Here is a 72,089-nt window from a genome sequence, read left to right as displayed (position 1 = left end):
ACTACCTAAACAGACCACACCTAATCAAGCTAGTTATTTTAAGGTTTGAAGAATACTGCCGCTCATATGGCATATCAGAAGAAGCGCTAAATGTAGCAAACAAACCGCCAAGACTGCCCCCATGGTATGACCTAACACTACTTTGCGACTTCTCCCTAACGCGCCTAAAGAAAAAAGACACCCCACCAGAACACATCATTCAGGAATTCCGTGCACTCCAGCATAAATATAGACTGCACCGAATACTACACAGACGGCTCGAAAACGGAAAATCATGTGGGTATTGGGATTGTAACAGGGGAATGTGCTGTCAGCGTTAGACTTCCTCAGTGCATATCCATTTTCACAGCTGAGGCTTATGCCTTGTATGAAGCAGTTCGATATATCATAACCGGGGAACATAAGAAGGCGATAATATACACGGACTCGTTAAGTGTACTAAAAGCTCTACATATGAAATCTGAATGTGAACCTTTAGTTGGCGACATTTTAAATATGGTCGTTCGGAGTAGCCAAGCCATTTCTATTCGTTTCTGCTGGGTCCCAAGCCATGTAGGGATACCTGGCAACGAAAATGCAGATAAATACGCTTCCTTAGCAGCACACAAAGCACTTAAAAAATAAAAATTCCCCTGAAAGACAGCAATAGAAAAATTCGTCAAGCACTGTTAACTAAATGGCAGCAGCACTGGAACTCGTATACGAACAATAAGCTCTATGTAGTAAAGCCCATACTCGGAGAATGGAAGACCTGTCGTCACCAAGAACGGCTTGTTGAAGTTATACTAACCCGACTCCGTATTGGGCACGCACACCTGACCCACAACTTCCTGCTCACAAACGACGAACAGCCAACATGTGAGAAATGTCAAGAAACTTTAACAGTAATGCACATACTGATCACATGTCCCCATTACGATACGCAGAGACGAAAATATTTCGACCAACTATACAAATATCGTACGCCTATCCACCCTACTCTGCTTCTTGTAGATGATCCACTTGTACCCTTGGGCTCTGTGCTAAACTTCCTAAAAGAATGTAGCTTTCTAAATAAGCTTTAAAACTGCTGTAATATCCATTAATGTGTGCATCAATGTTTAAAACTGCAACAATGTCAACGTTCAAACTTCAAAACACCTAGTGAATGGCGCAGCATAGCCCTAGCTGCTTTTGCGCCAAAAAAACCGAATTAACTAACAGCTTTTTGCCCGAAGCTTCGCGACCTATATGGATCGACCTTGCATGTTGTTGCATGTGGAAGCTGTCTGCACTACTCCGATGAGCAGGCGCTCGCTAACACGAAGCGAAAGGCAAATAACGTAGCTGCGTCTAGGGTGCCTCGGCGACGCGAGCGCGGCCAGTGTCCCTCGCTGGTATCGAAATGATTTAACCATGAACAGGCTAGTAGCATAGCGCGGGAAGACACACGGACAAAGAAGAGGTACGAGACGAACACAAGCGCTATTCGTCTCGTACCGCTTCTTTGTCCGTGTGTCTTCCCGCGCTATGCTACAAGCCTGTTCAAGATGAACCAACAAGCCCATATTGGTACCCTAGTCGATTTAACCATGACCTTCGATATTGCGCGCAATCTCGGAGTAAGCGCTACTAAGTGTCAAGCGTGACGCATTACTTCTTTTCACCTCTCACAGACGGCGGCACCGCCCCACTCCGCCCCCGCGTAGCTACACCGCCAAAAGAGAGCACCCTGCGAGAGAGAATGTGTGAAAGATATAAGGCGCGTTTGTGAAGTGTCCAGCCCTGCCAAGGTAGCTTAGTCGGTTGGGTGTCGAGCGCATATCGTCGCAACCGCACAGTCGTGGGTGGGTTCGATTCCCAGTGGCGGGTCTTTTATTTTTATTTGATTGCTATAGCGATTATATGGACACTCTCGGCTGGTTCTTGCCGTCGGCGTCGCCGTCATGTCCCATATATATATATATATATATATATATATATATAAATAAAGGCCGCAAAGGAAAATAATTCAGAAATATTTTCCGACGCGCGGACTCTTGCTCCGCAACGCGCGGCGAGACGGCTAGGCCACGAAGTGTACCGTCTTTCAGCATGCTAACGGCGAGAAATTTATATACACCATTTACTTCAGCGTGCTTTCTTGCTCACCAGCGAGATGGCGTGAAGTGCGCGAGGAGCGCGCTTTAAAGGTCATCGCCCCGCTCGTAGCTTTGCGCGCGCGCATCCGTGCACTTCGCCCTACAGGGCGTGGTTGCCTGCGTGCGTGCTTATCTCGTGGAGGGAGGCTCCGGGTTGTATATATTGTGCTTTCACCGCGAAGTCCGCGCTGAAGATACAGAGCGAACGATGGTCACTTCGCTCGCTGCAGCGGCCGCGTTTGCGAAACGAGAACGCTGTTCGAACAGAAAGAAGGAACAACTGTGACACTTGATAGTTCACGCTCGTCCTGTGTGTGCTCTTTTCGTGCGTCCTTTGGCTTGAGCGACGCGCTGGAAATTTCGAGCTGCTTTCCATTCTTCGCTTTACATTCCAATTTGTTGCTATCGCATTCATTGCTTCGCCGTTTGCTTGCTTGCTTGTACCTCTTTACTGGTTATTACCCACTACGGGGGATTGGCCAAGAAGCTGGCGGTTATTGTAAATGAAAAATTAAGGCCTATGCAGGGTAAAAGGAAACGTGACTTTTTAAAAAATAAAATATGGAAATTTTTGATACGCAGTAAAATATAAAGACAAACAGGGAAAATATTGATAGGATTTTTCGAATTATCTAAAATTATTCATAATACCTGATTCATAAGTAGGTTAAATTATTGTTGTTTAATAATGAAATGCTGAATCTAAGCTTGCTTGAGAGCCGATCAATGATTAACCAAGCTAATCTCCTTGTATTACCCAATAATTCGCAGAGGGCCCCGCAGATGTTCCTGTCGCTAAATTACAATGAAGCAGCCCCAAAGGACAGAATATTCGGAGTACTAAGTCGGATTTAAAGTTTTTTGAATAAAATTTCAAAACACTTTTTCCTTTGCTTTTTGAAACGGCGACATCTTCGTAGGAAATGGTCAATGTTTTCAGGTTCATTACAGCTGGAGCATAAAGGGGATGGCACCAGACCAGACCTCTTTAAGTAGAAATTAAGCGGTGGTATACGGCATAATAATTAAATTATGGAGACTTCCGATTTACGCGTTGGACACCATTTACTATCCCATGCGAAGTACAAATGCGAAAATTCTGGATTTGGTTTTGTAACCTTTATTGAATCTTCAAGAAGACAAAATTTCCTGAACGTGCTGCTGTTGCGGTGAAACTGTGACTTTTTTCTTTGTATCTTCTTTCTCATCCGTTGTCCATTTTATCAACGTCATATCCGTAACGGAAGTTCTTGGTGGACCCCGGCATAAAGCACTTTCGTGTTAAAAAAGCAAGCGAAATGTTAAAATGCACAAAAGTGGAGAAAATTGTAGCTTGTGTTTCAAATATATCGGCATGAACGTTAGGCCCGTAGCACACCCAACGCCTGGGCCATTTCGGAAGTAATGTGCAATTCGAATTATTTACTATGTCCGTTTTCAATAGCCCCTCCCAAGTGAGAAAGCTTGATTCTAAATCATTCATTCCTTTTTATGACGGTGAAATAGAAAGGCTTGCTATAGAGTGCCAATTTTACTGTTACTTGCTAGATGATGTTGATGCAATCATGTATTTTAACATACTCCAGGTGATGGAAGCGTTCGACGATCTGGTGTCTGTAAGTGACGCAGACAACGACACAATTTTCGAGTGCCTCTACGCGAAACGAACGAACTTTAACCCGGAGACTTATGAGACAACGTACGTCTGGTTCTTCCCGTCACAAGGGTAAGCCGTCTGTCTTTCTTTTTGCGCATGTAGCATAACGTCTTTCCTACACACACTCGGCTTACGTTAAACTCCTGCTTGAGTACTCACCCCTACGGCCACAAAACCACCATACGACAACGAAAGAAATCGAAATAGTTTAGACGCGACCCATGAAAGCCTGCGGGGGTGCGTCTCAACATCTTTCCCCGACCCCTCGCCTAAACCAAATTTACCCCCCTCGCAAATTATGACCTTTAGCGCACATAATATCTCTCTCTGCTCATCCTAGCGCTTAAAAAGGCATTCATTCTTTTCTTACTAAAGGCGTGACACGTTGTGTAAAATTCAGTGGTCCCGTGAGCTCAGTTCACATATCAATGTTGCCAGCCAATTTGTGGAAAATACCCTACGTCACGGTCAAAATTACGGTTTTGGGAAGTTAAACCCCAGATATTATTATTTTTATTATTACGGTCAAGGTTACCCTACTTCACCCCACACAATTGTTCAGTCGAAAATGTTTGAGGCCCGTGTACTTAGATTTAGGTGCGCGTTAAAGAACCCAGGTGGTCGAAATTTCCGGAGTCCTGCGCTACGGCGTCTCCCATAATCATATCGTGGTTTTGGGACGTTAAAGCCCACATAATGTTAAATATTAAAATGCTGACGCGTGGTGGCACTCAAGTCGGCGGCGACTTCAGAGGTTTGAAAATTAGGTCCAAAGATAGACAAAGGAAAACGAAAGACAGAAGACGGGCAGACAAACTGTCCTAAACAATGCCGTAAATATTGGCGATTTGTGATGTCATGATGACGTCCTTGATTGACGTCCTCGCATGATGATGATTTTTCGCATCACTTGCATTGACACCGACGCCGTATCTCGCGAATTATCGTCAGGTATCTCAAAGATTTCGAAGACGCCGATGGTCACCTTTCGCTGTTGAAAAAGAAACTGAGGGTTTCGTCTTAATAACTGGAGCTGACCGCCGACGCCAAGTTTCAAAGCCCCTGCACGCCACGAGTGAAAAAAAGACGGCGGAGAGGAAAAAACACTCATTGGAAAAAACAATGCCAGCGCAGGAATGCGCGACGCATTAGTTTTCGTCCTATGCTGGAGGTTTCGGCCTAATGCTGGAGACATGGGAATTAGAACACTTTGAACGTTATATTCAGAGAAAGATTTAGTTTTCGGATCTCTTTAGGAGCGTCACCTTCGCAGATGTCGAGTCGATCGCATGCATTTTTCTGTGATCGATGACGAGCGAGAAGTGGAAATTACCCTATATCTGATAAGAAACCCGTATTACCCCCCTGCAAACCCACGCTGCACCCAAAATTCCGAAAGTACCCCGCATGTAGGGTAATTGCCCTATGGTTGCCCGCACTGTCACATATGTTAGTGCCTGTCACGTCGTTCTTTTTATCGTAGGCTGTCACAACGCTAAAATTATAAAGGAGGCGGCGAAACCTTATAATCAGTAAGTTTGCAGTGCAGATCCGTATCTGATGCGCACGAAAACGTACACCGCGTTTTCTTCTTTTCCATATTGACTCCGCATTTCGGTGAAACGGTTCAGTGCGAGAAAAATAAATAGAACGAATATTTACAGCTATCGACCGAGTTTGGCTATGTTTTCTGCTGCAGGTTTAGTGCTCAGGCTCCTTACTGTACTGAGCACCGGTTCAATGTTACTAGACAGAAAACTTCTCTCTTCATGTATTTCATTTCTCGAGGAATACTTCCGCGACGATGTATACAATGTGAGAAAAAGTAGCGAGTAATACTTGCCAATTTTGTCGTGTGGGCAATATCTATAATCTATCCGGCATGCAACGCCGGATAGAGTATAGGTATACTGCTGAAATCTGTATGAGAAGTTACCAAATGAATATTTAGAGACCCTACCAGAATTCAGTCATTGGTGTATTTCATCGCCAGTGTTATGATCGAACAATTATTTCTAGGGGTGTTCGAATAATGACTTTTTTTTCGAAGTTAAGCGGGTACGAATCGAATAGTGCATAGTAATGTCACCTAACCAAATGCGGATAAGGATGGAATTGATTTGGAGTAATTTCCGAATACTAAACAACCATTTTCCGATAATGCCTAAAATTTCACATAATTTAAGTTCAAACAAATATTCACCGTGGCTTTACCAAAAAACCACCATGATTACTTTTAACTGATAAAAATAATTCAATAAATAAAATTAAGGAGAGTTCGTATATAGAAGTGACTATAGCCTTCGAGATAATATTTACCTCTAGGCCTAAATACTGCGGTGACTGCAGTATTCAAGGCGATACTTTGTCACGAGCTTTTAATTAAAAGTAGCACTGGTGACAGATTGATGACACTTTCGCTTCCGCGATACCCGAGTTCTGCGTCGATAGCCTCGTAAAATATTGAACTGCATGTATCTTGGTACAAGAATTTTTCTTTTATTTACTTTTTAAAACCCTCGCAGGTAAGTTGGTAAAGACGGGAGTGGTTGTAGCAAACGAGAGAAAAACATAAAGGCATATGGATGGTTGCAGCACAGAGGCAAAATTCTCGCTAGGTTTGACAATGAGATAAAGCGTGAACGCGGAAAAGTGAAGAAGACATGTGCTAAGGTTACAAATTTGTATTGAAGAATAGGCTCGATGAAATGGTTCAGTGATTCAATGATCTTACCGGTACTTACCTACGGAGCAGAAACCTGGAGACTTACAAAGAGGGTTCAACTTAAGTTGAGGACAACGCAGCGAGCGATGGAAAGGAAAATGATAGGTGTAACCTTAAGAGACAGGAAGAGAGCAGAGTGGGTCAGGAAACAAACGGGGGTTAAGGACATCATAGTTGAAATCAAGAAGAAGAAATGGATATGGGCCGGGCACGTAGCACGTCGGCAGGATAACCGGTGGTCATTAAGGGTAACTGACTGGATTCCAAGAGATGGCAAACGCGTGAGGGGGAGACAGAAAATTAGGTGGGTAGATGAGATTAAGAAGTTTGCAGGTATTACGTGGCAGCAGAAAGCACAGGACCGGGTTGATTGGCGGAACATGGGAGAGGCCTTTGCCCTGCAGTGGGCGTAGAGAGGCTGATGATGATGATGATGATGATGATGATTCAATGAACCAAACCAGGAAAATCACTTCCGGTGGTTCCACAGTTTGGTCCCTTCGGGGTTTATCCACCGGTCATCAAGCGTATTCGGCATTTAGAATGAGCCCTATTCGATTCAAGTACCGAACCGAACCACCAGTTTTCGTCATTCTGGCATTTCATTTTCCTTCAGGACAAACGTTCCGTTCGACGTATACCCAGGAAGCGAACCTGGGTTGGCACAAATGACGTTTCCGGGAAGTAAGTACTAAACAGATACCTATCACCACTGTAATTAATGCAAATGTGTGTTCTTAAAGTACGGCATAATAGGTGTCACAGAAGTTCAACTAGGCCCGCTCTCTCACCCACTCTGCTTCTGGTACGAGGCAATGACCGGAGAGAAAGACGTCTAAAAACTGTCCCGTATTGTCGCTCTCATGATACCATTTGCAATTTGGGAGGCGCGTGGCCGAGCGAGCTCAACGGTTGCGCATGACTTCCCAGTGTCTTTGGTTCCAGTACTAAATGCTATACTCCCAATAGAGACAACCCACTTGATAGTTGGCAAATAGCGACTGGCTTCGAATGTAATCATCGCTAGATATCTGTCATCTGTCTACAAAGAAGAGGTTGGCGATTTTCCAGCACCACATAACAAGTAATTTTCTGCCCAAAAATATTATTCTGTAGTGGTGAGCCTCACACAGTTCTCAAAGCCATGTGGTTAGCGATAATTGCTTCGTATACAAAGCAGTATACAAAGCGTTCTTTCATCAAGGATTGGCTGGTGCCGAAGTAATATTTGTAGCTTTTAATGACACTTGTAAACGGTTATCATTACAAAGATTGACTTAGTTCATGTAGATTATCAGTGTGAAGGCGCAGATAAAAGGGAACTATTTTACGAGCAAGTGGCTGGCTATGATATCAAAGCTGCGGTGCCAAGTAACTAAAGAAGTTTTCACAATTGCCAAGGCCCATTTATTTTTATTTTTTTGACATATAATGACTCATTTGAAAGAAACTTTCACTCTAAAAGGGAATATTTTTGACTGAGTAATAATGAAAAGTCAATAGTCTGCAAAGTTAGTTATCTCGATCGTTGGCATACCATGATGCAGATCGAATTAAAAGCCATGCAATCAAAAAATTATGTCATTTATACAAAGGCCTACCTCCGGTTTACTAGTGGTAACAAACATATTTCAGGTGACATAGGCTAATCTTGTTCGACATGACCTAAAAGATATATAAATGTTCATTACTACCAAACCACCGCACTGAAAAAGTAGTTACAGATAGCTATGAATCCAGGTGCTTGTCAGTTTTCGGAATTGTTGCAGATAGGAATGCATATCGAGCTGGAAGTTCTATATTCCGGGGACATTGTCGTTTACGATGTTGCACTTCGATGCCACTATAGTGACAGCGGCTTCATCAATCTTATCGCACATGGTCATGACGTGGGCGACACAAGTCGTTAGTAACCTATTTTACTTACATAAAAATGTAAACTACTGAGTCGCTCGTGAGGTCACTCATCGCTTTGAGAGTAGTGTTTTCAAGAATCCTTCTCCTTTGTTTCCGGGACGATTATATCAACAATGTTTGGGGAGGGAGCGAGGGGTCAGTGATAAATATGAAGGCATGAGTCACATGTGAACAATAGTAACTATTCAAATATATGGACCTTTACGCACACTTGTCTCATATTGTAGTGCGTATGAACGTGAAACCCAATTGCGATATGTTTGCTTCTAATTGTTTTTGGTAACTACTTCGTGCGCTGGATCGTTCCTACGCCTTTATTTTTAGCGAGAATCAAAACGTTCCTATGCGGTCTGGAGCACGCAAGCCATGGAGACCTCCTCAGCCCGTCCAGTGATTAGGTGTTGTTAGTTGAGGTCCGCACTCTATAGAGCACCCTTCCACTACTTGGAGTTTAAAATGACCAATCCTTGCGCTGGTGTTAAGCAGGGAAGGTCTAATCCGGGAAGGCCTAATTAGGGAAGGCCTAAGTATGTGACTGGTATCTGCTCACCTGTGGTGGCACCAGGTCTTTGGAGCAACCCCCGTAACAATCCCATAATAGAGCTTGCAGTTTGCGAAAGTGCGAGTTTGTAAGCTCCGCCATGTGATCTCTTTTCTCTTCCTTGTAGTTTTGTTGCCTGCAGGGTATTACTCCCTGCTCAGACAATTGTTGGAGGTGATCTCTTGAACGGAGATCATGTGATCCCTCACCAATCTTAGGTAGTAGTGGCCACAAACATGGCCCGTGGAGTGTCGCACGATGCTGTGGGCGACTTTTATCCCTGGAAGTGAGGAATGCGCTAGTGTAGGACAGATAATCTTTAAGCTGCGCCGGTGTCAGTTTCACTTCAAGATGAATGATCCGGGGGAATCACGTCCCGTCGAGAAGTTATCAAGAACTTCGGAATGGGTGATTATAACCTTGTAGTGAGAAGATGCAACGACCAGAGAAATGGCTGCGTACACTGCAGTTCCCGTTAGACTCCTGCATTTGAAATACTTTGCATACGGAAAAAAAGACGGCTTAAAATATTGTCACATAACTGCTATTGCCTTTCGGAAATTACGATGCACTGGTCACTACTTTGAACTGCATCATATGCGTCCTTGTTTTGCAAATTGCAAAGTATGAGAATAATTTCGAGTTGGGCGTGTTGGTACACAGTTTTGAGGGACGACCCCACCTAGCCGTGAAAAACACGTGAACAAGAGAGAAGAAATTGCACAAAAACACACACTGAGAGTTACAAAAGCCTTTCACGAAAAACGGAACTCTAAGGGAAACCAAGGCACGCGTGCAACGCAATAAACAAGTAGAGCTAAAAACATGCCTCAAAGCGCTAGGGCGCGTCCCGCAGGACCTCATTGAAGTTATTTCAATCAATCAATCAATCAATCAATCAATCAATCAATCAATCAATCAATCAATCAATCAATCAATCAATCAATCAATCAATCAATCAATCAATCAAAGTGTGGCATAAGCAGCTACTTGCTGACTGCTTCGCACGAAATCGAACCCCACTACACGTGAAGCCTGGCGCAACTTGTGGATTCATGGAAAAAAATTATGGAGTGTCATTTATATTAAAAATCAACCACACAAATGCAACTTATTAACGAGAATAATTAACCGATCCCGTCTTACTAGCGATAAACAGCGCTTAATACTTCTCACCTGCTTTCATTGCCACTCGCGAGTCTAACCTTGAACCCATAGCGGAATTCTGTTCCACAGGTGTGTCTGATGTTTAGATAAACCCAGATGGCATATCTAAACTGATGGACGACCTTAAATTCGCTTCATAAGCAGGCTGCGACAACATTACAGGCTCGTTCACAGGGAAGGCGGAGTGGAAAGCGGCGAAGCGGATTTTCTACGTGGCGAGGCGACGAGTGCGTGTAACTGTTCAGACCGCACGGTTCGCCTTGGGGGGTGGCATCTCGCGCTTTTGCGGACGGGTCGCCATCACGTGGCACTGTTTATTGCCGTCACCATTCGAGCTGCCTGCGCTCAATATAAAAACGTTGCCTGCGCTTATCTCGCACCATTTACGGCTCAACCAGATGTGATTAGCGGAGGCAAAGCGGAGACCTTCGGCGGGCGGAAAAAATCGCTCCCTGAGTGACCCAGCGCGCCGCCTTGTTTACCGTCCCCTCGCTTTTGCCGCCTGAAGAGGAGGTATTCTCCGCTTTCCGCTTTCCCGCTAGTCCGCTCTGGCCGCCCCGCCTTCGGTGTGAACGAGCGTTAAAGGTAAACGTCTTAAAAATCCAAGTTCTAGAAAAATACTGCGCATAATATTTAACCAATCCTTGCGAAACACGGTTGTTCCCAGAGATTGGGGAATAGGAAGAACTGTCGCAGCTTGAAAGCTTGAAAAAAAGAACTTGCCACCAATTATAGACCGATTTCCCTGACTAATATCCCATCTAAACTGCTTGAACACATAATTGCTTCTACCTTAATGGCCCATATAGAATCGATTAACTTTTTCTGCCCTGTGCAGCATAGTTTCCGAAAGCAACGTTCTTGTAAAACTGAGATAGCAGAACTTACGCACGATTTGCTAAATCATACGGACGAGCTCTTTCAGATAGGCGCAAGATTTAGGGACTTTCCAAAAGTATCTGGTCGGGTATCTCGCAATAATTTGCTCATTGAGATCTCTTGTTTTGCTATCGGTCAAAACCTATTATCTTGGTCACACGTTCATCCAGAAGCGGGTTTATCCTTACTGCAGCTTTTAATGTTCATCAGTGTCCTATCCTATAACAAGCATCAAAACTACGACTTTTCACCAGTGACTGCATTGTTTATAATGTTATTGTCCCGTGGTCGTGACGTCGACAAAGACCGCAGGCGAGGTGTCCAAGATGAAACTCTTTATTTGGCCGAACTTGTGGCCGAGAAACGCAAAGTTAGTTTACAGCAATACACACGGTATGCACTGATAGCGGCGAACAGAGCGTCGACCGTCTATCAACTGACAAGCGGTGAAGCGCATCGGCATTTATACACGTGCCGTCGAATATTCCAGCGTTATCGCTGGATGTCGCGCAAAGTGTGGAATAAACTCGAGTGTTCGCGTCTTGCGCGAAATCTTAACAAAACGTTCAACAATAATTGCGAAGCTTCTCGAACAACAAGGCGCGGTTTGCGCTGAGCGCTGCTGACAGTCTTTGTGGGCGAAAACCAAATGCAGCAAGAGTGATAACAAGAAAGGCACGTGGCAATGCCCCCCTCTGATAAAGCCTCGTCCCGATGCTTAAAACAGAACACGGGGGGGGGGGAGCTAATGCATGCAACAATAACAACAATAAAGCAAGAAAGCACAATAAACAAGTACAAGCAAAAAAAATCGGCAGATCCCACGTACCGTGGGAGTCGATGTTATGCGAAGCATGCGGCGAGTAGGTGACTGTGGCGTAACTTTTTTACTGAGCGAGACGTTACAAAATGACGCTAAAGATTTCTATAAATTTTATACGCACACATATATATGTTGAAGAGCCGCATATGTGTTATATAATCAGTTGTTTACGGTTGGGCAACGCTGCCAATGGCAACGTGGGTATTACCAACACCAGAAGCGGTAAGCTGATATGTAGTGCTTATAAGTGTCCCGAAAACGCACGCACGTTTCACGAACCCGTGTGCATGTGTGCAAGAAGTTCTTGACAGCTCTTGAACAAGGGCATCATCACCGTGATCAGTGAGCACCATCAGCTGGTCATGACTTGCTATAGGATCCGGTCGTGATCGTGGTGACGAGGGCTCCATCTGTAGTGAAGTATGTGGTATAGTAGAGCTGTTGGAATTCGTGTATGCCTCGGTCATGTCGTCGCCAAATTGTCTGTCGACAGAGCCGGCGACATGTCGTAATAAAGCCACCCTTCGCGTTGGGAAAGTATAGGCCATCGAGGCTGGTAGACCTGGATAGTGCTACGTAGACCAACATCAGTGGATGGTGTTTGTCGTACTCGTAGACAACCTGGGCGTATGTGGCCTACCTGGCCTAGTCTACAAAGCGGCTGTCAATCAATCTGGCATCGTCCTCGGTCAGCATGAGGCCATCGCCCAGCCTCGTAAGAAATGAAGAGGACACTGCGTCGTTCTGGTGACGAAGTGCACTTTACGGTGCGGTGATGTGGATATCATAAGTAACTTTCAATAATATATTCCTCCGGGGTCGACCAATGCTTCAATATAGCTTGCTGAATTATAGGAATACAAACGCAATATTTCTTTGACTGCTATAAAAGCGGAGCCAACACTGGAACTGCAGACGTTAATCTGATATGACGCCTGTATCATAGTACATATCGTAGGGGTATCATGTAGTGTTTATTGCTTTCTCGTAAAATTAGATAGCCAGCACCACAACCTCAATTGACGTTGCACCGATATTACGCCTGCATAGGCTGTTTTTCCAAACGAGTTTATAGACCTGGCGTGGCTCTGTGGAAGAATACCTGAATGCCACGCAGAATTCTTGGGTTCGATTCCTGCTGGAGTCCTAATTTTCATTCTTCCCATTCGTTGAGTCAACGCTGCCGATGTTGGTTTTCCTTAATGCTCTAGCATTTAAGTTACCAATGTCTGTTTTCGCCGTTCCTGGGTAGATATAAACTGTCAATCACCTGTGGCGCATACCCGTACACCGCGGCCCGTGGTAAACGGGTATGTGCCACACGTGTCTAGTGGAAAGGGTTTGACGACGTACGCGACCGGATTTTAACGTTATTCATGTCATGACCCGGCAATCATATTCGTCAAATCCTCTTACCCTCCCATGCAAATTTTGGTCTACGCCAAGTTAAGGAGGCGATCATGAGAGCACCCAGACCAGAGGTTCGCTAAGAAATGCTTCGCACTTAAAAAATCACAGCATATCCACGGAGTGAATGATGATGAGTGGGCGAAGCTGCGGAGGTTCATCGGTAAACCGTGAATCTTCCGTGAATTCTGCCCAGTACATCATCACCGACGTGAGATCGGGCGCGTTTATACTAAAGGTTCGATGAGTTATGACGACATGCAGCTCACTTTAATTTTACATGTACGCTGTGAATTTCCATTGTTTAGAAAACCATTGCTTTAGAAAACATCTGCCGTCTTTCGTTAAGCAGCTGGCGTCTTTTCGTTTTGCTTTAGAAACATCTGGCGTTCTTTCGTTTTGTTTTTAGAAAACATCTGGCGTGTTTCGTTGGTTTATTTCATCAATCAACGGCGTTGTGAACAAAATTTTTATTGTTTATTCACGCACAGGAGAAATCACACCAGGCACTACCTTGGAGGTAAACAATGGCTGCTAATGAGAATGAGAGACTGAAGAAGTCGGCTTTTAGCTAACACTTACACTTCTACTTCTACTAACGTTTCCTACCGGAACATGCCAATGGCTGCTAATGGGGAATGAGAAACAGAAGAATTCGGCTTTTAGTTAACGCGCACGCTGCCAATTTTTGATTGTTCAAAAACGCACAGGAAAAATCTCCCACCGGCACCACCTTGGAGGTCAAGATCTGGTACTAGCGTTACGACTGGTTACGCACTGCGACTACGACAACTACGAGGGACGAACGGGTGCCGCTTTAAGGAGCTTCGCCCCTAAAATAAGCACAAGCAAGAAAGTACAATAATACAGTAAAAGTACATAATAATATCTGGGGTTTAACGTCCCAAAACCACGATATGATTATGAGAGACGCCGTAGTGGAGGGCTCCGGAAATTTCGACCACCTGGGGTTCTTTAACGTGCACCTAAATCTAAGTACACGGGCCTCAGACATTTTCGCCTCCATCGAAAATGCAGCCGCCGCGGCCGGGATTCGATCCCGCGACCTTCGGGTCAGCAGTCGAGCGCCATAACCACTAGACCACCGTGGCGGGAGTAAAAGTACAGTCCTCAGATTTACTAACGCGCGTAATATGGCTTGAGGCGCACGACATGGACGACTTCAGGTCGCGCACGGCAGCGCTGAAAGTTTGTAATGTTGTCAGAAACAACCTCGTAGTCGAGTGCGCCGAGACATCGAAGTACCCGCCCTGTATGTTCCGAAGTATCGTCGAAGAAGCTTCTCACTACGTCCTCGTCGACGTATTGGCGTCCATACCCACACACGGTCACCGGGTTGGTATTCCATGTGGCGTCGTCGAAGGCTGTAATTCGTAATTCGGCGGCTGTAATTCGTCTGCTGGTTCTTAATCCGTAGGCGGGCGAGCTGTCGTGCTTCCTTGGCGCACTGTAGGTAGGTGGCCACGTCGATGTTTTCCTCGTCGGTCATGTTTGGTAAAATGGCGTCGAGCGTCATTGCCGGGCTCCGTCCGGAGACCAACTTGTATGGCGTCATCTGCGTCGTTTCTTGTACGGCCGTGTTGTACGCGAAGGTGACGTACGGAAGTATGGCGTCCCACGTCTTGTGTTCGACGTCGACGTACATTGCCAGCATGCCGGCGATGGTCCTATTTAGACGCTCGGTCAGGCCGTTGGTGTGTGGGTGGTACGCGGTGGTCCGGCGGTGGCTTGTGTGGCTGTATTTCAAAATCGCCTGAGATAGGTCAGGCGTAAGCGCCGTACCTCTGTCAGTGATGAGAATATCTGGGGCGCCGTGTCGAATGACGATACTCTCAACGTAGAACTTGGCTACCACAGCGGTACTGCCTTTGGGCAGGGCTTTTGTTTCGCCGTAGCGGGTTAGGTAGTCGGTAGCCACGACGATTCATTTATTTCCGCAAGTAGACGTTGGGAACGGCCCCAGGAGGTCCATCGCGATCTGCTGGAATGGTCGCCGAGGAGGCTCGATCAGCTGAAAGAAGCCTGCTGGTCTTGTGGGCGGTTTCTTCCGTTGCTGACAGTCTCGGTCTTCTTTACGTAGCGATTAACGTCGGCGCAAAGGCGCGGCCATTAGCCCTTTTCCTGCACTCGTGATTGCGTGCGGGAAAGTCCTAGGTGTCCAGCCGTCGGGTCGTCGTGCAGGGCATGCAGTATTTCTGGTCACAGTCCCGAAGGTGCAACGATAAGGTGGCTGGCTCGGACCGGGGAGAAGTTCATCGTTTTGAGGACGTTGTTTTTCAAGAAAAATTATAAATCCTCGCCTGAATACTTTTGGGACAACGATGGTCCTCCCCCAGGTATTCCACTAGACCCTTCAGTTGCGGGTCTGCTCGCTGTCGTTCGGCGAAGTCGTCGGCACTTATGGCTCCTAAGAAGCTGTCATCATCCTGGTCGTCGGGCGGTGGTGGGTCGACGGGGGCACCAGACAGGCAGGCTGCGTTGGAGTGTTTCCTTCCGGACTTGTACACGACGGTAATGTCAAATTCTTGAAGTCTTAGGCTCCACCGTGTGAGTGGACCTGAAGGGTCCTTCAAGTTAGCTAGCCAACACAAGGCGTGATGGTCGCTCACAACTTTGAAGGGCCTGCCGTAGAGGTAGTTGCGAAACTTTGACGTAGCCCAGATGATGACGAGGCACTCCTTTTCTGTTGTGGAAAAGTTGGCCTCTGCCTTAGACAGCGACCGGCTAGCATACCTGATAACCCTTTCCAGCCCATCCGTCCACTGCACAAGGACGGCACCGAGTCCTACGCTGCTTGCATCGGTGTGAATCTCCGTATCGGCGCATTCGTCGAAATGCGCAAGTATCGGAGGTGTCTGCAGGCGTCGTTTCAGTTCATGAAATGCTTCGAATTGGGCTGTTTTCCACCTGAATTCGACGTCGGTCTTCGTGAGTTGCGTCACTGGCTCGGCGATCCGTGAAAAGTCTTTGACAAATCGCAGCTGTTTTCCGCGGGTCCGGGCGAACTCCAGATTTGCTAATGACATGGCCCAAGAACAAGAGTTCGTCGTATGCCAAGCGGCACTTTTCTGGCTTTAGGGTGAGTCCGGAAGTCTTGATTGCTTGAAGTACAGCTTCAAGGCGTCGGAAGTGTCCGTCGAAGTTTGAAGCAAACACGACAACGTCATCCAAGTACACAAGTCACGTCTGCCACTTCAATCCTGCGAGCACGGTGTCCATCACACGCTGAAACGTCGCAGGTGCCGAGGGAAGACCAAAGGGCATGACCTTGAACTCGAAGAGGCCGTCTGGTGTTATAAAGGCGGTCTTCTCTCGGTCTCTCTAGTCGACTTCGATTTGCCGGCAGCCTGTCTTGGGGTCTATCGAAGAAAATTACCTGGCGTTGTAAAGTCGATCAAGGTTGTCGTCTATCGGTGCGAGATGGTAGACCTCTTTTTCGCGACTTTGTTCAGGCGGCGATAATCGACGCAGAAGCGCCGGGTTCTGTCTTTCTTCTTCACTAACACCACTGGTGACGCCCACGGACTCTGCGCTGTCTTGGATCAAGCGGCGGTTGTACTGGCGGGTTAGCATTTCCAGTGTCTTCTCTATTGTTGTTGCCTCCGAGAGAAATTCCTGCATGTTATTTGGTGAATTCCTCATAAGTCCAGCCAAGTGCTGTTCCGTTACTCCTCGCGTCAGTAAACGAACCTTCTTCGGGCATATTGGCGTCAGCGTGGCGGAACAGACGAGGCATTTCTTCCGCGAAGAGCGCCACGTTTTCATTCGGCATCTACACGCGGGTCACGAGCAGAGCCTCAGCCCTCTCTTTGCGGGCGACACTCGTGAACGTGGCGGGGAAACGGGTGCGAAAAATGTCCCACGTTGTCAGGCTTCGCTCTTGGTTCTAGAACCAGGTCCGAGCGGCGTCTTCTAAAAGTGGAATAGATATGCCGTAGCTTGTCTTCGCTCGTCCAGCATTGGACTCGGTCGTAGGCTTCGAGCCAGCTTTCCGGGTCTTCGAATGACGATCCGCGGAAGGTTGGCGGCTCGTTGGGCTGGCGGAGAAGGATCGGTGCAGGCGATATGACGTAGGTGCTGGCGGCGGTGGTGCCTGGTGGCGGAAATGCTGTGGCGGTGCGGCGTCTTGGCGTGGGCGAGGAGGCGGGGGCGTTCCGTCGGGCTGCAGCAGCATAGCTCATTGCTTGGAGCTGCGGCGGTGCCGGCTGAGGAACACCCAGTGACTGTTCATCTCCTCGCGTGCAACGTCAGCAATCGACGTCACTTCGGGCGGTGCCAAAGGTGCGAGCTTTCGCAGCTCCTCTCGCACGATGGCTCGGATCGTTTCACGCAGGTCGTCGGAGCAGAGTGGTTGAACGTCTGCGTACGCTGGTGTTGAGCGGCAATTGAATTGTCGGGTGCGCATCTCCAAATGCAGTAAGAGTGATAATAAGAAAGGCACGTGGCAGTATTCATAACTCAAATGACGTGACTACTCTGCAACGTAATTAGACGATATCGCTGCCTGGTGTAATCACGCTTCATGCCATTTAACTTGTCAAAATGTGAACTAATGTCATTCTCGCGAACAAACACTTCGACAAACCATACATAACACTCTGATTCATCCTCGATCAGCTGAGCCGAAACACACAAGCACATAGGAGTGCATTTAACGTCATTACTATCATGGGTGTCACAACTGAAACAATCTGTTGAGGCATCAAGCGCACTTGGTTACCTGCGTCGAAATCTTAAATCCGCGTCTGCTGACTTCGAGAAGCTGGCATATGTATGTGCGGCCAAAACTCGAGTACACGTCATCGACATGGCATTCATCAGAATCATATGTAGCCTTTTTTTCTGGAAGAGCCAAGTGCACTTTAACTGAAACAGAAAAAAAAGGCGCACCATTTTTCTACTCACAATATGGTCGGGCCTGCTCCAACAATTTTCGCCAGTGGGTTCCTGCCCCCTAAACAAGTCAAATCCACATTGTGGCTAAAAGCTATATAGCCCACTATCGTAGGTATTCAGGAGTAAAATTTGTATTTGCCTCTTATGGATTGGAACATTTCACTTGGGTTTGAATTAGCTCGTAAAAGAAGTTTAAAACGACTCGAATGTACGGCATAGCAATATTTTGCGATAACATTAACATCATACCTGTGCTTCCGTCGGTGCAGTCCTTCGTCGCATGGGCGTAATGCCGATGACTACACTTGAAGAGCGAGTGGTCCTTCCTGGCAAAAGGCGCACTATTCTGGACTGTCGGCAGCGTTTTCTTGTTTTTTGGCATCTATTGAAGGTTTTCGAAAGTGCCCCAGCTCTTCTTTTTCTGAGCTCGTTTTATTCCGTGCCGTTTCGGAACACTTCTTCTTCTTCAAATGTAGATCGGTGCCCAATATCTTCATTTCATACGCCTTTTATTTCAAATATACCGTCTTGGAGCGACAGAAGGGCATGACGCTGCAGCGCTAAAGTCCAAAAAAAAAAACACTGAGAGGCAAAAAGGAAGTAGTAAGTTCGGCCACTTACTCTTTATATTCGAGTTTGGCCCTAAACATCATGTCCTTCAGTAAGTGCCAACTCGCCCTAGGAAAACTAATTGTGGAACGTAAGCACGATAGGAAAGCAACTAGGACACAAGTGGGACAAATTGGATGAGACCATGTTGGTTGTCTTGGTCAAGATTGTTGATGCAGCGCTCGTTTATTGAATGTGGCTGAGTTAGAGTGTACCAGATGCAATATTTGGTTCATTTGTGATTAAAAATTGCATTTTTGAGTTGACGTTACAATTACGAATTGCCCTATTTTGATTCGAACTGTTTCAGAAGTTAAACACACTAAGGCGCGCTTTACGCTCCCGTGAAATTTAGCGCAGTTTGGGTTTCAGCACATGGCTCTTCTTGAAAAAAACGCCACATATATCCAATGAAATGCGAAAATACGTAGTACGTTTTATACACTCTCAGTAGTCGCCGTTCGTTTGTATTGCTGCTTTAACACATACCATACTACTTCCAGCACTTTTTCGCATAATTTGTGGTATTTGCTTGTTTCATTCCTTCCTATATCAGTCCCATAGCATCCTAACAACAACTGCAGATTGGTACACCTGCTTTTCATTTCATTTCATTCATTTATTAATACCGTCAGCCCTGTTGAAGAGCTATTACAGGAGTGGAAGGGACAACGTAAACATTCTCGCAATGTACAGAGGCAGAGAAAAAACTTTGAGAAAATATGGTACAATAGGGTATATCACACTTTTGATGATCTATAACATATTTTATAACCCTATCACTTACAACATTCGAACTACTTCGCATAATTACTCACGTTTGCTTGCTTAATTGCTTCCTTTTTTAGTCGCTAACAACACAAGGACTACTGTCAATTGCACCTGTGAGATCATCCTTGAGGTCATCCCGTAAATATCCCATCGCACGAATAAGCGGTGGAACATTGACAAGGAATAGCTCCTTCTTCCCACACACAATAACCTTGTGGAACACACTTCCTAACACCATAGCTTCTTCCCCGTTAAAGGAAAAATTTCGCGGACAATTAACCCGCCATCTGCTGTACCAATGTACACCTACCATAGTGTGATGCTAACTCCTCCTCGTATTACCACATGCTACTTTTCTTTGTTGTGTTTATTTTGGTTAACTTGTTACCAGTTGTTGTCTATTCAATTGTTTTGGAACCTGATGTGCGCTCCCCTTATGTAACGCCTCCGCAGGCTTAAGGTTTAAGAAATGAAATAAATGAAATCAAAATTAAATGTTAGTTAGTTAGTTATATTGGGTTTAATGGCGCAAGAGCAACTCAGGCTAAGCTGCGCCTGAGTTGCGCAAGATTAAATGTGTAAAGCTATGGTGAAAGTTCATATATGTAGTCGTCGTGCTTTACATTACATCGTGCCTGATTTTCTGGCAAATGCTGAGGGCGAAAGTCAAAAATAAGAAAAGAAAGAGGCGCCACTGTTAAGAAATCAAATGTGTGCATAAAGTTTTTTTTGTTTTTCAATTGATAACAATTTCTCAAGAAATGTTCTGCTATTTAAGAATATGTTTTTGCAATAAATGGTCATTATACCAAAAAAAAAAAACCCAAAACGTAGTACGTTTTCTAAACGGAAGGATACAAACCATAATTATTGCTCTAACGAGTATCAACTACTTGTCCTAATACTTTTCAGATCCAACTCCAAAGGACGTCATCGTCTATTACACCGACTACGAAAACTGCATTTTGATTGATGTGGAATATCATGGACATCGTAAGGCATTAGAAGGACAGCATGCCTGTGAATGTGGTCTGATATTTAGTGATCTACCGATTACCAGCCGCAAAAATGGCAGTATACCTCAAAGGTTGCGCGAAAATTTGTTCGACTGTTCTCATAAGTAGTGCTAGCTGCTCCCTTCGACGGTTAGCTCAGCCGGCATCATATTTGACATTGCTTTCAGCCCACGCACGAAGGACATGAATGGAGGAGCGCGAGCCGAAAATAGAAGGATGCCCGGCTGTTCTATGACTGCGTAGCACCCCCCCCCCCACCTTCCCCACCCCAGTGACATAGCAACGACATGGGACGAAGGTATTGCAAAAATACGCATGCGTTAGCTACTGAAGAGTGTACACAAAAGGGCGGTCAAAAGTTCTCCGGTCGCAATGCCTGGCCGAGGAGCGGGGCCTCGCTGCTATCGGGGCGCCGCCCTCGCACTCACGCCTTGGCGCACGCTGGCGTCGAGCGTGCGTGTGGAGAGGGGCGTGTATCCCTCTCCCTTTCTTGCTCGCCTTGATAAGAGTGAGGTATAAACTTGGTGAGGCATGTTCCCTCACAGTTCGATCTTAGAATTTTACAACTGTGCAGCGTGTAGCGAGGCGGCCATGTTCCGGAAACACGCATCATGCTTGTGGCCACATTTGCTGCATCGTATACATTAGCGTGGTTTTCGGCTTCCTGGAGAGCGATATCGTGCGCTTAACTTTCCATTGGCACCGCGGTGGCTCTCTCGGCCGTCTACGCAGGCCAATTCGCTGCATACAAACGTGGTCGGAGCACGAAATGTACTCAGAAGAGCTTGCGTTGGGGCTAGTCAGAACATCTTAGTGGAATAAGGAGCGCTGAACAGTCGTAAAATTCGAACAGCGAAGAGTGAGAGAACATGACGCACGAAGTTTATTCCTCGCTTTCTCGCTAAGGAGAGCAAGAAAGGGAGAGGGTTGCACACACCTCCTCCACGAACACTCTCGACGCCAGCGTGCGCCAAGGCGTGATTCCGATGGTAGCAACCCGATAGCAGCGAGCTGTTGCTCCTCTACCTTGCGTTGCGGCCTGGGGACTTTTGACAACCCTAGTGTGTATATAAGTTCGCTCTCTGCGACAGGCGCGCCTAGAACATTTGCTACTTACCCGTGTCGCTTGATCTCAAATGGTTTTCGGTTAACGGCGAAGATGAAAATTTCAGCGTAAGACGTCTTCGTCCGTGCTGAGAGCAACGCGAAGGACGTCAACATCTTCAGCGCAAGTTGCAGAATCCAACTCGCTCGCTAAGCTTTCGGAAAGGAGAGACGGCCGAAGGAATACGCAGCGGCTTTTGTAGAAAGCGTATCAATGCTCACTTGGTCAAAGTAAACATTCAAAAACAGAGAGAGTGGTTTCAAAAGGCGCTACTTCCTTCATCTCATGCAAGGGAGCACGTCACAACGCCACGGAGAGAGGCGAGGGAGGGGAGTTAAAGATACGCAAGAAATGGAAAGGAGAAGCCACCTCTCGATACTTATACCCTTACACTTCCGAGCGATAAGTCGGGGCGCCCCAAGTTATTAAAAAAGCCGTGGGTGCCCAGACACTGGAAATGGCGTCCGGGATACTGGATTAGATTGAAGGCGTGCACTGCACCACTTCAGCACAACTGCAGTCAGTGGAAAACTGCGAAAAAGAAGCCGACAGGGTAGAAAGAACGATGATCAGTTAATGTTAGTTCTCCTTGACCTCAGTATGGCACATACCCAAAACAAGGGATTGGCCAAGCAGCGGGCGGATTTTTAAGACGAGCACTTTGGATGCATCATGAAACGTGAAAGTTGACCGGCGGTTGCGTCGATACGACTGACGCAAAAAATCATCGTCACGTGATAACGTGACAGATCGCAAAAATTTGTGACGTCACCGTGACGTCACATGTTGACGTCATCACGTGTCATGGTCGCTTGATCAAAGGTACGCCGATCACGGAAGCGGTGCAAAAGGAGGTGAGTTGCGGAAATATTTCAATGTCTCAATCGAGGAAAAAGCGCAGAACAACGTCCGACGCACAAAGCTCTTCGAGAAGGTTGATTTCGGAGAAGGTGATCGGGCGTTTGATGATTATTACGCAGACTTAGAAGGAAGAGCAGGAGATCGCTTTCGCATTCGAGTCGTCTTTGATGAATCCATAAGGGACCCTGTGAGCTTTTCACTTACCTACCGTGTATAACCTCTAGTGCAACGAAGAATTTAAAGTATGCACTAATTAGCCCGACATCGTATTTTGCTCTAACTTGCACTTCGGTGCGACAGTTAATCCAAGCGTATGAATTAACTGTCTTGAAGAAAATCATACAGAGAAGCGTGAAGCTTTGATGCTTAAGGAGCAATGAAATCACTAAATAGATTAATATTCCTGAAGGAGATAATGTTTCTATTGCCCACCAGAAGGCATGCGTTAATGAACGAAAAACACTACACGTATATCACTATCGAAACGTTTGCAAATTAGTTCACTGCGAATGCTTCACTGCTAAGAACTTTTTCCACCCCGATTTTCAGAATGCGTTCTCTGGGTTGTCAGGCAGCTTAAGGACAACGTTCCACAAGACTGCATCGACCACTTTGTTGACACTTGTGGTGTTATGGTGCCACAGCACAGCAGAGACCTATGTCCTGATGGCGAAGGTGACTACTAGTTGCGGGAAAAATGCGTGAGTCAACGTCCATATGCATAATTTACCCTGTATTGAGTGATAGCCGTAAGTAGGCGTTGGCGTTCTATGGAAGGATTGATTCCTTACTCATGCAGCGATATTTTTAGGCAATGTTAATTTCTGATGCCTCCTGACGTGAAAACATGTATGCTGTACAACATGCCAAAACTATTTCATTGCAGAATCTAAACAACTTGCTGGACTTGGGAAACTGGCCTCGTCATACGGTTCGGCCATCGCACGTGTGTGTTATAGCTGCTGCCCCGTCTCTATAGCGCTGCTATTAAAGCGACGGGCCGCCTCAACGTTGTGACTGCTTTTTCCTTTCGCTGAATCCCTCCCAATTCACACAAGTTTACAGCGCACATTAAGAATATGGAAGTTATTTTGAAATACCTGTGCACTCTATGATCTGAGTGATGTGAGTGACCTTAAGTGGCGCTTTGAGAACGGAAAAAGTGTCTCCGCAAACATATTAAATCAGCCGGGGCACTGAGAATTACTGGCAGCTATCCCTTTTTATAGAAAATATGTCTGCCAAAGTATTTTTTACATGGTTAGCGAGCTTCAGTGATTCATGCGGAAGAAAATAGAGACCACCTGGTTTCCATATTCGTTTCCAAATATGACACCTTAGCGGTGACGAAAATAGTCTTCTTTCATATATAAAAAATTGGCAGATCCCACGCAGTGTGGGCATCGATGTAATGCGGAGCAGCCAGCAAAGAGCTGCATACATCGTCTTGTTCGTCATTGAGGCTAATGAAGTCATTCATGTAGTGACATGTAGTACCCATATATCGCGAGATTGTCATACATACATGCGTGTACAACCTTGTATAGGCCATGCTAATGAAACATATATTCTGCTGCATATATAGGATGCGTGACCTGCTATTTATGTTCGGCACTCCTGTCATGCCATACCAATTTAGATATATATCAAGTTAACAAATGGCCGCGAGTGCACCATGAGTGTGGTGTCTAAATCATACCTACATGACATGCGTGTCGTGATTTTCATGTTAAGTCCTGTTATTTAGGTTCGTGACACAGTCACGTAGCGCGGTACCACTTTTGGTGTATATCAAGCTAGCGAGACGACCGAGAGCGCACCATGAGCGTGCCATGTAACTCATGCTCTGCATGACATGCGTGTCATGATTTTCACGTGAGGACCTGTCACTTATGTTTGTCATACAATCTTGTAACGCCATACCAATTTTGGTATATAGCAAGCTAACGAAACGGCCGCAAGAACACTAAATCTGTGGCATGTAAATCATGTCGTTCATGACATGTATATCATGATTTTCATGTTATGACGTGTCATTTACGTTCGTCATCAAGTCATATTTAGCCATACCAATTTTGGTGTAGATCCTATTAACAAACGGCCAGGAGAGCAAAAAGTCGTAGGCGGATAGATAGATAGATAGATAGATAGATAGATAGATAGATAGATAGATAGATAGATAGATGGATAGATAGACAGACAGATAGATGGATAGATAGACAGAGAGATAGATGGATAGATAGATAGATAGATATATAGACAGACAGACAGACAGACAGACAGATAGATAGATAGATAGATAGATAGATAGATAGATAGATAGATAGATAGATAGATAGATAGATAGATAGATAGATAGATAGATAGATAGATAGATAGATAGATAGATAGATAGATGATATGATCAAAGTCGCAGAAGTTCGCTAAGAAGTGCTTCGCATTTAAAATAGGCGAATCGCTTCGTGGCTCATTGTATAATAATGGCTTAGGTCGCAAAAAGAACGAGCTTGCGACTAAGCTTAGAGGGAATCGCGCATTGCTTTGTTCTCGATAACCATGCACGCTGATAGGGGTGGTGCTGATGTTGCAACAGGCCAACGTCCGTACTCGACCATTTCGATCACCAAAGAGAGGACAACAAAATGGGCAAGAAATGGTTGGTGCATGCTGTGAAGCGAGTTTTACAGGAACAGACCCCCGCGCTGTGAAGGCTTATCATAGGCCAAGCTGCAGGTGGTGTTGTACTGCTGGAAATGACGTGCGCAAAATGTTCCCCTCCCCAGATTGAGAAGTGCTTCTCTGCGCCACTCGTTACGGTCTTTTCACCGCAAATACCATGAAATGTGATTGCAAGTTGGCACCTTCATAATTCAGGGGGACAATGTTGTCACATTTTTAAAAACACGCTCATGAACCAGCGGGACATATGCAACCCACTTTTTACAGCGAAAGTTGTTATGACATCACAACGAGGGCCGTTTTTGGCGCCGTAGTTGTCCGCCGGCGCCGCCGCCGTTGTCCTTAACGACTATCGCGCGAAATAAAAAAACAAATAAAAAATATCCGAGATAGAACGAGGTTCCAACCTAGGCCCTCCGTGTGGGAGCCCGGTATTCTACCTCACAGCCATGCCGCTGCTTGAAACTGCTTCGCAAAAAGACTGTATACGGGCTTCATGTCGAAAAGGAACCACATTAACATATGTAAGGTAGTGTGGTAGAAGGGTAAACTAACAACCAAACGTCAAACAACACATATTCTATAACCAGGCGTCGCGCAATTCGAGGTACCCAACAAGTGGGTTGTTCAATGCTTCCAACCCATTACAAAAGGCTCTGCCATAACCTCTTCATCGTCATCAGCCACAGCCTCAACAAAGTGCGCATAATTCATTACAGGTCTTTAGGGGGTACCACGGTTTTCCGCACAATGACAAAAAATTGCATAGCGGCTGCTTCCTTACTTCACAAAAATGATGATTCATAGCGTAGTGGGTTCCTCGCAAGTGCACTTCTATTGGTTGCCAAGGAAGCCAATAAGGCTCCCATGATCCATTTCCTCAGTGTCTCAATAAACTTAATTCCCTCTCTCTCTCGCTTTTATTGCGATAGCAATTATATGGACAGTCTCGGCTGAATTCTGCCGTCGCCGTAGCCGTCATGCACCGTATATGTATAAGTATGTATATATATAAAAGCCCCCCCCAAAAAAATTCAGAAAAATGCTTCCGAAGCGCGGAATCGAACTACGTACCTCGTGCTCTGCGGCGAGTGGCGCTAACCGCTACGCCACGAAACGCAAATCCTCCACATAGCTAACGGCGTGCGTTATATAAACACCCTTTACCGCTGGATGGACTCGGAGACGGCCGGCGCTTATAAGCGTTTCTTCATTACCAGCGCGATGGCGCTAGGAGCACGACGGGCGCATTTAAAATTCGTCGGCGAGCTCGCTCGCTTCTTCTTATATTTGCGCACGGAGAACCTTGCCCTTCCGCTCTCTGCTCGCACGGTTTTCTGATAGTGAAGGGAAGAGGGTTTTTTCAAGCTTTCACCGTGGTGTCCGCGCTCATGTTACGGAGCGTACGAAAGTCACTCGAGCTCAAGGGACGCCGCTAAACGAACAGACGATGAGCGCGAACTATCAAGTGTCACAGCTCGACACTTAAAGCACGCTAGTTTCCTTCGCTGCTTCGGCCGCCTTTGCAACAGGAGCGCTGTTCAAACTGAGAGTATCCATTGGCGAGCCTCACTTCGTATAACATTAGTTTCTTGCTATCGCATTCATTGCTTCGGCCTTGCGGCGAGACTGTGACTTTTTTCTCACGTTAACGTATGTTATAAAGCGCGGTGAGAGAGTTAAATAACGACCGGGCGTCACACAATGCGAATTACGGTACTAGTGGGTCGTTTAAAGCTTCCAACCCATTACAAAGGGATCATCCATAATTCATCGTCATCAACCGTCGCATCAAAAAAGGGCGCGTAATATCTTACGGATGGTAGCTCGATTCTCCGCAGAATAACGAATAATGTCGTGGTGGGTGCTTCATAACTTCACAAAAATTATTATTTTTGGCGTAGTGGGTACGTTCCTAGTGTACTTGCGTTAGTAGCCACAAAAAGTTTATAAAGGGCTCTAGAAATGCCGATCTTCCAGCTTTCACTGTGATTATGCTGCGCTTTTTAGGGGCGAAGCTCCGTAAGCCGGTGGTCGTGCGTCCCCGATGTATGTAGTAGCCACCTCTCGTTTAGTTCGTGGAGTGTCCGCTAGATGGCGGTATTTGTATATGATGAAAACACGGCTCAAGGCCGGCTAGATAACTGAGGACGACGAAGTGGGAAGCTCGAGTAGCACCACGATTTCTTTGAGGAAGACGACGCTCGGTCTTCGGTTCCTCAGACGTGTTCAAGGCCGGCTAGATAACTGAGGACGACGAAGTAGGAAGCACGAGTAGCAAACACGATTTCTTTGAGGAAGACGACGCTCGGGTCTTCGGTTCTTCAGACGTGTTCAAGGCCGGCTAGATAACTGAGGACGACGAAGTGGGAAGCTCGAGCAGCCACCACGATTTCTCTGAGGAATACGACGCTCGGGTCTTCGGTTCTTCGGACTTCAACGCCTGATGCTCACCACCTCTTCACGAAGCGGTTCTGCCAGACGGATCCCGCAACCTGTTCCTGCAGTGGGTACTCCTGTCCACCGCTACAGTCGCCGACTGCGAGGCCTTAGTTCCGAGGCCATCCCTTTTTAACTTCTCCAGCCAAGCCCTACATCAGGAGAAATGGCCACCGCCGGCGCTTCACAGGTGACTGTTGAGCAGCCGATGCGAGAATGTTTGATGTTTAACATTTCTCGCGTGTTTACTTTAGTGGGGCGAATTACTCGTATTCGCGGTTTACCGATGGTGCCCTCCGGAGCTTCGCCCCACTCATCATCATTCACCCCGTGGATATGCTGTAATTTTTTTTCTTTCACCAGAACACTGGCTTGATTTTGATGCAATTTTTAATACTATTTTTATGAGGTTTATGTGTATATTCACAGGCGGTTTTCACAGCAAAAGCTGTTATCAAGTCACCGCCACAATGAAGTAGTTGCTCGCCGTCGCCGCCGCAGGTGTCCGTAACCTTTATCGCGTGCAATAAGAAAAAAAATAAAATGACAAAATTTTACCGGCTATCACGATACTGCCTAGTGTGGATCCTGAGCGCAGCGTCGTGTTGGGGCAAAGCCAACTGTGTCTGAAGTTTTGGCTATCCGCAGTTGTAGCAATGTAACATTCGTTACAAATTGCCACGGAAACTGCCAGCCCTCGAGTGCTACGCAGACCACTCTGTGCACTGCTGGCTCCACTTCACAAATTACATGCAACGGTATGGAAGTTACTGAGAGCTGTTGCAGTAGATGCGTTCACATGAAGTGCTTCAATGCCCTTACCACTCAGAACAGATTTTTTTGGAAATGCGAAACATTTCTTGGCCAACTTCTGGCAGTTTGAGCTTCGCCCCTAAAAAGGTTGTTAGCCAGCTCTCCTGGTGTGACGCTCAGTTTGTCCATGCCGTACGGGCTGTCATTCACTTCGGACTATGCAACAACTACCCAACGACGCTCCACATTGCATAATAATGGTAGTTTAGTAAATTCGCATACAAATACTCACATTTTTGCTGCTACAAAAATCTCATTAAACATAACTTGCATTCATATCGCTCCATAATAAGCGCTTGAGTATGCAATAGAGTCAGATGTTGCCTGTCAAGTTGCCTTCACTAGAGTACCGAACTTAAGCCGATATCATAGGACTACAATGCACACGCGAGTGTGTGTCGATATAGTTAGCACGTTTGACAGAAAACTGACGAATGTTTACAGGCGGTTAGAAATTCAATGGCGTTATACATTGCGGTAGTAACCATGCAAAATTTCGCTAGCGGTTTTGAGTTATAAGTATGTGGTAAAAATTCGAGGGCATTGCAGCGACCTTTTTTAAGCCGCAAAATAGAACAGCGACAGATTCCTCGAATTTTCTGCAAATGAGTTTCTCAGAAAATGACAAAGCGAACGGAACCGTTAGAGTCAAATACTGTACTTGCATATGTGATGGGAATCGTTGTGACATGCCGTTGACAACTACACTACGATTCTCGGACACTCACAATCTGCTCTCAAGTAGTCCACAACAGCACAGCTTGTCTCTCGCGTTTCAGTGGAAGCACATTGGACACTCTTTGAGGCGGCCCAACACACTGTCTACGAATGCCTGCAGAGGCGCGGCTATCGCTGCTGTCAATTGATCGTGACGAATTCCCTGCCACAGCTCCCTCGAGTCCTTGTAAAAACGACGACATTTTGAATGGCGCAATTCATTTGTAGTCTAGCGCGGCCGTACAAAGTGAAAATTACGATTTCAACTCAGCTTCCTATAGGTCAATGTCCCATCTGTACTGACTGCGAGGTGCGGGCTCCTTGGACCGTCTGACGTCATTGAGCGCCATGTAGCGGCGGACGAGCCTCCAGCTGTCCTCGTTGAGAGCGTCGAGTTGAGGGCGACTGTCCTGGCCAGGCTCGCACACTACGCTGTGCTGGACGACGCGGGCTAGCCGCATGAAGTCGTGCAGGCCTTCGACACTGCGAAGCCCACGTCGAACCATCGATGTGACGTCGGTCACGCTGAGGGACTGCTGCTCGGCGAGCTCTTCGAGAAGTCCGGTGTGACGCCATACTTGCTCTAGGGCTTCGACGGAGCGCCTGCATAATTGAAAAACACTTTTTTCTTAAATAAAGTACTTTGAAAACGTAGTTCCACGACTTCTGTTAAGAGGATACATTGCACGTTTGAAAGTTTTGAAAGTTAATTTAACATAAGACATGCACTGATTACAAAAAACATAATTTTCTGACCCATCAATTTTGTTAAGGGGGGACACTGCTCTTAATATTGTTTTCTCATTTCTTGATCGATTTCTTGATCGATTTTGATGATGCTTGGTGAGTTTACGTATATTTGTGTGCTAATTTCAAATATGCAATTATTGTTCTAGTATAGCTGGTAGTTTTTAAAATACAAAATATTTCATGTGCCTTTTGGGGAGGAAGATTTTTTTTAACAGAGAGAGTTACAAAGTAAATCAGCATATCACCATAACCTGTAATCAGAACTGAGTGCAATGAAACAAAAAGTGATGTTCTAAGCCCATTAGAACAAAAGTTATGGTATGTTGAACAATCGCGAAGGAAATCACAGCTTGAAATTGACGCACTCGTGAATTTTCAACATATTGTAACTTTTGTTCTAATGGGCTTGTTTCGTTGCACTCAGTTCTTATTACATGTTATTGTGATACGCTCATTTACGCTGTAACTCTCTTTGTGGAAAAAAAATCTGCTTCCCCAAAAGGCACATGAACTATTTTGTATTTTAGGAACTACTGGTTATACTAGAAAAGTAATTGCATATTTGAAATCAACGCACAAATATACATAAACTCACCAAGTATCATCAAAATATCAAGAAATGAGAAAAAAATTTTAAGAGCAGTGTCTCCCCTTTGTTAACTTGTTAACGTGTTATCAAAAGCCGGTGTCACAGCGAAGGAAGAGTATGTTTCAAAGGTAGATACATATTGTAGTAGTGCCGGCAAGTATGGTGCAATAGAACCAATACAACCAACTAGATGAAACTGAGGGTGGACACAGCGCTTGTTATTTCTCGTCTTATGACCAATATGGCGTTCCAAAATCAAGACGACGGCTGGAACTGCAAGTGATTATCCTCCGACATAGATCGCAAAGTTCAAAGGAGGAAGTGACCATTTACAGACAGCACTGAAATACCACGATCATGAACAGCTTGACATGTATACATCTAATTGCCTCGTAATCTTTGTAAAGCGACGAGTAGTATTTTATTCTTTTGATGGTGAGCAAGGTATTTCTCGCTAAGGTAATCACTAAATAGCTTGGCTAAGAAATTTTCAATGTTTAACGTTTTCAGCATTATAAGTAGAAATTTTCCACGTGTAAGTATAATAATACGAATACGACAAATGTTTTCTGCTTAGTACACGTTATGACTGTTCCCGGCCCCCAGAGTACTGTCAAAGTGCGGAAAATTAAGGATGTTTCGCTGGCCGCCCTTTTAAACTTGTCTAGTCACTAATAAATCTATATTAACTCTGCTTATTTTTTTATTGCGGCATGGTCGTCAGCTAGTGCGGTGCTCTCCGAAGATGAAGACGACGAGTGGCCGGAAAGCACTCGCCCGTGGGACTTCTCAGCCACTTTGATGGGCTGCCGTTATACCTTTGATACATTCGTTAAATCGACATCTCGCTACAGTCATGATGCGTATTAACATATTTATTCCTTCCCTGAAGAGATTTACGCTGGAAAGCGAAAATTACTATAACGTAGGTCAACAGCACTGACGCAACCCATATTATTCTAGTTTGACTAATTGAATTTTTACACTAGAGCGTATCAAAAATCGGCAATCATCTGTTGCGGGAATCAATAAAATGTGGCCATCAGTTAGTTGCCATGCCTACCAATGTCTTAATCTAACGTTTCGCGTTACTTCTGAAGTTCAACAGTACCCAACATTCACTAAAAAACCGGAAACATCAGCTCAGCGAGTTGCCTATCATATAAGAATTGTCACCTTAAGCAAAGTCACATGCCCGAAAACGACAGCTACCCTTCAGCCTTTTTAAATATTAACTAAATATTTAAATTGTGCGAGCGACACATCACCTTCATGTTTAACTTGTCCCCATCGTCTACAAACTACTTCCACTGCAATGTAAAATTTTGCTATTCACTTATTAGCCATATTTTACTTTATTAAGCTTTCAAGGAACAGATAACGGAGCTTCCAACTTAGAGCAGGAGAGTTTACTAGGCACATCGACACCGGTTTCGTGACGCTTGAATCGACAAACAATATGCCCGATACCAGGCCAGTAGGCAAGGGGGGGAGCGCTAGGGGCCGTTCCCTTTTCCCCGAAAAGTAAGAGGGGGGTGTCTTGCTACAAATAAGTAATGAAAATAGGTGTTTTTCTCAAATCACCAAGGCCTTCAGCCAGTGGGGCCCTCGCCCCGAAAAAACATTCCTGGCTACGGGCCTGCTTGATACCACATTGTGCGATGAGATTTAAATTTATAATGCACATATATTTTGCACAGAATGTGCGTGGCGGTTTTTACTGCAATATATACTACAATATACTATGTGTTCAGCCGATAGTTCAACGCCGCACATCTAAAAAGAAAGATGGTAGCTCTCATTGCTTACGAGTTGACCTGATTGCGATATACGCCATTTAGCATGCGTGCCCCATGACACAGGCCATATTTCCGCACATTTATTACACCGCATGATAACCTTTGCGAATTACACTTTTATACACGCATTCAATGCACGATACCCACCTGTCCAATCCATGTCCTCTGATGAAATGCTTGGCTTGTGCAATGTGGCCGCAGTTTCGACGCACAGTGTCCCGAACCATAAAACAATCCCGCGTCGCTCGCGTGCCCAACTTTCCGCATAGGTTGATGCCGACGAGGACGTAGTTGCCGGCGATGCCCTCGGAGAAGCACCGAAGGAAGGTGGCAACCTCTGCCGAGTGTTCCGCACCGAAGTTTACTCTCCTTATGGTGGGACTGGACCTCATCGCTTGGGCAAGACGTTCTACTTGGTCTTGGTACAGCACAGCGTTGATGACACCTTGTTCGTCACTCTCATCGTAATTGATGTCCACGTATACTCCTAGTTCTTTGACGCTCGTGTTTGAAGACAGCGCGCCCACTAGCACTGTCCAAGATGTGTTCGTATTCTCTTCCGTGTCACCGTCGTCACAGTACAAGGTCAGAAGCAGCTTCTGGAGCGACGTCGTACTTTGAACATAAGCGGCGATGGACGAAGCCAACAGCGGATCTTCCATTCTGACGCTGAAGCGTATGGAGGTTATGTGGTTGAACGGCTGCAAGAGACGCACGAGCCGTACCAACTGGTTGCCGAAACAGGACATGTCTATGTCCGAGAATGCCTTAGAGTAGACCAAGTCCACGTTGTGACGGACGAAGTAGGTTCCCAGCGAGACCTTCTCTTCGGCTCCGCTTTCTTTGAGAACCTTGCACAAGGCTCCCAAGTGACGATGAGCGGTCAGGTGCACGAAAAGGGCAATTTTTTTCAGACTAGCCTTTCCCGCGGCAGTCCAAAAGAACTCGGCCCACTGCTCCGGGTTCCAGATAGAAAAGGGCAGACTGAGTTTCTCTAGCGTATCGTTGTTGGAAGTGGCGCACCAAAGCACGGCGCAGTGGCTTGTCGCCACCTGCGTCGTCTGCTCCCTTATCCCGCCAAATCTGCTGCCGTGACCGATTTGACGCTGAAGGCAGCGCGCGACTGTGGCGGCTCCTAACGTATGCACGGTGCCCATAGGCCTTTAGTGCTACATTATATGGATACATAGTAACAAATTTACGAATGTATCGAATGATCTTAAGATAATATTGGATTGTATCGTATAGGGTACAATCAGTGTTGTAGTATCTTGTATCGTATCGAGATACAATTTCAAAGTATCTTTCCTAAGCCCTGCCATCAGTTATCAAATACCAATCTAAAGTGCTCACATATGTCGAACGAAAAAATAGATACTTCACACGAGCGCTAAGAAAAGAGTGAATCGCCTAAGGCATGAGCCTGAAACTCACCTCTGCTAGCAGCCCACAGTCACGAAGTTTATTCCCGTGATAGGCAGGACAGTGAAGAAGGGGGATGGGTGACGGGACCAAAATGTCATCCAAATCCCTTTCAGATACGGGCCTAAGATGTGATATGTGAAGGCTTTTCTCATATTACATATATGGGTCACGTCTGTAGGGGATTTTGCATGAAGAATCGAGAAACCTATCGTCACCGATCGGCGGTATCGCTAATCTGGATACCTTTCCTGATATATACAGCTTTTGTTCCACAGTGATGTTTCCAGACATGGCGACCACATGGGTTGCGTTTTTTTTTGCATAGCGAAGTTTTTTAAGGCAGTCGTAGTTGCTGCGGCCCATCCTGTGCGGCCTGCCCCGTGGGGCCTATCAGCTATGTGCCACAGAAAATGGGCAAATTCCACTACTCACCACTGGTCCATAAAAATGAAGAAGACAGCAGTTAGCCCAACAGAGGGTTACGCACCACAGAAACTTGTGTGGCCTATCAGAATACTCTCATCATGAAAAGTGGTATGTGTCACAGAAATTTAGTAAATCACACCACTCACCACTGGTCCACTAAAAAGAGAAAAAAAAGCAACTGTTAGCGCAACACTACGGAACGGGAAAGTCAACGGCGGCTGTGAGAAGACCCCGAAGCGATGGATAGATAAATAACATTATTGAACAAAGGCCGCTTCCATGTTGCAACATGCAGGGAGTACCTGCCCGCGGCGTCATGGGCCCCTTGGATTGCCCGAAGCTGAATGTGATGCGGCGTACTTTTTTATGGCGGAATCACGGCCTTGTCGTGGGATGATTTGCGCCTCGAGTTCATTGCGTATCTGGGGTCAGTCCCACATCATGTGCAAAAATGTACACATGCACCCACAGTGCCGGCGGTCAGGACCTCACCAAAGCAAAATGTGACTTCAGATTCCGACATGTCGCCGGCTCCATCGACTCAGTCTGTCGACGAAATGACCCGGCTAGCAAACCGACCTTTAGATATTGTCTTGGACCAGGCTACCACCTTCATGCGGTGCCACAACAACAACAATCACCTCACGCTCCCTGCTCTCAACGTAGTCTGTGCACACTCACGTGCATGACCTCCTAAAAGACGCTCTGCGCACAGAAATCGGCTTGTTAACACTTTCTGAAACCTGGAGCGATGAACCCACTGCAATCACGTGATTCCAATGTGTCGTCCATAGTAAGCGGCTCTATTGGCGCTGTGGCGGCGTGGACACATATAGGAGCACGGCAATGCGCAACTTCAACGTAGGCGGCATCCCACTTTCCTGGCCGCCGGACATCGAACACATGCTGGCAAGCAGCGGAATCGGTAAGGTCTGCGTTGCGAACATCAGTCACAATAACAAAGATATTGCGCTCGCCGCCATCTAGGTAAGGTGGTAAATTGGGCTAGTTGGAACGTACTCGCCATGTTCAGCGCAAAACAGGCACACGAAAACACGAGGAAATGCACGACACAAGCGCTGTCTAACAACTGAAATTTTAATGGAAGAAACGTGTCATATATAAGCACACAGAAAAAAACCCACAAAAAACACAAAAGAAAACAAAAAAACACAAAAACCAAACAAAAAATCTTATCCCCCACCAGGCATGTACTCATGTATGCTGTAGATAGGTAATCTCAGCTTCTGTGAGAGCGATTGAAGGCTGGCTCACGCATCTGTCTCTTGCTTTTATAATTTCAAATGCTTCAGCAATTTCACGCGTGCGCTGGTCCCTGTGCCTCATCATCACGGTGGTTTTGTTTAGCTCGGCTGCGCATCCGCACTGCCGGCAATGGAGGGCAAGATGCGTAGATGGTGTGCTTTTCAGAGAGCTAGCGTGCTCCCTTAGACGGACGTTGAGACAACGACCCGTCTGCCCAATGTACGCACCACCACATGACAAAGGGATGGCGTACACCACTCCGCTCGCGCATTCAGTGAAACGCTTAGAGTGCTTCATAGTGCAACCTTCAGTGCTGTCAGCAGCCTGCCTCTTCTGCGCTGACAGTTTTAGAATTGGGGATCCAGGAAATTTGCGAGCCGCGAGAACGCATGCGCAGAACGCCAGCTACTCTCGGACTCTTGCGCTCACGTTGTCCCAAGACCCTGCAGCGCCCTCCTTTGGACGGCAAACAAAACCGCAGAGCAGCGACCTTAAGAGCAGAAAATAAAGACGGCGCTTGGCGATGGCACGTGAAGCCACGGCTCGCATTTCCGGCGGAGATCCCGATTCTGGTCACTAAGATAAAACTTCATTTGGCTCTGGTTGCTACATATTCCTCAGCATAAAGTTACAGCGGAAACGGACTTCTTTGCCCGTCTTACTTCTTTTTTACTTCTTTGTCCCTGCGCCCATGTGAATATGACTTCATGTCTTCGTGTATATATTGCACTATCATCCTTGTTGCACGTTTTGGTTTAGAGATACTGCTGGGCCCGCATGTGCGGTAAGTTAGCCTTGGGCTTATATATGCATTGACGTATGAAAGAATAAAGTAGTTGTTAGTCAGCGCTGGTGTCGTACGTTTCTTTTCTACGTGAGTGTGTTGGCCGTTTGTGCTGTGATATTAACCTCAGAATTATGGCCGAGGTGTAACATACACACTGTGATTCTGGTTCAGCCGTCTAGTTTCTTCCCTCCTCTGGCATGAGCCTACAATCGCCAAAGCGTTGGTCTGGTTGGATTGGCAGATTGGTGTTGTTGGAGAGGGCAAAAGAGGAGGAATGTCCTCTGGCCTTGCCCGCGGTGTCTGAGGCTACTCCGGGATATTATGAAGTCCCTCTCCATTTTGCATACGCTCACCTATATGAATCCGTGTGATGGAATCTGAGCTGACGAAAATGAAGTGATGAAGGTCGTGTCGTCTTTCCCCAGAGTGACCACAAATGAAGGCGACTGATGAGGCAACCTTTTGTTGCACTGATGAATGCTGCTATGCAATGTCTCCCCGATATTTATTGAGTGCACACTGAGTCTCTGTTTTATTTATTTATTTATTGAACTTTATCAAGGTCGTATTTTATTGCATCGCATAATAGCCGCATTGTGGCGCGAAGCCAGACATATCACTTCTCGGCATTTTCCTCTTTTCTTCCAAACACGTTTTCAAGTGCCTTTGCAGCAGCCTCGATTGCTCCAGCAGGAAATGCTTCGGCACTGTAGGGGGCCGTGATAAGCGTAACTGAAAAGTAAAAAAAAAGCATAAATTGTGCTTAATTTTCACCGTGCACCTATTATTGGAGGATAAAATATCTACTGCGGCTATTTTGCTATGTACCAAGTAGGCCCAACAATATTTTAACTGTAGCTTCGCAGTTTGCTTTCTTTTCTTATCCGTACGTTTCCCCTCGAATATTCTATAATCGTATCACATTTCGTATCTGGAGAAGCCGAATAAATGCTATAGCCGAACTCATTAGAAGATTAGTGGGTCGCATTAAAAATATGGATGATCTCGGGAAGCCAGGCGCTATGAAAATTACCCTTGCCTGATTCGTTACACGCGGCAGGATTTTATTTTTATAACTATTTTCCAGACATTGATAAATTCTCTTTGACAAAGCATCGCATACGTGGTGGTATGAATACAAGCAATTCTTCTGATAGATATTACAAAGTGGTATGTACAATAACTAAACCAAACTAGTTATCCAGAACACTAAGACAACGGAAAAACCAAATTGGAGAGCTATAAATTATACTTCAACGAAATGTTAATCTACATGTCAATAAACTGTCTATGAAGCTTTAAAGCTAGTAACAAGATATGTAGGCGGCAATTAATACATATTACCTAATGCGAATAAGCATAAAGAACAGTTTACGTACACAAAGAATATACGTAATAATAGGCGAGTAAAATATCTCTCACACGAAAATGTGTAAGCAATTCAGTGCGGTGACTTGGCGGCAGCTGCTGCCACTTGGTTGTGTTCAGTTCAGCAGATATGCGAATGAAGCGCTATTCCTATCCAATCTCATGCGTGGTACAAACAAAGGGGGGAGAGAATTCCTGGGCATTTTACTTTGCATGGATCATCGCAGCATAACAAAAGCCTTCAGCTCAATGAAAAGATATGAGAGATTGGAAGAATAACGATATTTCGACCATATCATGAGCTTTCAGAGTACGCTTCTAGAATGATGTCAGCAATGAGAATACGTAACGCGTACATTGTGATTTTTCGACGTATTCATGGTTACGAGTTACGTGTGAATGATCAGGGTGCCAGATGGGGCCGGTATGATCAATAATAGGAAGAACAAGATAATGTTACGTGAGCTCTCGTGTGTGGAAGAAATTTACTGAGTGTTACGTTATTGCGCACCGTTTAGAAAGCGAAGACTGAGCCACACAAACACAAGCGCAAAATTTTAACTGAATTTATTGCTCCTTTTATACAATCACGTTTAAAAGTTACACGCCAACAAACAGAAAACATTTACCAAAAATATTTATAAGGACTGTAGATACTACGATACTGATAACCACTCATGCCGAGCACCATTAAAAATACATATAAAAGCATAATGAAAAATTACATACAAATTGAGTTGAAAATTAGCGCTTGTGTTCACGTTGTTCAATCTTAGTCTTAGTCTTCAATAACGTAACAATGAATAGATGCCATGTGGCCCAAGCCAGTACATTTATAATTTACTGAAACACTTAAGAGTGCTTTAAAATATTTTCGTACAATGTTTAGCGAATATATAAAGCGGCATTTTAGGTCATCTGTCATTTTATTCCCATCTGACAACATTTACAGCATATAAGGAATTTAAGCAGCTGCCAAGCTCTATAGGTCAAGTGGCTCCAATCGCAGATAGTGTTCATGAGGAAATCCTGTAATTGCTGCACATGCTGTGCGTCCAGCTCGCCACACCCAACGCTATCCCACCAAGCTGCAAGCCGCCACTGCGAACCGATGAAGAGAGAAGCTTGCCGCGATCACAAGCACCGTCATCTCTGCTACCACTGCATGGAAGCCAACCACACGTGCATACGCTGCCAGTACCACGGAAAGCAACTGTCCGTTTTCGCTCTCAACTCGCCCAGTTCATAACACGGTGAGCAGCCATGGTCACTCGCTGATTAGTGAGCGGCAATTCAGTGGAGACGATACGTCTATAGCATTTGTCAATTACGCTGCCTGTCACCTCAGCGTTCACCACACACTGACCAATCTCGGGGCTGACACGCCAGCCTATACGCGGAATATTAGCAGCAGTCGATGCAGGTGCAGTTGCTATTTGCTGCTTTCCCGAACATTCTCCATAGCCAAACAGGACGGCTATCGATTCCGACAACGTCCTGTGCGAGCCTTGCGCCGCAAGGGGAACAGTTCACGTCGCAATGTCACAGTAGAAGAGCCAGCCGAGGCAGTTGTGATCCCAAGCCGTAATCCCACCGTAACGCTATACAAACGGGTGTGAATGGGAGCAGCAATCAGTTTAGTCCTGCACATTAGTTGCGAAAAAAAAAACTGGCATACTGGCGTTGTCCAGCCCGGTCTTCTTTAGTCCTCCAAAAGGAATTAGATCGCTTTGATTGTCCGTGAATCGCAGTAACATAGACAATGGCTGGCCATGTTTACTTTACCTGAATTCGTTCTTCCTTTATTTTTCTACGTCACCATTCTAATTAGGCGACAACCAATGTAGAAACCTCACGCGGCGCTGCAATGGCGACTAAAACCAAGAAACAAACTCTTAATATATGTCCTGGATATTGCGGTGCCACCTGTAGCCTGCCAGGCGCGCTGTCCAACACATTCGCGGCCATAAGCCGCAATCTGTGTTACATATATCACCATAATATAGTCTTCGATTAGTGCTGATTGGCTGGCTGAGAAAAGTTAAAGAAACAGTTGCTTCAGTCATAACACACGCGATAGCCTGCGCCATCCACAGCGACACTGTCGCTAAAAGTGCTCGTTCAGAAAACAGCGACACGCTCAGCGAATACAGAATGCTGATGACCATCGTCATCAGCCTATCGATGCTCAGTGTACGGCAAAGGTCTCTCCCTTGTTTCGACATTCAACGCGGTCCAGTACTTCCTGCAATCACGGTGTCCCGGCAAACTTCTTAATCTTATCTGCCCGCCTAACTTTCTGCCTCCCTCTCGCGCGCTTGCCTTCCCATGGAATCCCGTCATTTACTCTGAATCAACAGCGCGTAAGTTTCCTCGTGCTACATGACCCGCCCATTCGTATTTCTTCTTCATGGCTTCGGCTATGATTGTCTTATCACCCGTATGCTTCCCTACTTACTCTGTTAGCTTCTTGTCTCTTAAGGCTACACCTAATATTTTTCTTTTCGTGACTCACCACGTTGACCTCAATTCAGGTTGAGCCCTCTTCGTAAGCCTCCAGGTTTCTGCCCCGAGGGTAAGTACCGGGGACATGAGTTGTTATACACCTTTCTCTTCAGGGGTATTGGTAAACTACCATTCATGATTTGAGAATGCCTGCAAAATGCTGTCCACCCCAAATATAATTTTCTATCTACTTCAGTCTCATGGTTCGCATCCTATCGCCACCTATCGCAACGCGTTCTTCTCTTCCGACGTAGCTCAACAGTATTTTTCTGCACATTATTTTCATACCTACCGTTCTACTCTCTATATCAAATTCAGCAATTGCAATTACAAATTGGTCCCCTGAGTTATTCGACAAGCTAATGTGATCAGATAATCGCAGGTTACAAAGACACACGCCACTAAATGTTACCCCTAACTTTTCCTTATCCAAGGCTTTGAAAACATTCCGTAAGCACGCAGTGAACAGCATGAGATGTCGCATCTCCCTGCTTTACACCCTTCTTCATTGGAATTTATTCGCTCTTTATGAGGGGCTATAGTAAATGTTGAAGCACTGTAGATTTCTTCCTACATTATGATACATGGTTCCTTGACGCCCTGATTCTGTAGTGCCTGTATGAGAGCTGACATTTCGACCGGCTCGAATGCTTTCTAGTAATCTATGAAGCCTATATACAGGGTTTGGTGATGTACCGCGTATTTTTGTCTAACTGGCTGGTGGTGTAATTATGGTATATTGCCGCGTAGCCTGTACGGTTTGCTCATATACCGCGCACTTCGGTATCACCTGATTGACGATGTGAATATGGTCTATTGCCGAGTAGCCTGAACGAATCCTTTCTTCGTACTTTGGTTGGTTGAATTCCAGGGTAGTGCTAATTCTATTAGCTGTTACCTTTGGGATGGCTTGCAGACAACGGACAGTAAGCGGAACGCCATGAAGTTTGTCAAGTCCTTCAAGTCCCCTTTCTTGCGGATTAAGATGATTATAGCGTTCTTCCATGATTCCGGTACGCTCGCATTCAAGCGAGGCTTCGAAGACAGGCTGGTCAGTCTTTCTAACAGACCCTGTTCATTATCTTTCAGCAGCATCTGATATTGCCTGGTGTTCACCAGCGGCCTTGCCTCGTTGCGATCCCTCCAAGGCTTTCATTGCTTCCCCTGTCGTTATTAGTGGAATCTTTGATTCCTCTGCTACTTGCACTTCTTTCATTCCCTTTTACACGCTTCTAGGCTTTGCCCGTTCTTTAGCGTATTTGCAATATGACACTATTGCCAATATGGCAACTGCATCTAAATATACAACACTGATCAAATGAGTCTTCCTTTTAAGCATAAAAATCTTTTTAGCTCCCCTTCTGGGAGGTCCTAAAGCGCGATTGAGATAAATGCCAGCGCCTTTGTACGAGTACTTCGCATGAGACATCCTGACATCGTGCGCGATATGTGCCAACAATAAGCCCAAGAGTTATAATAAAGATTGGTGAAGCTCGCAATAAGCCACACAAGGATTGAAATAGCGAAAGTTGGCAATTCTGAACATAATCTGATTGGTTATATGCTGTTTCTAGGCATTGGCAAGATGATGCAGATTGTTTCTAGGTTGAGTCAAGGGCGTCGATGGGCTTTAGGTAGGTTATGCCCCGTTGTTTCTACGTTGATTGTCGGTGCAGAGAGCTTCGCGTGAAACCACAGACAGTCGCAGACACGACACGGATGTCGAAACTTCAGAAACAGAAACTCGCTCTGAAACGAAGCGTACAGACCTCTCATAGATCTCCGGATACGTCGCCGTTGGCGTAGGCCTTACATCTCTTCGCGGTCTTCCCGCTGCCATCGCTGCATTCCCGTTACCTAGTATTCTCTCGGTGTACGTACTTGGGGTTTCTGGCTCGTCACGGTCGCTTTGCAGCCATTCGCTGTTGGGATAACTGCTTGCCTTGTTCATTTTTAATGGACCAGTGGTGAGTAGTGCGATTTGCCTAAATTATGTGACACGTTTGTTGCGCTGACTGTTGCCTTCTTCATTTTTAGTGGACCATTGGTTAGTATTGGGATTTACCCAATTTCTGTGGCGCGTGCCCGTTTATGATGATTATAAATTTTTTCGTTCCCTGGACAAGAAACGATTTTCTAAAAAGCTTCGCTGTTAAAAAAGAAAAATACCGCAATGGTGGCTACATAATTGAGCGTCCGCTTCTAATGCGGCAGGTACCGGGTTCGATTCCCCATGAACAACAGTAACCCAATGGTTTTTCCTAAGGTTTAGCGGAGTACACCGACCTGGTGCTCGGACGTTTATGGGTACCCCTAAGGTGCCCCCTATGGTTCTATGAAGGCCCCTGGGCGCACCTTAATCCACGACAGCCTTCTTCAAATAGTCGAGCATGCGCCGCTGCTGTGAAGGCAGAGAATCGCTGCCGTCGATTGCTTACCGTTAAATTAGGTACCATCACCCTGGCGGCCTGGTGCCTGGTAGGACGAATTAAACAACAGCGAAAGCTGTTTTCCCATCACAGCGGCAGTCGGGCATACTTGTTCGCCGCCGCCGGTGTCCGTAACCACTATCGTGCGAAATACGAAAAAATAAAACGAGAAAACAATTTCTTGGAGCGTCGGTCAGTCTTGCTGTCACCACCAACCAAGCATGATGCCGTCTAACAGACGGGAAGGTTTCATGCCCTTGACCTGGGTTTTCAAGATCAAGCGACGGCGTCAACCTGGGCGTCAGATACTGCCTACGGTGAGTGGTATCCTGCACTTCCAACCACACCTACCTACATTTCGTAAGCAGGCAGTCTGTACGCTCGAGAGCCGATTTTGGCGGCGTAGTTATACGTTGCCCACGCCGCTGCCGCCGCTATCCGGAACCGCTCTCGCGCGAATTAAGAAAAATTCTACGAATGGATGGGATTCGAACCCGGCTCCGCTGCGTAGCAGTAGAGTATGCTACCATAGAGGCACGTTGGTGCCTGAAACACCTTCGCAAAAATGTCCTTTAGAGGTGTCATGTCGGGCAATCAATCACGTTAACATACGTAATACAGGGTCGTAGAACAACCAGGCGTCCCACAATGAAATTTGTCAACGAGTGACCAGGTCGTTGATACTAACCTTACCTCCAAACCGATTACAAAAGGCCCAGTCGTCATTCATCATCCTCATCAGCCACAGCACAAAAAAATGCACTTAATGCCTTACAGATCTAAAGCGGGTGCTTTCCTCCTTCATGAAATTTACAGTGATTTATGGCGTACTGGGCACCTCGTATGCGCACTTCTAATAGGTGCCCGAGGATAGTCTACAACGGGCGTTAGAAAGGCTGCTTTGCCGGCTTCCACTGTGACTGTGCTGCGTGTTCCGCGTATGGCCGGCGATTTTGGTCCTGCAGCTTTCTCCGTCCTGCCGTACGTTTGTCTCGCTATTTTTAATTATATTGCCAACTCGCCCAACAGTCTTTTCTTCTGAGATACAGACGGCGAAAACAGTGTCGCCCTGCGATATGTATGCTACACAGCTAACTGCATGTATAAAGCTGGCATTTTGTTTTAACATGGCTACTTAAACTTACCGACTGCAGCAGCAAGTCCCATAAGAAGGTACTTGGCGAGGAAGTTGTCCATTATTTCGACTGGGGAGATGCAAGAGAAAAGTAATGTGCATTTGTTAGCAATTACTCCTTCTCACCCTCACATCACTTCTCTTCGCTCTCACTTCCTTTTCCCGCCGCGTAGTTGTACTGTCCTATGTAATACATGACTGTGCTCTGTAGAGCTTGGGTTCGGAGCATGATCACCGGACCAGGACAATTTTTTCGCCGATAAGAAGCTTTCTTTATGACAGAAACGAACTTCCACTCAAACTACATTGCAGGCGCTTCGATGACAACAGAGAGAGCACTCAACTTGAATAGAGATGGGCTGCGAGTAAAGTAAGTACTCAATTGTCTTTCTTAAAAAGACTGTGCTCGTACTGGCGGTGCTTATAGTAGCAGCGGTGCCGCATGAAATCTTTTATTGGATAGCGTACCTTTAATTTTGCTACACAAAAGTACAACGAGCTGTCATAGTGCAAAAAATTCAGGGAGTTTATTTTAGGCACTTCTCTTCCAGTGCAACTAAGAAAACGAATATAACCGTAGTTGGCAAACCTATTAAGATTATTTCCAGCTTCCACGCAACAGGCAGCTACTTTAGTATTATTTTGGAATGTACATTTATCGAAAACCATTCGTGAGAATTTATAGGGCTTACTGAAGAAAATTTTCCTCTTACAAAATATACGCATCTCAAATATTATATGCGCTATTTTTGCTCGGGAGATTAAACTACTGGTTTTCAAAATCGATGCAGCGCGCAGCTGGAAGCTGATATGTCAATGTTTTGAGGTATGTATGGCGCAAATATTGTACTTATTGAGGTGGAAGAGGTTGAGGTTTACATTTAATATTGCGTATTCTACGAATAAGCAATGCTTTCGATATGACCATTTTTCATTTTTTTTGTCTGCTTCTTCCTGATTTACTAAGTTGAAATGGCTCCAGCCACTGTTTCAATAGAGCCCGACGTTCGGGCCGATTTGCTCCCTTCTTAAGGGGAGGACTGTGTTGGTCATGGAAGCATCGCCGTCACTTGTCCTCTCACCACGGCTCCGGCCTTCCCTTTCCCTCACGTTTCGGAGGCCGTGAATGTATACTGGGGGCACTGTCCACAGCGAGCGATTAACGTTTGCAGGTGTGTGCCTAATATGCCAAGACTCGAAAAAAAGGCTTTTTCCCGGATTCTTTCTGTTTCCACAACAGAAGCGCCGTCAAAGTCGATTTTATGGTCGTGCTTCTCACAGTGCTCTAGATCATGTATTGTGCCTTTTATTCTGTATTCGCCTCCCTGTGTTTTTGACTGCGGCAGCACTCCTATCTTGTATATATGGCCTTGCAACTGCCTTGTCTCGGCCTGCGGTCAACACTATTGATGAATGTATTAAAACAAATAAAATAAATAAATTTCGCGATGCATTGGAAACAAGACTCGCTCCGGCGGCTATTGTTTGCACATGTACATGCGCAGCAGGGATTGCAATGCATACCTAATCAGAAAATCTGCGTAGTAGTTTGAAACTAGAAGTTTCGAAAATGCAGGGCCTTGAAGGGACACTAAAGAGCAAAACGATTTTTCTCATATTAATACAGTACTCTTTCACGATACCAAAAACACCACGCTTGCTGTGAGAAGATGCTTAGTAAGCGAGAAAACGCGCAAAAACAAAATGTGGGCGGCGACGCCACCTTGAAGTTTCCGCAGCATTCGCCGTGACGTCACATACTTACGGCGCCTACTAGGGCCTACGCAATTCCTAATCGGTAAAAACGAAGTACATTGTCCTTTGAGGGGCCCATAGACTTAACATACCATGTTCGGGGTAATTTTGTTGAGCCAATGGCACCAAAATACAATAAGTACACTTTGAAATCCGTGACGTCCAGCGTGGAGATTTCGGCGCGAAATTTAAAATCGATACCTTGGATTTCATTTTTTTCCTCTATTAATAAACCTATGATGGCGATATTAACGACATTAGAGTTCACAGAGCGAAGTTTATCGATCTAAACCAATTCATTGTTTCTCTTTAATGTACTTGTACTCAAGTCATTGTAAAGCTTGTTGTAAGAATATGTATTTGAAATGATAAGGCAAACAGCAGAGTATACTCCTCGCTAACGTGATCGCGCTCGACTCGAAACTTTTTTCCAGTTTGAAATATATTTTTAAATTAGTAGGCCTTGCGAATATGTACACTTAGCAAACTTTAAAACTTGTGTTTGAATATGTAGCCTCGGTACTATGATTAGTGAATTTCTGTTTTATTCGGACGTTTATTTTCAGCATTTTGCTTGAGCAAGATCGTCTCCTTGCAATGACTCCGACAAACTGCTTTCTCCAAATATTTCGGACACTTCTGTGAACTATAGGAAACACGCTAAATGACTGCTCTTGTAGCTACTAAAATTTGCTCTTTATGTATTTCTATAAATCTCTTCAAAGGGGTGCATCTAAAAACATCGCGCTTGGCAAATAGGTTTATGAAAATTTTTCAATAAAAACATAAGGTGCTGTACAGAATTTTCTTGGTTACCGTTGATATACACGACGATAGAGCTGTGCGATCTGGGTAAACAGGTGCTGTTACTGATGGCGCATGTCAGGGTGCACCTTTATATGCTGCAGAGATGATTCTGTTCATCGGAATGCCATGTTATAATGGCAAAACTGAAGGGACTGCAAATTGAATTTTTGAAGCGGACGAGAAAGGCACATGCCTTACTTTTAGTTATCATGATTTCAGTAAAGCGCAAATAACATTTTCCCCATCACTCACGAAATGAGTGACATTCAGTTCCAAAGCTAAATGGCTAAAATTGCCGCGTCAAGCCGCCAGAAAGAGAAGTCTGGCCTACTTAACCGCTCCGCGCACCTTTTTCAATTCCACGGTGAAGAATGTGTTTTTTCCATCCTCGGATAAATTGTCATAGCACAAGGCACGCGTGAGCACAAAATGAGAAACGATATGAGAGGGGCTGACCGGCAGTGGGTCTAGTGAAATTGAGCGAAATCTACCTTGTCACGAAGAGGAAAATTCTGAGAGTCTACGTACTAATTAGCGGTACAGCAACAGAAGATAGCTCGAACGCCAAGTGAGTTGAAGGACACCGCATTGTAGGTGCAGCGTTGCGGTGTTTGCAAGATGCGTAAGTTGTATGTAATTTAAAAAAAAATATCCACCATCTCCGCTTCGCGGACAATGATGAAACTGCGTCAGGCTAACGCATTTCTGTGGTTTGCAAGTCGTTCAGCTATGGTTATTTCTGCTCTTTAGTAAATACTCTTCGTTAAGAAATGAGGTGGTAGTATAGTTTTATTGCACCTTCGCCATGCCACCCTTATACACAAGTTCACAAAGAAGTCTTCGCTTAAGGTGCTTCGATATGTAGCATGCAGGGCTCAAAGTAAGGGGGGCCCGGGGAGGCGCGGCCCCCCTTCCATTTTTAAGTAATTTCATTCCCATTCGCCCTCGGCAGGTTAACTGTAGCACTGTGGCACCCATATGACAAGCGCTACAGTTGATTTTTTTGGCAGTTGATCTCTGTGCCGAAGAAGTAAAGTTCTCTAATTTTCCAATCATGATTTCATCGCAATTATTCGGCTCACGGGGCGTCAGCAAAACGAAAAAAAAAAGAGACGAAACGTTGTCATTGTACTGCTGATTGCAATTCCTCGAGACAGTGCACACCGTAGGTCACCACCATGTTCGAGTAAGCTTCTTGGCACACCACACTGTTTCACGATTTCACGGCTACTGCTCGTGAACATGTGAAGGTTTACCTTGGTCTCTTTAGTTTGACAGTCAATTTTAATCCGTTTAGTTTTGCATTACGAGTATGTTGCACTGCGAAAGACGCATGTGTTTTTGCCTACCTCTTTAGCAAGTATGAAAATGATATATAGCATTGTCATGCCTGAGGTTCTCACTGCAGTGAGTGAACTAATGTTCTGCGTTGCAGCTAGACATATTAGCTTCGAGTTCGCATATGATTATTAATTTATATCTCAAATTATTTTTGAACAATATTTTCTAAAATGACCATTGTTTATATATATATATATATATATATATATATATATATATATATATATATATATATATATATATATATATATATATATATATATATATATATATAAAATGCTCAACAATGGTGGTGACGTGGCTAAGGACTACGCATTATTTGCAGGATGTTGTGCCTATAGTTTAGGTGCTTACTGATAAAACAGCAGGTTGTCATTACAATGTGAACATGTATGAAATGGCATGAAGTGTTTAAAACCGATTCAGAGAATAATTTTACGAATCGCAGAAGTTTCAGTTTGTTTATAGGATGAAGGCATGCAGACGTGAAAGAGAAAAGACACAGACAAACCACGTCCGCATCTCTTCTGTTTCCGTGTTGCATGGCTTACTTTCTTCTAGAATCAACATTTTTTGTTGTTTTACGCGAGCGGAAATTGTTCTGAGACTGATCTATATAAATTTCGAGTAGTATTTTATTTCCCCCAGAGGAATCGAGTGCAGCACTGTAAAGTTGCTACAAAAACTTGTTGCAGCTATCATGCATCCACCACAGTGTTCCTGTTTGAGTAAACCCGGTGGAAGTGCCTTGTTGAGTAACAAGAGGTAGCGGCACCAACTTTCGTCGATTGTCAGATAAAAACCCTAATGGTGTTCACTCTGATTTGAAGTTCTTTTGAAATTCTTGATCAATCTCTATAAAACTTGTTTAGTTTATGTGTATTTGTACGCTGATTTTGAAAATGCAAATATTTTTTTACTATTATATGTCGTGTTAATTAAGTATATCAAACATTTCATGTGCCATGTTAGGCCTGCACGAGTTACAAAGTAAGCATATCACAATAATATGAAATGGGAACTGTATGCAACATAACCAGAATGCATGTCCTAAACCCACTTAACAATAGTCATAGTATGCTGAACATTGACCAGTAAGTGTATGTCTAGCTGGTGATTCGCTCACGAGAGTTCAATATTACGTAACTTTTAACTCAAATGGGTTTAAAACGCGAGTTCGTATGTGGGCTAGTGGGTTCATGAACATTATGCCAGAACAGCGCAGTAAACTCCTTTAAAACTATTGCATACAGTTTTTATCCCCTAACTATAGCGATATGTCGATTTACTTTGTAACTCCAAGTTTGGAAAGGCTTGCTCATCAAGACACATGAAATTTTTGTGTCAAAACTGCGTTTTCTTCCAGATAATTGCATATTTGAAATCGCCACATAAGTAAACCTAAACTCAGCAAGTTTCATCAATATCGACCAAGAAGAAAAATAAACGCATTATTTGTTGCAGAGTGTCTCATTGAGTACCACGAAGTGGTCACACTGACTCTTGCCAGGGGAGTCATGTACACCACTGTCCTTAAGGACAACGGAGTCAAAGGAACGCTCCAGTGGGGGTCAGCGTTACCATGGCAAAGGGGTCACCCTGACTACCTATAGGTACTAGCGGGAAATAAAAGGTAGTCGCGTAGACTCCTGCGTTGGGAGTAATACATACTCTCTCTCTGCTTGCGAAGAAGGGAGTCGTTGGTCTGAAGAACGAAGGGAGTCGTTTGACACCCCAAAAGGTCATCATATGTGTAGCGAGGCGATTACCACCCAAAGGTAGTCAGTACAGACACCCTTTTTTTTAAGAGTGTAGGCTACCTTTGTTAAAAGATTCAGCGAATACTCTTTGCGGTAAGGCGGCCAACTCTGTTTTAAAGGCTGTGTAAAATAATGCCGTTATTCCGTCTGGGCCAGGAGACTTTCGGTTATGCAAACTGTCTATAACTGTTTCTATCTCCGCCGCAGTTATATCAGGCGATATACTTTCTGTATCTTCGGTACCAAGTGTTGGCAAGGAACTTAGAAAGTCTTTTTTTAAATTTTTTTCTTTAGGGATACGGTTAGAAAATTACGCGCGATAATCAGTAAATGCCTTCTTTATGTCGCCTGGTTCATTCGTTAACTTGCCATTATATTGGATTTCTGTGATGTCTTTAGCACGCACATGCTTCTTTTCTGCAGCCAAACATATTTGGCTAGGCGTTTCGATTTGCGAGTAACATATTAGCACGAGCCCTTATAACTGCACCTTGAAAGTCGCATATTACGGAGGCTACATGAGCGCGTCTTTTATTTTTCACACTTTCGTCTCACAGTGCTCTTGGATTGATGGATGAATACTATGAGCATCCCCTTTATAAAGGGGCGGTGACATCTTCGCCACTAGGCTCGAAAAAAAGGCGCCGTTGCTACGGCCGTCCCATTCGGCGCGTTTCCAATACAAATTTAATTTCGGAAACTCTTTAACACAGCGCGAGGTGGTAGCTTTAGCCCAAGCCTCGCTCACAACTTCCATGCATTTCGAACAATAGCTCTCCTACGCTCGCCTTGCTGTGGCACCGCGTTCGCCGCTCGGCCTGTGGCAAGTAACGCCAAGGCTAGAGGGAAGACAGGACGAGCGCTGCGTTTCTCTTTGCATTTCACGACGCTTTCAATGAGTGTATATCGAGTATCAGTGTTTATTAGTGCTTGGTGATGGCATCCTTGCGCGGGATTTGCCATATGCGGTGTCCGCGTATATGCTAATTAACAACTTCAGCTACCGCAAGGGTTAATTCATGTTCATGAGCGTTACTCGTCGGTACGCAGATGTGCCACTAGGCGTCAATTTGAGTGAGATGTGTCCACATCAAGTGGTGCTATAATTGCCAAACAGCAGTAGACATTGTACGAGCTCTCATATACCAATGCACTACAAACAATAAACTACTGTGACGACACTTTTCACTTGCGTGCGATACCGATTCCCATGACGGAGGGATCAGCCATCATTTTTTTTTCATTGCACGCGATAGCGGTCACGGACACCTGCGGCGGCGGACAACTATGTTGTCAAAATCATCTGTTGTGAACTCAGAACTGCTTTCGCTGTAACAAACTTCAGCGCCGACAATGCTCTGTCCACTTTGGTCTGTGTGACAGGCGCGCAAAGGTCCACTTGCGGTACTATAAACATCTCTGGCTGCCGCTGTTTTCGTTTTTTTGCACAATTTCAACATACGTTTACTTTGGAATTCCTGCCTGAGGTACGCGCTAATACTGCAGCCTGAGATATGCTCACATTGCATGAGCTCAGTTGTTCTGGATTGCGATGTTTTCTCGTCCAAAAACTTCGGCTTCACTCCGGAACGAAATAATAGAGAAAGTTTCGGTTACGTTTCAGTTCCGGTCAAAAATATCTTTTTTTTTCTTTTCAGTTTTCGTCCCGTTCCGACACACTGCTCTAAATTTTGTCCGACTTTTAAAAAAAGGAAGAGAAAGTGTTCCTCTCAACTTAAAGGAAAGCATTTCATACCAGAAAGCGTGAAAACGCCTGTTATTTCTCGATACCGCACTGTATGCTGATGCAGCGCGTACGGGGGCAACGCTGCAGCAGTTTCCGGCATCGGCCCGGCTCACCAGGAAGGTGGTCGCGGCTATGTCAGCCCCATTGGCGACGGCAGCAGCAGCGGCCGTCCCCGAAGGACAACCCATCGACCACCCCGTTGAGGAAGTTGAAGGCCTCGCCTCAGAGGGGCCGTCTGAGGTGAGGCCGAAACACACAGAGCTCCCGGAAGAGAAGAGCAGATGTCCAGCGCCACCGCTGAGGTGATTGACACAACCCCAAGCGTGATGGCGCAGCCATCTGCTAAGTAACGGCGATACTCTCTCGACCGCTGAAAGAACAAACGCCAGGCCTGCGCGGAAAGCGCAGCACAGTCACAGCGAAAGCTGGAAGAGCGGCATTTCTAGAGCCCATTATAAACTCTCCTGTGGCTACTAATACAGGTACATTAGCAACGTACCCACTACGCCACAAAGCGTAATTTTTGGGAAGTTGGGAAGCACCCAGCACGACATTATTCGTTGTTCTGCGGAGAAGCGAGGTACCATATGCAAGCGATTATGTGCAGTTTGTTGATGCGGCTGTTGATGACGATGAATAATTATGGTTGCGCCCTTTGTAATGGGTTGGAAGCTTTAAACGACCCGCTAGTTACGTAATGCATATTGTGTGACGCCCGGTCGTTATTTAACTGTCCCACCACGCTTTATCACACACTTTAACCGGAGAAACGTAGAGCGAGAGAGAGAGAGAGAATTGTCTTTATTGAGACCCTGAGGAAATGGATCATTGGAGCCTTATGGGCTTCCTTGGCAACCAGCAGAAGTGCACTTGCGAGGAACCCACTACGCTATAAATCATTGTAATTTTTTAGAAGTAGGGCAGTAGGCACTGTGCCATTTTTGGTCATTCTACAGACAGCCGTGGTACCTGCTAAACGCATGTAAGGCATTATGCGCACTTTGTTGATGCTGTGCTTGATGACGATGAAGAATTATGGCAGAGCTCTTTGTGATGGGTTGGAAGCATTCAACAACCTACTCGTTGCGCAATTCGCATTGTGTGAGGCCTGGTTACAGAATTCGCGTTGTGCGACGCTTGGTGCTTATTCTACTCTTTTACCACGCTATATTGCATATGCTAATGTGGTTCCTTCCCGACATGAAGCCCGTATAGGACCTTTTTGCAAAGCAGTTTCAAGCACCGGCATGGCTCAGAGGTTGAATACTGGGCTCCCACGCAGAGGGCCCAGGTTCGAACTTCGTTCCATCCTGGAATGTTTTTCTTATTAGTTTTTTTCTTATTTCGAGCGATACTGGTTACGGACACCGGCGGCGGCGGCGGCGGACAACTACGGCACCAAAAACGGCCGGTGAAATGATCTCATAACAGCTTTAGCTGTAAAACAGAATTACGAGGGTCAGGGACGGCTCCGTAATCCAAAGAAGCACATCTCGCTGCACATGGCATTAATTTATTTGTCTAATGAATAAACTAATCAGTATGGGTACACATACACAAATCGTACAAGGGAACGTTCGAGGTCTTATCAGAAACCTTGATGATGTCCAAGAAATCTTCAACGAATACCATCGAAAATTGTTGTGTGCAAGAGACACACATCAAATTTAAACACGTTAATTTCCTTTCTCGCTACACTGTTTTTCATCTGGACCGCGATGAAGCTGTCGCGCGGTCCGATGGCGGTGCAACTATCTTTGATAAAAATGTCCCCTGCCAGCCGTTACAGCTCCAAACAGCCCTTGAAGCTGTTACTCTTCGAACTGTGCCGTTAAACAGGCTTGTTACAGTATGCTCTCTTTACATCCCTCCGAGTTACTCACTTCGAAGACAAGAATTTCATGCTCTAATTTAGGAGCTGCCGGAGCCATATGTAGTACTTAGAGACTTAAACGCACACAGCACACTGTGGGGCGGATTTCGTTGGGATGCGAGAGGACGAATAATATAAAACTTTCTTTTTTTCCAGTGGAGCATGTATGTGAAAGAAAAACAAGCTACATTTTACAGCACTACACACCACATTTACTTATCGATAAATTTAAGTATTGCATCCTCTACACTTATACCAACGGTCGGAAACACTGCCGTCAAGCGTCGCAAAGAATTACGTCATCGTTACGTCATCACCACCATCTTGAATCTGAGCCTAACTGAGCCTCCAACCAGAAGTGCGATAACTGAAGGCGAAATTGGCGCTCGAGTCGATGGCGAGTCCAATGAAAGCAGCCAATGGCAGCCCGCCGCCGTGCCGGCAAAGCCGTGCGCCCCGTGCCGGCCGCCGAGGCCGCGCGCGCGCCGCAACGCTAGTTTTGAATTTCTCGAAAGTTCCGTTGTAGCATGAAGCGAGCGTTGAGCGCGGGCACCAGGCTGTCCGTGCAGGCAGGCTATGCTTGGGGGACACCTGCAAATCTCTCGTTGAGGTTGGCGGATCACTGTTCGCTTTTGAGACTTATTGGAGCGGTCGTTATGGTCAGCCGTGCTCCGCTGTCGCCACATCGGAGCCCGTCGTAGTCGCCGGCCTTGATGTGAAGTTTCGTGATGTTCCGTTACATGAAGCGACCGTTGGCCGGCGTGTGCAGTTTTTGCGGTGTTTCCGTGGGTTGCTCTCTTGCCGCCGTGATGGTTAACGGCACACACCATTCGTACATCATGCAGCGGTGCACGGATACTTCAAGACCGAGTTCCGCAAGATTCTTCCCTGATCGAAAAAACTATAGGTGAGTATGCGGTTTGCGTTCGCAGCCACACATATATAGCTTCATTGCAGTTGGACAACAGTTGTTTTTAAACGTGGCTGAATCGTGAAGAGCATGATTTTGCATCGTTGTACCAAGAAGTAACGAAAATAAAACACTTTAGACTCATAGTTTAACTTCTGCGTCTCTGACATGACTGCTTCCTTGGAAGTGCCTTTTGCATTTTTTTGCCTGTTTATCACTCGCCTTCGTTTAAATACGCGTTTCTGAGTCTGTGTATCTCAACTTGCACTATACCGAGACGACGAAACTACGTTTGCGTGATGTGACTGCGTAATTTTTGTCGTTTGAATTCGGTTTGCAACTGCTTTTCTGCAGGACGTAAGCGTTTTCTGAATTATGGAGAAGGCCACAAGTGACGCGTTTGCCCAAGGAAGGGTTAATAACTATAGAATCTGCTCTCTGCGAAGTCTCGATCCGCAACCTCAAGTGCACCAGCTTTCTACTCTGCCCCCAGTGCTTTCTTTCGGTGCGTGAATGTTCATTATATGTACTTACAGCTGAAAAAGTACTCTTTGTGTTTATGTATTACCTCTGTAATGACCTATAGAAAAACCGTTCGAAGAACCTTCATGTGTAGACATGAGAGTTGTTTTTTTCTGGTGAGCCTTGAGTATTGCAAGTGTCCAATATGCAGAATTTTATTGTTTGCGTTTATCTCAATGAAGTGCTCAGTGTACACGGATGACATTCTCACTTCAGTGACGTTATCTTACAGCTATGCATTGTATTCGCGGTGAAAGAAAAGCTGTGTAGTAGACTTATTTCACCTGGCTATTGGGTAATACGCGTTTCTTCGAATGTTATATGTGCTGCTGCATAAACGGACCATCGCCTTCATGCCGTTGCCGCCATATAACTGTCAAGTAGTGGTCAAGTGCCAAATATTGTGTATTTCCCTTTTTAGTGCGATGTACTGCTTATATATATCTAGTTGTTTTGTGTTTCGTATTAGTACAGTGGTTAATAAGTAGTTCATTGCATTAATATTCCATATTTAGGTATTTTGCGCATCTTTATTGTTTTTGCCATGCACTGACATTTCGCCTACATTTCTTTAAATTTCATGACTCTGTCACATCAGCAGCTCTTGTGCACTTTGGTCAGTATTGTACTAAACAAACATCGTGTTACTTATATGTGTATACGTAAAAGGGCCTGCATTTTCAGTGTGTTCGATTTTTAATTTCCAATTTCTGAACTTTACAATGAACTTTTGTGCTGTTTAATCATGGACACACTGTGCATTCTTTAGTTCTCTTCTTCTCCGGAACTTGTATCGTGCCCAATTATGTGCAAATCTTGAGTTTTGGAAACGGAGCAATAAAACGAAGTCACAGATATGTTGTGGGTGGAAGTCATCCCTTATGCTCTGGATCATGCAGGCTGCGTGCATTCAAACGCACTGCGCACCACGAGCGGACAGAAAAACATAAATGCGCGACCAAGCACAGCACGCGCGCACGCCAAAAAAACGCGCCACGCACACGGGGAAAAAAAAACGGCGCGCGGCATGAAAGAAGAAAAAGGAGCCGCCAAGAAAGAAGGCAAAAAAACGGCACCCGACATGAGAGAGGAGAAAAAGCAAGCGCGCCCGAAAAAAAGAAAAAAAAAAGAAAACGGCGCGAGGAGGAAGAGGGGAAAGGGGGGGGGGGCGAGAAGAAGCGAGCGGCTGTTGTCACTGTTGCCCTGACGACGTCAAAACGCAATCGTTACGTAACCGCTGCGTCATCGCCGCCATTACAGCGCCTCCACTCGCCAGGGCCGTAACTCAACGGCTTTCTTGGCGCTCCCGGCGCAAGCGTCGCAGAACGTTTGAATTACGCGTCCCTATGGGAGGTATACGAAGAGACCTACCAGTGCTTATACCATTCTTGCAGTAGAGAGTATTTCAAAATCCCAACGGCAGTGACCACTTTCGTATATTTCTCAACACAACTAAGCAATGCGAATGTCTGCCGCGGATTCCTCGCTGGAAGGTGGACTTAGCCAACTGGGAGATGTTTCGGGAACTTAGGTATATGCCGCAGGGAGAAATACGTGCTCTAAGCATTGACAGCGCAGTTGCTTTCCTAACAGCAGCTATCACAAATGTAGCATCTACAGCTATCCGCAGATCATCTGGACGGATGCGCAAAGGAAGAGTTCCCTGGTGGAATGACAATTGTAGAGAAGCTCGCAGGAATCAAAATAAGGCACGGGGGTAGCTCCGCGACTTTCCAACTGCGTAAAAACCTAAAAATTTTCAAGGTTGTAAAGTCGCAAGAAAGAATGAGGCGTCCACAACCCAGACGAGAAAGTTGGCCTCAATACGTATCAGATGTAAACTCTTATGCTGATGAAAGAAAAATATGGAATAGGGTTAGCTGAATAACAGGGCGGCGGTCATTCTCAATACCTCTGGTGAACACTGCAGGAGAGAGGTTCGAGGACTAGGCAGACTCATTGGAGGCACATTTTGACTACATCTCCGGTTCATTAGCTCCACAGACTCAGTCCAGAGATACGAAGAACAAACGGAGCTGTAGCCTTTAGAAAGAAAGTGCAAAGAAATTGCGCCCTACAACGTCCATTTCATTTAGTAGAACTCCACGCATCACTGCACAGTTGTAACAATTGTGCCCCTGGATCTCATCAGGTCGTTTATGAAATGATAAAACACTTGCACGTCGAAAGCAAGAAAAATCTATTCTCTCGTTTCAGTGATATGTTGTCGATTGGGTGTATTCCGTTTGCTTGGAAAGAGGCTGTCATAATACCCATACCAGCTATTCTTATCAGAATCGGCCGCTGTGGCTTTGATAATTAGACTGATAATCCCAGACTCTTGGATTCAAGGGCTCCAATTAGGCATTAGTGCTGCCTATAAATAACCCAACTACACTTACGACTTAGGCTTGGCTTGATTGCTACCTCGTGTATTTTGATGTCATAGGTACCCTCCCTTACCATTGTCATAATATTAATACATTTATAACTTATATATGTTTAGTCGACCGATTTAGGCCTCTATACAGCATTTTACGCCAACGAGTCAGATTATTGCCCACTCATTCCCACTTTGTGTTTGGCACCCTTTGGCCAAAAGTGGCCGTTGTGCCAAAACAGCTATTATTCTTAATTAATCATCATGTTTCCGGTGACTGAGGTAGTGGACTAGCAGGAGACGGTGATCGTTGGCCAATGCAGAGACAGCCATAAGATCCCATTTAAGGCACATCATAACCAGGTTAGTAACAGTGGTAGCCATACGAAGAGCCAACCAAAAGTTGTCATAGCCCATGAGAGGCATTGCATCGGTCAATGCCTCCCATAGCCCATGAGAGGCATTGCATCGGTCATCGTTGGCGTAACATACATCGGTCGGCTGGCCGTATGCTACGCAAACGAGAAATTCTCCATGCGTAAACTTGCGCATTTGGTCGGTATAAGTAGTCGGCTTTACATCCGCCAGCGAAAGTAGGCCGATCTTGAAAAAACGCAAGGACAGCACAGAAGAGTGAAATACAGTGCAGCGGCGCGTGCTTGCCATGTGGTAGCTGCGATATTCCGCGCCACCTCGTTCGCCTCATGAAGTCGCCTAAGCTGAGTTTCCAACTCGCTCCAGAATAACAAGTAAGCGGAGATACGATGGCTGTTCATTCTGCTCTTCAAAACCTTGGCCGTGTATCTGCGTGCTTCGCTGCAAATGTCGTCTAAAGGCGATAGAAGAGGCGCTGCGTGAGATGTGGACGCCATCTGGCAATACGTCGTTAAACATGAGTGCTGTGTTGCGGGCTGGTAGTCCCAGCGCAGCGGCAGGCAAAGACCGGCGGTGACCAACGTGACCGGCGGGGACGCCGGACAGCCGGAACACACGGTTTGGCGCGATGCGCCGAAGGAGATCAAACGTCTGCACTCAACGACTACTCTCCACAAACTCTCTTATTTACACGTCGCCTGGGTAAAATAGGAGCGGAGCCCTCTGTCATTCGTACAATGCAATACTGAACCGAAACCGAAACGCAACATGAGCTTGTGCAGAGGGCACGGAGGAAGACAAGTTTCAGCGCAGTCGGATTTTCAGCGCAGCTTAAGAAATTAGGGTCTTTAAAATAGCGTATGTGTGTATTTTCTATTAAAAGAACACACGGCCTAATACTTACCTAATGATGTTGCGCCTCAGATATGCGTAATATTTACTTTTTGATCGGCAACGTTCACAAGTATGAATACGCCTGTGTACGTCTCTTCTGTTGTCCGTGTTTTTAGCGCAGCCATGAATCAAGTTACAAGTTTGCACCAACTGGCCCAAATGAAAGCCTTACTGCATGAATAGCCGTACCAGTTCAAGCTGGGTGGGCAGTAAGCAAGTGGTTCAAGTGGTGGCTGAATGGAGTGACGTGCCGACAGACAGAAAGACAGGCCAAAGTTTCTGCGTTTAAGTTCCCTAAGAAAGACTATCGTCTTTAATAAAGCGCTTTTAGGGGCGAAGCTCCTTATGCCGTCTGTCCATCCTCCGTTTGTTCGTTTGTAGTAGCCACATCTAGTTCGTGAGAAGCGCGCGTTATGGTATGCAGTAGAAGAAGACGACGTTGACGAGCGAAACTCTCGTGCGTGTTCGCCTGTGTAGCGCTCTTTCTTCTTCACTACGTCTCGTATTTTCAACGACGCCCGAAGACAGCATTTCAGAAGTAACGCGCCCTGAGGCTCCCTCCTGGCGCGCTTTTTCTTTGGCTGGAAAACACAGCAGATGAAAAGTTCGAGCCGACTCAAGGGATACTTCAAACATAAAAAGCAGCCTTGTAGTGCTAGGTTGGTGTGGTTGGAGAGGTAGACAGAGGAGGGATGTCCCAGGCATCACCCGCAGTGTCCGAGGCAACTCCTGCGAAATATGAAGTCCCGCTAGGAAGGAAACAGAAAAAGGAGAATGCAGGAAGGTTAACCAGAAACACTTCCGGTTGGCTACTACACTGGGGGATCGGGGAAGGGGAACAGAAAGACGAGAAATAGAGAGGAGGGAAGAAAGAGAGAGAGAAGAGATGCAGTGCATTCACTACAGCGTGCGGGATTGCACCGCAAGTCAGAGGCGTTCGCATAAGCCCGTCGTTCTCAAAAAACACAAGAGTGCTTTCACTGCTTTTTGGGCCATCGAGAGATGTGGACGGTGCTGTAGTAGCACCTGCACGGAAATATGCCGATCATCCAGTCGCCGCAGTGCGTTGGACAGTAGTTGTCTCTCCGAGGCAAAACGAGGGCTGTGGCGCATGAAGTGTCCGATGTTTTCTTCGGTGCCGCAAACATCGCGTGCCGCGCTGTCAGTCATTCCGATTAACGTTGTATATGCCTTCGTAAAAGCAACTCCCAACCAAAGGCGATAGAGAAGCGAAGCTTCGCGTCGATAAAGGCCGGAGGAGGTTGGAGTCGCAGTGAAAGGTTCAGTTGATGTAGTCTAGAATGTCTGATGCTTGGTGCGTTCCACTCCGTCAGTGTGAGACTGCGGGCCAGTTGTCGAACTTGCCTTGCACCGTCTGTCCTTGAAAGCGGAATTGGGACGATATTTGCTTCCTGATGTGATGCGCGAGCAGCGTGATCGGCGGAATCATTTCCATTGATGCTACAGTGGCCAGATAACCACTGGAAGTCAATATCGTGGCCTTTTTGAATTACATGGTGGTGAAGTTTCACGGGTTCATACGTCAACTGTTCGTGGTATCCTCATCGGAGAACTGACCGCAGGAACTGTAACGGCGGTTTTGAATCAGAAAACACAGCCCATTTACTTGGTCTTTCAGTGTCAATAAATTCTAGTGCGCTGCGCAGAGCCGCGAGTTCTGCCGCCGTAGACGTCGTCGCATGTGAAGTTTTAAGACGCAGAGTTATCCCTTGTGATGGTATAACCACCGCACCACCCGAACTGGACGACGTGGTCGAGCCATCCGTATAGATGTGGACATGGTTACTGTAGTTTTCGTACAGTAGGAGTAGGCTCAATTGCTTCAGTGCATGTGTCGGTAGGTCTGACTTCTTCCGCACTCCCGGAACCGTTAGGTGAATTCGTGGGCGGCTCAAGCACCACGGAGGGAACACTGTTTTTGACGCAGGTGCGTACCCCGCAGTAAATCATGAGCGATGTTTGCCGACAGTGGCACTATATGTCGTGCGGGGCCTTTCAGCAGCAAGGCTCGCCAGATGGTGGGAAGAGACCCTGGAATAATGCCTGAGGTACGTACGCACTGTCTCGGTGATAATGTGTGTCGTGATTGAGTAGTATTGCGCGATGGCAATGGTTTCAGCGGTTGGGGCGCTGCGGGGTAACCCAAGGCATATCTTAAGAGCTTGGGCTTGAATGCTATGAATCGCGCACAGGTTAGTCTTGCCGGTGTTCGATATTGCAGGCAAACTGTACCGTAGGAATCCATTAAACAGAACCATTTACAGTTGTAGCATAGATGGTATCGGCACTGCCCATTTTTTTCCTGCAAAGGAATCTGAACATGTGACATATAGCAGTCAGCCGCTTCTTCAAGTAGTTCACGTGTGGAGTCCAAGACAGGTTTCTGTCAATCATGACTCCCAAGAACCTGTGGCTTCTGCTGAATGATATAAGGTCTCCGTTAATTGATATACCATAGGCAGACATTGGCTTCCTCTTAAATGCTACCACTGCACATTTCCCGCAAGACACTTTGAGTGTTGTGTATAGGCCCACCTATTTGAATCCGTGTGATGAAAGTTGATGAATTTCAAGTGGCGAAGCTCTTGTCAGCTTGCTCCTCAGGAACTACAAATAAAAACAACTGAAAAGAGGCAACCTTTTGTTGCCCTGGTGAATGCTGCTGTCCAATATCTCCACGATAATTATTAAGCCCACTCTACGTCCCTGCTATATTGAATTTATTGAATGTTATCAAGGTAGTACTTTAAATCATTGCAGAATAGCCATATGGCATCGCGAAGGCAGACATTTCAACTCTCGGCATTTTCCTCTTCTCTTTCCAAGACTTTTTCAAGTGCTGCTGCACCAGTGGTGGCTAATGGGCCAGGAAATGCTTCCACACTGTAGAGGAGCATGATGAGCATGACTGAAAAGTAAAAAAAAGCAGAGATTTTGCTTAACTTTCACCGTGCACCTATTTGTGAAGGATAAAATATCAATTGCGGCTAGTTTCGCAGTTTGTTTTCTTTCCTTATCCGTCGTTTCACACTCTGATATTCCACAATCGTATGACCTTTCGTATCTGGAGAAACCGAAAATATGGTCTAGCAAATCTAATTAGGAATTAGCATGATCGCTTTAGAAAAGACATGATCTCGGGAAGCTAGGCCCCACAAAAATGACCCTTGCATGATTTGTCCCACGCTGCATGTATTTATTCTATAACTAATTTCAAGTCTTTGATCAATTCTCATTGACAAAGCATCGCATAGCTGGTGTTGTGAATACAAGCAATTCATTTACTTACTACAATGTGATCTATGTATATGAGCGTAACGATGTGGGCTTGATAGTGCATAATGGAAAGGCAGTTTCTTGGCGCTAGTGTAGACGAGGACACATAGGAAGAGACACTAGACGCATCTAACTAAACGAAACAAACTAGTTATCCAAAGCATTCAGACATCGGAAAAAGCAAATTGCACATGGACAAATTTACTTGAACGCCATGTTACTCTGCATGACAATAAACTCTCTATGAAACTCCAAAGCTAGTAACCAGATATGTAGGCGGCATATAATGTATATTGTCTAATGCCAAGAAACATAAAGAACAGTCTAAGTACGTAATTAATATAGATAAATATTGTTCAAATATTACGCGGGTAAAATATCTCTGAGAAAAACAAGTGGAAGTAATTCAGTCTGGTAACTTTGCAGCAGCTGCTGCCACTTGCTTGTGTTCGTTTCAGTAGATATGCGAATGGAGCGTTATTCCTGTCGAATCCCATTCGTGGTATGAACAAAGAGGGGAGTGCGTTACTGTGCATTAAACATTGTTGGGACATCGAAGCATAAAAAAGCCTTTAGATGAATAAAAAATTGAGAGATTAAAAGACGAGCGATATTTAGACCATGTTATGAGCTTTCTGGGTATACTTCTCGAATGATGTCAGCAATGAAAACTCGTGACGCGCAAATGACGAGTTTCCACGTATTCGTTTTTAGGAGAAAAGTGACTCATCCATGCGCCAGGTGAGGGCGGTATGATTAAAGTTAGGAAAAACTAGATTATATTACGAGAGGTCTCATGTGTGGAAGAGCAATTACTCAAAAACAAGCATTTATGAGTGCTTAAATAAATTTTCGTGCAATGATTAGCGACCCTCTGAACTGAAATTTTAGGTCTTCTGTCATCATATTGCCATCTGACGACATTTTTAGCATAATAATATATTAGGCAGCTGCCAAACTCTATAGCGCAAGCGGCTCCAATAGTAGACAATGTTCCCGAGGAAATATAGCAATCGCTACATCAGCAGGAAGGAATGAGGCACGCCGCTGCCGCAGGCTGCCCCTCCAACCTGGAAGCCGCCACTGCGAACCGATGAATACTGAAGATTTTCGTGACCACAAGCACCGCCCTCTCTGCTACCACTGCAAGGAAGCCGACCACACGTGCCACCGCTGCCCAGTTCACAAAACAGAGCCGCCACGGTCAGTCACTGATTACCTAGCGGCAATTCAGTTGAGACGATACGTCTGTAGCATTCGCCAATTACGCTACCTGTCACCCCAGCATTCCCCACACATTGGCCAATGTCAGCGCTGACAGGCAAGCCTATACGCGGAATATTATCAGCAGCCGATGCAGGTACAGACGCTATTTTCTGCTTCCCCGAACATCCTCCGCAGTCAAAGATGAGGAGGATAAGCGACGAGCGCTTCCGACAACGTCCTGAGCGAGCCTTGCACCTCAAGGAGAACACTCGACATCGCTGACAGCAGAAGAACCAGCCCAGGCAGTCGTGATTCGCAGGCGTGATCTCACCGTAACGCAAGACGAATGGATTTGAATGGGAGCAGGAATATGTTTGGACCTACACTGTAGTCGCGAAAAACGCGGGTCTGCTGGCGGTGTCTGGTCCGGTCTTCTTCAGTCCTCCAAAAGGAATAAGCTTGCTTGCACTGCCCGCGAAATGGAATTCAATATACAGTGACTGGCCGTGTTTACCTTTTTCCTGAATTCTTTCTTTCTTTATTTTCGGCGCCACCATTTTAATTAGGCGTCAACCAATGGAGAAACATCACGCGGCGCTGCGATGGCGACTAAAATCATCAAGGAAACCCATAATATATGTTCTCAATATTGCGGCACCACCTGTCGCCTGCCGCGCGCGCTGTCCAACGTCTTCGCGGCCGTAAGCCGCAATCTGAGTTAGAGATATCACAATATAGTTTTCAATAAATGCTGATCGTCTGGCTGAGAAAATGAAAAAAAAAGGAACAGTTGCTTCAGTCATTACACGCGATATTCTACGCCATGGACGGCGAAATTGTCGCCAAAAGTGATCGTTCAGAAAACAGAGTCACGCTAAGCGAATACAGAATGCTGACCACCATCGACATCAGCCTAACCACGCCCACTGCAGGGCAAAAGTCTCGCCCCTGCTTCGGCATTCAACGCGGTCCTCTGCTTGCTGCTATCACGCTATCCCGGCAAACTCACCTTACCTGCCCGCCTAACATTCTGCCACACCCTCGCGCGCTTGCCTGCTCTTGGAATCTAGTCTTTTACTCTGAATAACCAGCGTGTATCTTACCTCGTGCTATATGGCCCGCCCATTCGCATTTCTTCTTCTTGTCTTCCACTCTGATGTCTTACAACCCGTATGTTTATCCACTCACTCTGCTAGCTTCTTGCCTCTTGAGGTTGCACCTATTATTTTTCCTTCCGTGACTCACCACGTCGACCACAATATAAGTTGAACCCTCTTCGAAAGCCTCCCCGTTTCTGCCCCGTAGGCAAGTACCGGGGAGACGCAGCTGTTAGATACATTTATATTGAGGAATTGTGGTAAACTACCATTCATGACTTGAGAATGCCCGCAAAATGCGCTCCACCCGGTTCATAATTCTCTATTTTCTTCACTCTCATGGTTCGCATCCTATCTCTAATTATCCGTAGGTGTTGTTCTCTTCCGCGGCTGTTGAAGATTAGTTTTCTGCATATTGTCTTCATAACTACTGTCATGCTCTCTCTATCAAATTCTGCAATCACGATTACAAAGTCGTCCCCTGGGTTATTCGGCAAGGCAATGTGATTAGCAAATCGCAGGTTGCAAAGACACACTCCATTAAATGTTACCCCATGGATTTCCGTATCAAAGGCCTTGAAAACATTCCCTAAGCTCGCAGTGAAAAAGCATGCGATGTCGCATCTCCGTGCTTTCCATCCTTCTTTTTTGGAATTTGATTACTTTTCTTATGGGACTATAGTGGTTGTGGCAGCACTGTAGATTTTTTCCAGCATTTTTATGCATCGTTCCTCCACGCCCTGATTCTGCCTTGCTTGCATGACAGCTGACTTTTACAGCGAAAGCTGTTATGAGATCATTTCACCGGCCGTTTTTGGCGCCGTAGTTGTCCGCCGCCGCCGCCACCGCCGCCGCCGGTGTCCGTAACCAGTATCGCTCGAAATAACAAAAAAGCGAAATAAGAAAAAAATTCCAGGATCGAACGAGGTTCGAACCTGGGTCCTCTGCGTGGGAGCCCTGTATTCAACCTCTGAGCCATGCCGGTGCTTGAAACTGCTTTGCAAAAAGGTCCTATACAGGCTTCATGTCGGGAAGGAACCACATTAGCATATGCAATATAGCGTGGTAGAAGAGTAAAATAAGCACCAAGCGTCGGACAACCCGAATTCTGTAACCAGGCGTCAAACAATGCGAATTGCGCAACGAGTAGGTTGTTGAATGCTTCCAACCCATTACAAAGGGCTCTACCATAATTCTTCATCGTCATCTGGCACAGCATCAACAAAGTGCGCATAATGCCTTACATGCGTTTAGCAGGTACCACGGCTCTCTGTAGAATGACGAAAAATGGCACAGTGCCTGCTGCCCTACTTTTCAAAAATTAAAATGATTTATAGCGTAGTGGGTTCCTCGCAAGTGCAGTTGTATTGGTTGCCAAAGAAGCCCATAAGCGCATGATCCATTTCCTCGGGGTCTCAGTAAAATTACAATGATTTATAGCGTAGTGGGTTCTTCGCAAGTGCAGTTGTATTGGTTGCAAACGAAGCCCATAAGCGCATGATCCATTTCCTCGGGGTCTCAGTAAAGTTCTTCGCCTCCCCCCGTATATCTCCCACGTCAACGTATGTTATACAGCATGACGGCAGATGAAAATAGCGACCGGGCGTCACCCAATGCAAATTACATAAATGGTGGGCCGTTTAAAGTTCCCAACCCATTACAAAGGGCTGAGCCAAAATTCTTCATCGTCATCAGTCGTCGCGTCAACAAAATGCACGTAATGCCTTACAGACGTGTAGCTGGTGCCTCGCTTCTCCGCCGAATGACGAATAATGGCTTAGTAGGTGCTTCCCAACTTCACAAAAATTGTGATTTATGGCGTAGTGGGTACCTTTCTAGTGTACTTGTATTGTAGCCCCAAGAGAGCTTACAACGGGCTCTAGCATTCGCTCTTCCAGCTTTCGCTGTGACTGTGCTGCGGTTTCAGCGCAGGCCTGGCGTTTTCTATCACCTGATTGTTAGTGAGATTATGGTGCATTGCCGAGAAACCTGGGCGAAATCTGGCTTGGTACTTTGGTTGATTCTAGGGTAGTTCTAAATATATTAGCTGTCATATGTCTGAATAGCTTGTAGACAAGGGACAGTAAGTCTTTGCTCGTTCTTTAGCGTATTTTCAGTATAACAGTGTAGCTAATATTGCAACTGTATCGAGATATAGAACACTGATCATATGAGTGTTCCTTTCAATCATAAAAATATTTTGAGCTCCCATTCTTGGGGGCCTTAAAGCGCCACTGAGACAAATGCTTCACACAATCTCTCGTGTGAGACATATAACTTCACACGAGACATCCTTGCATTGCGGATGACACAGCTATGTAATCAGCCCAAGAGTTAAAAAAGAAAATTGGTGAAGCTCCTAATAAGCCACACATGGCTGGAATTAGCGAAAATTGGCGATTCTGAAGACTAATCTGGTTGCTTCTAGGCTGTTTCTCCGCATTGGTAATGTGATGCAGGTTGTATCTAGGTTGCATCTAGGTCGTTGTCAGGATTTAGCTAGGTTATGCTAGGTTATTTCTACGTTGATGCTAAGCGCAGAGAGGGCGGAGTTGAACCACAGACAGTCAAATACACAACAGGGATGTCGCAACGCCAGAGACAAAAACTCGCTCTGAAACCAAGCGTTCACACCTCTCATAAATGGCGTAGGCCTTCGATCGTTTCGGGGTCTTCGTGCTGCACCGTTGCATTTCAGTTACCTAGTATTCTCTCGTTGTACGTTCTTGGGGTCTTCGGCTCGCAATGGTCGCCTCGCAACCATTTCCTGGGACAACTATTGCCTTGTTCATTTTAGATGCGAAGTATCTTAAGGCGGAGCTCATTCCGGTGGTGGTGGTGTGCGTCGTGACCACCCTTACTGCGCATGCCATAATTGCGCAGTAAACGGCGAAGGGTGAGTGGAGAGGGTATGCGCATGCGCATACCCTCTCCACCCACCCTTCGCCGTTTAAAAAGAAAAATACTGTAATGGTGGCTGCATGGTTTAGCGCAGGCTTCCAATGCGGCGGGTACCGGGTTCGATTCTCTATGACCTGGCGCTCGGTCGTTTACGGCTACGGATCTCGAAAGGTGTCCCCCTAAGGTTCTGTTAAGGCCCCTCGGCACACCTTAATCCATGACAGCCTTGTTCAAATAGTCGAGCTTCCGGTGCTGATGTTTAGGCAGAGAAGTGCAGCCGCCGGTTACCTACCGGCAAAATGGGTACCATCGCGCTTTTCTTTAGCCGTTGGGCATGCCATCTTGCAAAGGTTTGACAATTTCTTGGGTGCCGGCATGACAACCTTGACATCTGCGGGTTGCCCGACCTTCTTTAAATTATGGGAGACACGGTGAATTTACGGAATTACGGCAAACGTTTTATTTTGACTTTGCACAGATTCCGCGGTGGTCTGTCTTTGCTCTGGCCTGGCACCACCTCTTGCATTCGTTATCTTGCGATGCAAGACTTCTGCCACCGCTGTAATTACTTCTTGTGGGTATCCTGCAGCTTCAAGCCTCTTAATTTGCATTCGGAAACTTTCTTCGATCAGACGCGGGCAGGATTTTTTCAACGCACTTCCAAGACAAGATTCAACGATAGCCCTTTTAACTAATTTTGTGTGCGCGGATTGGTAGGGTAGGAGCGGCTTCAAACATCTTGGTTCGTACATCCAACAAAGCTCATCACAAAACCTAATCCTCAAATCTAGAAACTTGATTTCGTTGTTCTGCGGCAACTCATGAGTTATAACAAGGGGCTGTAAACCTTTGGAAAAAATAGATAAGATGCCGGATACACATGCATCGAGGCTAGCATCACTTGTTTCAAACAGTATAAGATAATCATCGACAAACGGAATTTTTTTTGCACCCCTGCCTCTTTAATTTCTATTGAAATATGCCTATCGGTGCTGGTTAGGAACAAATCGCTCAGAATGGGGGCGATACACGAACCAATGCAAAGCGTCAAGTCAAGCGAAAGCCAAGTAAAGACGCCCTTGACTTGACTGAACGCGCGCTCCGCCGCTTATATACACACCGCCTTCGTTCGATCGAGAGGAGGGAGGGACGGAGAGGAGTGAGGGAGGGCGAGGAGAGGCTTGCTGCCGGCACGAGACGAGCCTTGCTTGCGCAGTGGGGGTGTGGACGGCGGCCGACGCCGCAGGTGCGACTAAGAAATGCTGCGCATTTAAAAGGCCCAAACTATGCAACGATCTTCAAGACATCTCTAGAGGTTCTGTTCCTAGAAATTATCTATCTAAACTGATCTTGTACCGACGTTTTCTTGATGACGTATTCTTCGTGTGGGCTGACATCTTTAGAGGTTCCGTTCCTAAAAATTCTCTTTCCTTGTACCGACGTTTTCTTCATGACGTATTCTTCGTGTGGCCTGACGATGAACATATCCATTCAGAGTTCACATTCCATTTCAACTTGCTTCACCCTTCGATAACATTTACGCACACATAATTGCACTTGAATGTTCATTTCCTGGATGTCACTGTTTCGCTTAATGGCAGCAGCATGTCCATTTCTCTATATTGAAAACCAAGTGATCACCAACAAATGTGCATTTCACAGTAGTCACCCCCATTACTACAAAACAGGTGTCCCCTACTCTCAAGCCCAGATGCAGGAGCATTTGCTCTCAAATGACAAAATCTGGTATCACCACACAAGAACTGAGAACTGCCTTCTTGTGTCAAAACTACCCAAAAGGTCATTCGCAATTCGCAATGCAATTGAGCGCTCGCGCTCTTTGGACCAAGGAGTCACAATGGAAGAAAAAGACAGAAATAATGATAGAACGTCAGGAGCCAACTTAATCCTCACGCACTTCACCGCAGCCCCTCGGTGAATTCTATATTAAGCTGCTATTTCAATATACTTAAACAGAGTAGTCGACTCTTTGCCGGCTTTCAAGGCCCGCATAGGTGCTTTGCCGAAGAAATAAAAACCTGAGGGACTTGTTGGTAAGGGCGCAAACACACAAACGCGACCGCCATCGGGGCTGGCAAACCTCGATGCAGGGTGTGCACGGACATGAAGTCCACAGATACGGCGAAGTCTCTTATTCAGACTTTGTGTACCAAATTAAAGACCACATTAATAGTGATTCAGCCAATGCGATATACAGAATTCACCGTGAAGTGTGCAAACAGGACTATATTGGACAGACACGAACTCGGTTTCGTTTACGTTTCAAACAAGGCTGGGCAGAGATATTCAGGAGAGTATTTCGGAATACAGACATCGAAATACCTGTGTTGGAATCTGAAATAAAGAGGCTGAGATACACTTGTTTTTGACGTAACCGGGTATTGCGGGAATACTTTTGCAAAAACACGCAATAAGTATTCAGGAATACAGATACAAGAATAGAGATACTAGAACACAGATATCTGAATACATTTTTATGCCAGCAACATTGATTAAGGGCAGCACAGTATTGCGAATAATATTGCGGTGCACTGAAACTTGGAAATCAAGCTTGTCACTCGAGTCACTAACGAACAGTGAATTAAAGAAAACGTATACATTTATTTTACAAAGGCGATCTCTTTTGGTGAGAATGTCGCTGCGTTTAGTGTACCTAAACAGCACCTTCTCAAATACGCTGTCTTCTTGGCAGCGTCGGCTCCGCCTCAACGCTAGACTCGCGAACTACAGAAATGCCAGGCCACTATGAAAAAATGTAGGTGCAGTACCGGCCTTGTGACACAGCCATTCTCATTGACAGCGGCCGACATACTGCCTCCGCGATTCTGCGTTAGCGGCGTCGGGCGCTCCCTTACAAAAATATGTTTAGATAGTCTATATAAAGTTTATAGACATCTGTCTATAAAATCAATTGACGTTCTATAGCTGAGTTCTTTAGACTGGTCTATAGACAGTCTATGGAATAGTGGCCGCACTCGTTTTTATAGACCAGTCTACAAGAAAGTCTAAGTCTATAGATTGGCTATAGAAGGTCTGTAGTTTAATAAAAATTCATGCGTTTAAACCGATGTCTGCAGAATGTCTATAAACAAAAGTCTATAGGCTCATATAAATCTACTTTGGTTTACTTTTGTCTATAAAATATCCACAGACAAATGTCTGTAGATTATCCATAGGCTATTCCTATGACCCAGTATATAGAGTGTCTACAGACTTATTACCTCACAAATATACTGCGGTCTACAGATTGCCTAGAGGCAGTTCCTGTAGATTAGTGATGTATAAATTTATCCCAATAAATTCTGGAAAAGAAAACGAGGCAAAGCACACAGAAAAGAATGACAAGCACAAGCGCTGACTTACAACAGAGCTTTAATCAGAAAAAGATACAAAAATATAAGAACTTACGACAAAGCATACGCGAAAAACAAATGCAGACCCATTTTTGCATACAATGTAACGAAGCTACTTCTCCGTTAATAGAACTTTTACTAGACAGACGATGTATGGTTCATCAAACAAAGAAAATGTGGAGTGGCAGGACCAATATTTGCCCCAATTTTTCTCACACAGATACAGCAACAAGGAGAGCATGCATGCACTCGCTTAACAAGTTTAATTGAACTGAAGCTCACATCCACCAACGATAATTTACATATACGTGGTGTGCTACTTCGAATGAATTAAGTTTGTAGTTGTATGTGTGTACTTACTGTTACTACCAGTTCAAAACGTGTTTCAGACAAATGAATTGCCTTACAGTGAGCCTCGTGTACAAACCTAATGAACGAGCGAATGGGAATTTTTTCGAGGGCCTCGTTTCTTTGTTAGACACAACCAAATTAATCGAACAGACAATTAAGCCAGGCAAAGCAGAGCGGACATTAATTGTCGTCTTTAAAGGGGCACTGAAGAGCAAAACGATTTTTCTCATATTAGTAAATTACTCTTTCACGATACCAAAACCACCACGCTTGCTGCGAGAAGATGCTTAGTAAGCACGAAAACACGCAAAAACAAAATGTGGGTGGCGACGCCACTTTGAAGTTTCCACACCATTCGCCGTGACGTTACATGTTTTGACGGCGCCTACTAGGGACTACGTAGTTCCTAAACGGTAAAAATGAAGTACATTGTCCCCTGAGGGGGCCAGAGACTTCACATACCAAGTTTGGGGTAATTTTATTGAGCAAATGGCGCCAAAATAAGATAAATACACTTTGAAATCAGTGACGTCACGTGGGAAGATTTCGGCGCGAAATTTAAAAATGAAACTTTGACCTTGGTTTTCTCCTCTATTATTAAACCTATGGTGGCGAAAATAACGACATTAGAGTTCTCAGAGCCCAATTTATCGATCTAAACCGATTCATTGTTTCTCTTTAGTGTCCCTTTAATTGTAGTGTAGTAATAATGGCGTACGTTGAAATTGATTACAGTGGACGAAAACTCACCCTTTCCGTCGGTGGGATCTGAATCCACAACCTTCTAGTTACACGTCTGGCGCTTCCCCGTTTACTTCGTTGGGTACTTATGTATTTGTTATTCCTAGGAGTCTCAGCCAGCACCGCACGTAGCCCAGGTGGCGAGTTTGGAACAATAATTTTTGACAGAGGGCATCACGTGGCACTTGATCTTAGCACCACGTAATAATAATAATAATAATATCTGGGGTTTAACGTCCCAAAACCACGATATGATTATGAGAGACGCCGTACTGGAGGGCTCCGGAAATTTGGACCACCTGGGATTCTTTAACGTGCACCTAAATCTAAGTACACGGGCCTCAAACATTTTCGCCTCCATCGAAAATGCAGCCGCCGCGGCCGAAATTCGATCCCGTGACCTTCGGATCAGCAGTCGAGCGCCATAACCACTAGACCACCGCGGCGGGGTCTTAGCACCACATAGCAGCTGACCAATAAACCATCGCATGTTAACTTGATGCTTTAAGTCTACCGGGGCGACGCCCTCGCTGAATCTACGAAAGAAGGGGAACTTTTCGATCGTTTTGGTTGTGTATAAAAAAGAAACGGGGCCCTCCAAAAATCCCCTTTTTTTCTTTCATTCACCGCGAAGTCCTTGCCCCGGCTCACTTATACCTCAAGTTCGCATGCGACGTTTTATCGGTCAGCTGCCGCCTCATGGAAAGATCGCGTGCCACGTGACAAACTCTGGCAAAGAAGAGTGTTCCACACTCACCGCCTTGAGTACGAGTGGCACTGGCTAACACTCCAAGGGACTACACATACATAAATGCCCAGCAAAGCGTACGGCGAAGCGCTTTCCGTCGTAGCTCAATCGGTTGAGCATCGGCGTTTAGATACCATCAACGCAAAGGGCGATTTCCCGTTCACTTTATTCCATTTCAATTTAGGCCATTATTACAACACTACAGTTAAAGCCAACAATTAAAGTCCGCTATGCTTTCCCTTGGCTAATCGATTGAGTTGGTTGTGTCTGTACACACCCAAGAGCTACGATCCGCGACAGACAGACTAAAATCTTTAATATAGAACAATTACGTCCATTCTTTGCAAAAACGAGCGCGGCACCGTAGA

General features: G+C 45.6%; 1 protein-coding gene and 1 long non-coding RNA gene across 2 annotated transcripts in view; one reads left to right on the top strand and one right to left on the bottom strand.

Annotated features, from left to right (window-relative positions):
- The window catches only part of LOC119397419 (uncharacterized), a 157,792-nt gene extending 134,586 nt beyond the window's left edge, over window positions 1-23,206 (top strand). Inside the window, exon 5 of the mRNA XM_049416855.1 lies at window positions 23,065-23,206. Within this exon, the coding sequence (XP_049272812.1) occupies window positions 23,065-23,201 (137 nt within the window). The 3' untranslated portion in view covers window positions 23,202-23,206. The remainder of the gene's footprint in view (window positions 1-23,064) is intronic.
- Window positions 23,207-36,736: 13,530 nt separating this feature from the next.
- Window positions 36,737-46,268, bottom strand: LOC119397972 (uncharacterized). The gene is made up of 3 exons (XR_005184704.1): window positions 46,214-46,268; window positions 43,653-43,712; window positions 36,737-36,937 (listed from the first exon to the last, which is right to left on the bottom strand). It is a non-coding gene; the product is annotated as an uncharacterized LOC119397972 (long non-coding RNA).
- Between the last annotated feature and the right edge of the window lie 25,821 nt (window positions 46,269-72,089).

Source organism: Rhipicephalus sanguineus, chromosome 6 (assembly GCF_013339695.2).
Source record: "Rhipicephalus sanguineus isolate Rsan-2018 chromosome 6, BIME_Rsan_1.4, whole genome shotgun sequence".
NCBI classification, from domain to species: domain Eukaryota; kingdom Metazoa; phylum Arthropoda; class Arachnida; order Ixodida; family Ixodidae; genus Rhipicephalus; species Rhipicephalus sanguineus.
The sequence above is the reverse complement of the archived record's forward strand: the minus strand, read 5'-3'. Positions and strand labels throughout refer to the sequence as shown.